Source organism: Pinus tabuliformis, chromosome 5_1, assembly GCF_031772625.1.
Source record: "Pinus tabuliformis cultivar Carrire ecotype Pingquan chromosome 5_1, CPIR1, whole genome shotgun sequence".
Lineage (NCBI taxonomy): Eukaryota > Viridiplantae > Streptophyta > Pinopsida > Pinales > Pinaceae > Pinus > Pinus tabuliformis.
In genome coordinates this window covers 540,161,673-540,233,761 of record NC_142305.1, presented here as the reverse complement: position 1 = coordinate 540,233,761, position 72,089 = coordinate 540,161,673, and the positions used below count along the sequence as shown (strand labels likewise).

The 72,089-nt window shown below is 34.4% G+C and overlaps 1 protein-coding gene across 1 annotated transcript; it reads right to left on the bottom strand.

Moving 5' to 3' along the window:
• Positions 1 to 47,230: 47,230 nt before the first annotated feature.
• LOC149165937 (aquaporin NIP2-1-like) lies at positions 47,231 to 51,499 on the bottom strand. Its single transcript, XM_089431225.1, has 6 exons — positions 51,427 to 51,499; positions 51,093 to 51,258; positions 50,285 to 50,509; positions 50,003 to 50,197; positions 47,718 to 47,779; positions 47,231 to 47,620 (listed from the first exon to the last, which is right to left on the bottom strand). The coding sequence occupies exons 2-6, from the start codon at positions 51,252 to 51,254 to the stop codon at positions 47,392 to 47,394; spliced, it is 873 nt and encodes a 290-aa protein (XP_089287351.1). The 5' UTR covers positions 51,255 to 51,258; positions 51,427 to 51,499; the 3' UTR covers positions 47,231 to 47,391.
• Between the last annotated feature and the right edge of the window lie 20,590 nt (positions 51,500 to 72,089).

Sequence of the window (72,089 nt, the reverse complement as noted above, 5' to 3'; positions counted from 1 at the left end):
AAGGGAGTCCAACAGACATGACCACCTCTTGTATTTCCTGCGTGCATGCCTCCCCAAATCCGCAGGTTTATGTGCTTAACGACAGATCCCGTGGTTTAAAGACACCGGAACACGTCTCTAGCCAAAAAAAAACTTGCTAAAAATTGGAGATCCCACCGAGCCCTGGAAAGTGCTCTGATACCACTTGTTATGCTCTTAACCTGCAAAGTAATACCCAAACACAGAATATGCGAAGAAAAGATACCCAGAACACAGAATAGCAATGATTTTATTATTCAGAGAGAAATGTTCACAGGCCTCTTCGAGGGGGCAACCTCCAATAGAGCAGAGCTCAATTACAAAAACAAGACACGGTACTCCTCGCAGGGAGTCTCTATCCTTTATATATGACTCACATGCAATACCATGGGCCAATACCATGGGTTTTATTAATACCATCTATCTAATACTACTGCCCATTTGCAACTAACTGTGGCCCCGTCATTAATTGTGGGTTAACCACTTACAAATATTAATATGGGCTTTATTGACTCTTGACTATGACGTGATCCCATGACATAAATAAGGGGGTTAGGGTGGGACCCTAACAAAAGCACTCAACAAAGTCCTCTGATATTCAAAGGAGGCTAAATTTTTTGGTATTGCATATACATTAGATAAAAATTGAGATCCAAATTGGGCCTCCTAATGAATATTATAAAATAATAATGGAAATAATAAAATAAGATTAGATTACCTCATCACGTTTTTGAGGGAAAAAGTAAAAAACTACTTTTTCAACTCGTATTTTCAACTTATCTCCTTATGATTTTACTCATATTTTAAGTGGGATAAAGGAGTACCCATGTTGCACACTTTTCATGGACCCTACTACATGAAAAATATGCAATACATAAAAAATGGGATTGCAATCACATTTTTTCATGTATTTCACATTTTTCCTATAGTAGAGACCATCGAAAGTGTGTAGCATGTGTACTCCTTGGATGAAAAATTAAATTTTGCATCCAACAGTGCTCTTTCTCAAAATTTGAGTAAAATCATAGGGAGATAAGGTCAAAATACGAGTTGAAAAGGTAGTTTTGTTTTGTTTTTGTTTTTTTTTTTTTTCACATTTTTACTCCAAAAATGGTGAATCATCACCCATGGTTGACATCATCATATTGAATCATGTTGGTTCTTATAAAGTTGATTTTTGTTGTACATTTTTTTAGGCCCATTTTTTCCCTCAAAATTTCTCTAATGCTAATGATTTGAATGCTGAGTTGATATATTATTCATATTCTAAGTGGGAAGGAGATCCATATGACAGGTACTCCACCTCTGGTTATGCACTTAGTATTGCATCAAACATTGTGTCATGGAGCAACAAGAAACAAGTAATTGTTTTGTTGTCTTCCATTGAATATGAGTACAAGGCCTTACACATTGTAACCCGTGAAACAATTTGGCTAACAAGAATTTTTGAAGAGATGGAATAAAATAGGAAGAACCAACAATAACAAAGTGTGACAACCAAAGCTCTATCAAACTAGAGCGTCTCTCTCTCTCTCTCTCTCTCTCTCTCTCTCTCTCTCTCTCTCTCTATATATATATATATATATATATATATATATATATATATATATATATATAATCAACCTAGTATATCATGCAATGTCAAAACAAATAGACACTCACCATCATTTTGTATGAGAAAAAATGCAGTCAAAGGAAATTACTTTGATCTATTGTAATGCAAATAATATTGTGGTAGATATCTTTACTATGCCTCTAGGAAAAGATAAGTTGATATTATGTAGAGAAAAGTTGTGTGTAGAAAATAATTCATTTCTCCATTAAGGCGGAGACTTGGAAATAATAAAGAAATGAATTTTCTAGATTTGTGTGAGTTCTTAGGTGTTATTCTAAAAATATTATTTTTCTTATGTGTTTGAGTTGTAGTTTTTTTAGATTCCTTGTCATCCACATTGTTATGTTTATCCCATATTATATAATGGGGAACTTTCATGTATTTGGGGTGTGAACATGCGCATGCCTGAATTAATATATGTGTCTTTTAATCAAATTGTTTGTCATCGTTATTTGTTTAAGTGAGTTGAATCTAAAGGAGTTGGATAAGCAATATATGTGTTATGTTGCTATGAGTTGTCCTTCTTTTGACCCAAGTGTTTTTGGGACTTTTGTTCCCTTTGTATGTTTCTAACCATGACTTTTTTTCTTTGAATCCTAGGAGGAAAACGGTCCTTGTGAGAAGGGGAATGCATTTTGAAGATGCCTAGGCTGTTGACAATTCCTGCAGGGGAAAGTAGTATTTTCATAATCAAATGGTTAAGAATAAACCCTGCATCTCCACTTAAGAAGGTTTATTTCAAGATACCCCTAACTAAGCTCCACTTGGAAACATGTGCGAACAAATGTGATAACTCCTTTGCGAGGCCTTTCCATGTCTATTTTGACGAAGCATCCTAGCAAATTTCCCACATCTACTAACATATCAAGTTGTGTTATGAAAATTGAAACTTTAATATATTTTGAAAGATTACATTAAATTACTATCTATCTATATATATATATATATATATATATATAATATATATATATATATATATATATATATATATATATATATATATATATATATATATATATATATATATATATATATATATATATATATATATATATATATATATATATATACATTAAAATATAAAATAGACATTTATCTCATTTCTCATAAACCATAAACAATAACGATAATCTAAATTATTATAATAAAAATTATAAAAGCATTCTATTTCTACCAACATTTACAATGGTAAACTCATCGGGCTTTGAATTGATGGTGAATGACTATATTGCTAATGTCACTCATTCAATCTTCCTTTGAGAAACCCAACAAAAAAGTTCTATTTATTATGGTAATATTTATTATTATGTGTATATTAATAAAACTTGGGTTTACATATATCTACAATGTCAACTTGATATTCAACATGGAAGGAATTACACATATGCTTCATCTCAAGAAACACATTAATAAATTATTTAATTATAGAAAGTTATATAATATTACCAATTCAAATGTGTGTAAACAAAAAAAATATAATTATTATGGTATTTTAATTATTATATATATATCATTGTATAAATAAATAAAAAAACATATATTCTTTGATTTATCATCATTAGCATATACTGATATGAATATGAACATATTATATTACTAATTTTAAAATAATAAATTAAAAAATAAAATAAAAAGCCCCAATGGATATCTCAGTTGCTCGAGTTTCTGTTGCTAAGTACCTTGCTTATCGGGATCTCACGCGGTGAAATATCCTCGACGCCCTTGTGGTTAGGCCTTGCTAGTTTGGCCGACGGGTAGATCCCTCTGGGTTGATCTACCTAGATTTTCCATGGATGTAATGGTCACTGAGTGTCCGTGAACCACCCTTAAAAAAAATATTTTAGAAAATAAAAATAAGCCTCTCAGCTCTTAATAAATCTGGAAATTAACATAGATTTATGGTGTCAATTCCATGTTAATTATGGAAGGAATTACACATTTTTTCATCTCAAGAAACACACTAATAAAATACTTTAACCATGTTTAATTTTCATTTACATTTTATAATTTATACATAGTCTTGCACTCTAGAGAGATATTTAGATTTTTTTGTTTAAAATGTTACATGTGAACTATGCATTAAGCAATATTACAAACATATGTCATACCATAAAAGTTTCTTATAGATATATATATATATATATATATATATATATATATATATATATATATATATATATATATATATGGAGCAATAAATGAATTAAACACCTCCATTAGAAAGTGGTTATCAACAAAGCCTTTTTTTTCACTTCAATTATTTTATTTCTCATTATCAATATGATATCAATGGAATAGGAATTTCAATTAACTTATCTCTCCTCAAAATTATGTTACTTAATATGAACATTAAATATTTTATGTATCTCTAACACACATATTTCTTTGTTATTACATATATATTTTGTAAACATCTCCACTTTGACTAATGAAGAAATCACACATTTCACACATACTAAATATTAGAAAGAAATTAGAGATAAAATTAGAAAGTTTTTACTTCCAATTACTTTATTTCTCAATATCAATCTATTTTTTAGATATCACTTGTAATGAAGAAAGTACACATATCCCTTTTTTTTTTTTTTTTTTTTTTTTTTTTTTTTTTTTTTTTTTTTTTTTTTTTCTAGTTAAGACTAATCTAAGTACCCACGGGGATTTGAACCGGTGACCTATCGCAAGGAGTGCCTTAACAACGCACCCATTCACCGTCAATCCAAAGCCCCGTGGGCAAGCACACATATCCCTTATACCATAAAGTAGAAAGCAATTATAAATGAAATTAGGAAATTTTTACATTCAATCATTTTATCTCTATATATAAATTTGATGTAAATTTAAGGCAAAAATTAAAGTTGATTTACAATTAAGATGAAAATTGAAGTATTTTATTTATGGTTAGTATTTAATTTTTTTTGTTATTATTATTTTTAAATTTGTCTATATAGTTATTATTTTATTAACTTTAATTATAATAGTATGGGACAATATCTCCCATACTAAGATACAAAGTACATATAGACATGTATGGATGGTAGAGATTTAACTTCCACAAAATATTGGTGGAATACTTTTAGTAATAAATTTCATGTCCACTTCAATTTCTATTCTATGTATGGCATTGAACTCTTAATATGGCTTATTATTATTTTACTATGTTTTTCTTATTACATGTTCTTACATGTATATTACTTAACTCATTTAATAATTACTTTTATAATTGATAAGAATGATTTAAAATAAAGTTAAAATATGGATAGTTTTTATAGATTTTTTATTTTATTTATTATTTTTGTATTTTGGCAATATGTGATGTAAAGTGTGGCAAGTATCTTGTTGGTCATCCTCAATTATTTCCTATCAACATTTACTAACTATTTAATTTATATATTATCAACACCTTTTTGATATACATTATTTTCATTATTAATATGTATCATTTTAAATTTGATTAAACATATGATGTGAACTTTTGACATTAAATACAATCAAATATTATTTTAATAAAAAAAATAAAAAATTAATATATACCCTTTTACATATGTATACATACGCACACATTTATTTATTTATAATTAATTTTATAAATTAGTGAAAAATAATTGCAAAGCAAACATATTTGAGCTTTTCAATTCGCTATATAACATCGTATTGTTAGGGTTAATGACTATGGATAATGTGGACCTTTTTCTTCCTTCTCTAGCCACCCATCATCTTGGTACCTACCTCTACTAATTCTCCATGAATGGTCACCCACAATGGAGGGGCTCACCCACTTTGTCATCCTACAACAAGATCTTGCATCAGAACCCGTAAAGTCCAAAATAGGTGATGTCATGGAGTAAAAAATGGTTGAAATCCTTCTCCTAGAGTCGGCCACCAAACAATATTCAAAATTCACCGACACGTACATAACCAAATCTATAGAGATCCCTATATTACACATCTCTGTGGTGAGGCTCAATTCCAAAATCGGGCACATGAGGACATATGCCCTCATCTGTGGCATCTAGCTGACTAAAAAACCCATTATCTATTGGATTGCGATGAGAAGGAAGTCGAAATATCAGTATGAGAATAAAATAGTATCCAAATATTTCTTTGAAGTAATCTTCTCGCCAACAGAATATCTCTATTTAGTAAAGGGGATCCTTACTTCTTTAAATAAACAAGGATTTATATGTTGTAACGGGATGGGTTCTTAAACCCTGATAGAGAGGATTTATCACGGGAACTAATGAAAATATGCATATATTTAATCCCATAAGAGTATTAGGATCCTGAAACCATAATAGAGATTGAAAACAAGAGAGCTAAAATTTTCCATCTCTCGGAGAAAACTAAGCAAGGCAGGCATACCTCCTGCAAAAGGATATGTGTCTATATGAGTATCTGTGGTACCCTCCTGAAACCCATAATATTGGAATCACAGGACATCAATTAGATCTATATGCTTGACAATGACCTTGTCCCTTTCAGATGTAGGAAATGACAGGAGCATGACCACCAATTTTGTGACCATCCTCTCAATGCCCCTAAGAAAGACTCAAGTTAAGTGATAATTACGGATGATAAAGGGTTTACCAAGATCCCTTCAAAGCAACATGAAAATGAGAAAACCAATGCTCCCAGTTCCCCCAAAAGGAAAGAAAACAATAATATATTCAAAGTGCCAGCAAATTTGCAAGAAGGCCAAGTAGCCTAACTCAAGCCCTAATAAAGGAAAACACCACAAAAGGATCAAGGAAGCAACACATGTACATTGGAACAACTCCATCTAATTCCAATGCAGCCCAAGCATATGGAAAAATCATGGAGGGAGATACCCTTAGGAGGATAAAGGATAGGAGTATGTTGGAAGATGAGGATCTCATTAAAATAGAAGGTATAGACCTAATGGGCATGGAGGATGCATGTAGGAGGAATAACTTGGAAGCAATCCCACATAAGCAAATTGGTCTTTTATAAGTTTCACTATAGAAATCCCAAGAGGAACAACATATGGGTGTTCAAATATCCATCTCCAAACAAACAAAAAAAGGAGCTGAAGAATTCAAGAATAGAGGAAGAAAACCAACTCTCCAGTTAATTGAATTTCTATGGAGGAAACTAGTTGATTTCGATCAATACAACTAGATTTCAAAGATCCTTGTCTCTCCCCCATCCCTTTTCTCATCAATGTCATATCATGGAATATAAAAGGTATGAATAGCCCCTCAAAACAACATATTATCTAGTGAAGTATCCAAGAGGACACTCCTTTAGTATTGCCAATCCAAGAAACTAAATGCTTTGGCTTAGTTTTTTATAGCATAAGCTCCTATGTTTGGAGAAATTCCAAGTCTATCATAGTGGATGCTTATGTCACCTTAGGACGTCGTGGTATTTCTTAGAAACCAACTCAAATTAGCCTAGGTGATATAGATCTATACTCATATATGATTTTTATATCTTTTCATTTCCTAGGAACAAACTTGCATGGTTTCCTTTCTAATGTTTACGATCCTCAAATACCAACAATAAAGATTACAATGTTCCAACACTTGAAATCTCTTTAATCGAAGGTATATAGTGAAATAGTGGATAATAGGAGGATATTTCAACATGATCACATAACTAAATGAAAAAAAAAGGGATGGATATGACACATAGAAACAAAGCCAAAATATTTCAAAATATTTATTGAGGAGAATGAACTGGTATATCTGCAAACCACCAATGACCTCTTCAGATTGAATAATAAACTAGTGGAAAGGATCTAAAATCATACCATCTTTACCACTTCTTAGCCTCATAACACCGAATCATAAATGAATAATAAGTTATGACAGAGATCCTACCATCTACACGTTCTGATCACTGGCCCATCTTCCTAGCTTGACGTAATCTAGGAAATCTACTAAAGACTATTTAGGTTTGAAAAAATCTGGCTCGCTTATGTTGCTATTATTAGAAACATACAACCTTAATGGTAAAATGTAAGAACTATAGATGGCTCTAAGATGTATGTATTCCAAAATGAACTAAAATTAATCAAAATCCAACATAAAAAAATGGAACAATTAGGAGTTTGGAAATATCTTTTAAGAGAAGCTTAGGTTAAAAAAATAAATAGAAGTTCCTTCATAGGACATTATCACTAATGGAAAGACTTAAGAATCAAAGGACAAAGAATTCGTCTTGATAAAAAATTTAGAGGAGAGGTACAAGAAAGAAGAAATTTACTGGAGACAAAAGTACAAAATCAATTGGCTCAAAGAGGAAGAATGAAATAGTTCATTTTTTCCAATGATTGACCATCTAATGCAAATCCAAAAACGAAATCACATCTCTCTAATTGGAAAATGGAGACCATATGGCAACACAGGAGGAAGTAGAGGACACTATGGTGAATGTTTACTCATATATGCTCACATATCCTCCACCTTATCAATAAGAAGTTATCAACAAGATCACCACCAACATCCCCAAGCTAGGGACAGAGGCTCACAACACAACTTTATGAAACCAATTAATGAAGAAGAATTCCAAGAATCCCTTTCAAATAGTGGAAGGAAAGGCTCCTAGATCATACGACTTCATTGTTAGCTTCTTCAAACACTATTTTCACTTCCTACATAGCAAGGTTCTTGAGATCATATAGTAATCCTGCTCTAGCAAAAGCATCCTACCTTCCCTCAATGCTACCTTCATAACGTTAATGCCAAAGGAAGAAAATATGGCCTCCCAAGGTGAATTTATCCCCATAGGTCAATGAAATGTTATATATAATCTCATTACAAAGGTCAATTTACAATCATCTCAAGCCTATTCTTCCCATTGCCATCTCTCTTTAACAAACATGATATGTTGAAGGGCATCAAATCCCAGATGACATCATCTTGGCTTATGAAACCGTTCCACTCTCTAAAGACTCTAAAGAAGCCTAATATGCTACTAAAAATTGATTTCTGTAAAGTCTTTGACAAATTAAACTCATCATATATAGACATCCTTCTTCGTTCCTTTGGATTCTGTGAGGAATGGAAAGCCTCAATCACCTCCTTAATCTCCTCAACCTTATTTTTAATACTTTGCAATGGCTCTCCTTCATGCCCATTTATGACCTCTGATGGAATTAGATAAGGAGACCCACTCTATCCATTCATCTTCATCCTAATGATGGAAGTTTTTTGATATAACATTGCACCCGAAATTTCCCTACTTTTACAACCTCACTAGGGTAAACATGAGATGAGAGTTACTATGCATGACCTGAATACCAAGATATAGTTATGGAAGTGGGGTCTACTATCCTAAAACTTACACTAACCTTCCAGGGACACATGATCATCCAAAAATCAAATAATTTTTATTGATGACCATTCCCTAAGCTTGCACACCCTTTTTCACCCACTCTTCCTCCCAGTCTCACTCACATAAGCTAATGGATGCACCCAGAAGACTCCAACCACAATCATACGCTTCCCTCCTTGTGGCTACAGTTGAAATTCTCTAGTTAAGAGGGTGTGTCTAGAAGCCCTATTCTGTATCTTTGGTCTAGTCTTCATGCCAACTACCTAGATCTAACCAGAAATGTCAAAAACTCTATCAAGAATGTTTTTGTGTATGTCTACTTAATTCTAGGCTATACTCCTACTCCAAACTTAGAAAAGACATGATGATCATTTCTACAAACACTTGGTAAACATAACACCTATAGGTCATAAATGCATATTTATTCACTCCATCATTAGTTTCATTAGAGAATCATCAATAAGGCTTACTTCCCTCTCTTCCTAGCTACAATAACAAATATTATCTCATGCATTTAAATGTATAATGAAGAGCCTATCAAACCATGGAAACCATGGAATGAAATGATAACAGGATCACATCATATAATGAGAAATACACCATGCATATAACCAACATTTAACCAAAATGAAGCCACGGAAAACTCATCTAAAATAAACACAATAACCAATGCATGTTCTCATTGATCTCAATAATAAATAACACACAATAATATATGAATAAATCTAACCAAGTTAGGGACTTCCGTGTAACACCCGACCATAGATTAGACTGAACCAAATATTTCATTCAACCAATCAGCCCCATGCCATATTCCAAGCATGAGTGTGGGATCACATGGGATAAACCAAGAAATAACCAACTAGGACTTCAAGAGGTTAATCCACCTCAACCCTAAACCACAGTGATTTCACCTAAACTAGTCCAGAAATTACCAAAATTGAACAAGAATGGATGCCTCAGACTTTATTCACCCTGTCCAAAGGAATTTTCGTGTCTCCACCCACCTATCAAGAGTTACAAAAGAAAACTATCTCTACCCCCAACCCTTGGGAATTTTCTTCAGACCACCTAAACAAAGATCCAAATCTAAAGGAAATCCAAAGCTTAACCAAAATAGAGAACCCACTACATCATGGAAATCTAGGAAATGGTGAAGCTAGTTCTATACACCACCATCAATCAAGGAAAATCCCATGCCAATGAAAACAAACATGAACAATAATCCAATCCATAGACCATGCATCAAATCCCAACATGCTAAATCACACATTCACACTATCATCTACAAATCCACAATTACTTTTTCCCTTACTTGTTGTTTCCCAAACCTTCTCTTATGCTTGCTTTCTTTCCATTTCTTGTCCTTTTCCTGCTTGCTTGCTTGTGTCCAAGTTCTCTCACTCTCTTGGAATTTTATTTCTTCCTTAGCAAGACTAAGCTATGAAAGTTGAAAACTGATCAAAAGTTGTCAATTGTTTCTCAAATACCTTTTTATCATTGATTGATCGCATCTCTGCCTTTCCCTTTCCTCATTTCTTTTATTTTCTTTTATTTTCTCTTTAATTTCGCTTGCATGCATATTTTTGTCTCTTCATATTCTTTTTCTCCTATTTTCCTTTATTTCTTGAATTAATTTTCATTTATTGTCCTTTTCCTTCCCCCAATTCCAATGGAAATTTCCATAGCCATTAATTAGCCATAAGTGACCCCCAATGTGATGTTCCCCCCGATTCAACTTGGAATACGTGTCCCATGACCTTGGTTGATTTTTTACTTTTTACATCGAAATATAACTCGAGGTTTTTATAAACAACCCCCCCCCCCCCCAAGGAACACCATCCTCGGTGTTCTATGACACTTATGACTAGCAAAACATACTGCTTATGGAGCTTTATAAACCTAGCTCGATGCAATATTTACAATGACAAACACATATATACTTATGCACATTTTCTTCAACCGAAAAATAAAAAATTGTTTATGGATCTTTATAAACACAACTTTATATAGTATTTACAATAATATACACATATATACATATGCACATTTGCTTCAAGAAAAAAATAAAAGGATATGATTCCCACGTCAATGACAAGGGGATCCAGATGCTCACACCTCCACCTTCAAAAGTGGTACCAAGTATCACCTCCTTCCTATGAAGTCCAGAGTCCACTGCCAAAATCAGAGTTTGTATCTAATGTCCAATGCTACAATCCTTGCACTACTTGTTCTCTTAGTGAATAGTTACCAACTCATTATTTTACAAGCACACTCCAAATGTGTTTCCGATCCTAATCAAGTAATTTTAATGACTAAAAAATAATTATTCCTTATCCTTCTCTTCTCTTCTTCCCCCTCCCTCAGGAAATCTAGTCATCCCCTTATGTGTAGTCACTCATCTTCCAATTTCTCCACCATCCACTTCTCTGCTTCCCAGTCCCTCGGGTGATCCATCTGTTGGCAAGGTTTCTTTGCATCAAAAAGTCTTAGAATCAAGGCATATCCCTACCTAAAAAACATCATACCAACCATAACATGCTTATGGAAATCAATGGACACTATTGGGTATCGATGTCCCACAATGTCCCTGCTCCTGATGTCCTTTACTAGCATATTGTTACATGTTCCAATTCCTTTTGTTGGTGCTTCTAACTTTCTTGTAGTCAATTCCAGCCATCGAAACCAAGCATTTTCCATGCTTTCATGTATGAAGCATATATTTTCCATTATACTCAAAATGAATTGTAATAAATTCAAATCATACCTCATTAGTAGCTCATCAATGAGGTGACATTTGCAACTTTGTTTAATTCCTGTTAGAACAAGTCAATTTATCTCCTTGATCAAATCATCATGTATAAAAATATCACATCTTCTTAGCTGAAAACTCAAGCATATAAATGAGAATCGTAGATTATGTTCATAATTTTGATATTTAAAGCTGAAATAAAAAACAAATACTTATCTTCAAAATGTTCTTTTATTTTTCCATTATTCTTTGTTCTTTCTGTACACACATTGAATTGGTTTCCAAACTTGGTAGGCACTCCATGCCTTCTCTTCTCTTTGACCACATACACACACTAGATTAGTTTCCAAAACCAGAAAGCACATAGTGCCCTCTCTTCTCTTCTCTTCCAAAGAAATGAGGGAATCCTGAGACTATATTGTTTCCTCCCTCAATACCAACAATAAGGGAATCCAAAGACTATGACACTTCTCCCCTCAATATTAGCAACAAGGAAATCTAGCAAGACCCATACCTGCATGTCCCAACAAATTATACAACACATACACCTACACATGGTGTACCACAACACTTTCACATATACACCTAATACAAAATAACATATACATAATAAAAATGACATAATATGACACGTACAAAAAAACATGTATGACACGTACACAACAAAACATGTAAAACATGTACACAACGAAACATGTACAACATGTACACAACACAACATGTACAACATGTACACAATAATAGTACTCCACATCAAGAGCCCACACCATCTCTATCAAGCAACCTTGCCTCTAGTATCTTTCCCATGCCTTACTACGTGCATCTGCAATCCAAATCCTGGATCTGTGGTGTTTCTAATTATCTATGCTTGTCCTTGCATGTTGCACATCATGCTGCTAAAATCAAAGCATAAATGCATAAATATCAAGAAATGACCTATGCAGGTATTAAATCAAGATTGGCCCTTACCAAGTCCATCTAGGGCTCCAAGGACCACTAACTCATCCCATAGCCTCCAGGGAACCCAAGATGTGACAAGGCTCCAATGCACAACCTCCAGGAAACCTAAGTTGTTACAGGGCTCTAAAGATCCTAACCCAACACACAAACTCTAGGGAACCTGAGACTCAATCCCCTTTTCTTCACTGTTTATAACATAAACATAACCATAGAAATAAAAATATGATATCAAAATCATATCCACATAATACTAAATTCATATATCTTCCACGTCTACGCTTCCCAATTGATTCCTCATAAAACTAGGAACCCTTCTATGCCATTCACCTACATAAAACCATTCTTCCACAAGAATGATCATTGATGACCCTATTAGACAATGGAGTATATATATATATATATATATATATATATATATATATATATATATGCATTAGCATAATCATGGTCACAACAAAATTACCAGTGTTCACAAGGTCAAGGTTAAAATGACTTCCTTTATGTATGCAAAGCATGTATAACATTGAGAACAATAGTTCCCAATTTAGCCAAGGCTTTTTTTACCTCAAGCCCATTTACTTTTCCGTTCATGATTCACTTTCTCATGACTCCCCTGCCACTGTCCATTTAGCCATATGGACCTAACCAACCCAATTAGCAGTCATATTCTGACTTTCAACTTCCCTTTATTCATGAATTGAATTCGTTGAGGTCTTACATTACCGGTTGGGTACCACTCAGCTCTCCCCAAGCTCTACTAGCTATCCCCCATCCCCAAACGATTCCCAAGACCCTCAAAACATAAAATGAGAGATCAAGAAGACAAAATGAAAAACATAGAAATCCAAAAAACAATAAAATGCCACAAACAAAGTGGCATGGTCATGCACCAATCACAAAAAAAAAAAAAAAAACAAAAAAAAAACAAATTTTAAAAGACGAAAATCATAAGATATTCAAAAAACACCATGACTCAACCCCCATGACATCCCATTGCTTCAAAGGGTTCATAAAATCTTAGCCTGAGCCTTCTTCAAGATTTCATGGCAATCTCTTCACCCTGCTATTCCTTGCATCATTCTGTCATAAAAATACAATTGTCAATGCATTAATAAATATAACAATATTCCAGTTGCCTTACCCTCCTATAGCAAGCACACTTCCCTGCAACTAAACACATGCACGTATCATCTCTCAAGGAATGTCAATTCCCTTGACGAATTCAACTATAATTGGAAACCAACTATTATGTCTACATCTAATCAACCATATTCCATGTAGCTTCCTTAACCCCAAAGTGCTTCTATGCACTTTAAATTTCTCTATTACTCTATCCCAGAGCATGAGCTTATTCCATTGCAATATGCATTAAGGCTCTAACTAAAACTCCTCCTCTGGCTACATCTTCCATCTTGATAATGGATGCCTAATGATTTTCCCACCTATTATCCACTACTACATAGATTCGGGGAATGCTCCAACCTACATCCCTAACCATCGATGCCTTCTGATCAATGTATATCTAAGTCCTTCCACCCTAATACGATGGAAAATCCCCCCTGTAATGACCTTCACCACAAGTCCAACACTCCAATCATTCTCTTCCATTTCCTTTATTCCGCTACTCTCCAGGATGAGACCCATTTCCTTTCTCAGTTGCATTGGAATTCTTATAGGGAACCACATTTATCTTGACACCTACATTCTGAGATCTTCCTCACTTCTTAGGCCATTTTTCTTTAGTCCTCTCATGACCCTTCCAGTCACACTTGAACTTAGTCTTAGGCTTTGACTGTTCATAAAAATTCTTCAACTTCCTGATGGCTTCCTCAAAAGACCGATTCTCATCAAACTCAATCTGGTCTTTTAATGGTAATGGTAATCACTGATGAACCTTTGGATCTTCGCTTTCTCATCCCGAGCTCATAGAATTCCTTATTCTTTCTTTCATAATATCTCTTTGATAGGTACTTCTTCTTGAAGAAACTTTCAAACTCATCCCAAGTTCGCTCCTCTTCCCTGATGCCTCTAACATGCTTAACGTCTTCCCACCAGATATCTGATTTTCCCTTGGGACTAAAGGTAGATATGTTGGCTTTCATGTTCACAGAGTAATCATGAATTCTAAAGAATATCCTTATCCCAAGGAACCATGCTTTTTTATCTTTTGACTTAGCCAACTCACCATCAAAAGTAGGAGCCTTGGATTTCTTTAACTATTTTGGCAATTAACCCCTCTGTCCTATAAGGATGCTAGAAGTGATGGTGATGATGTCTCCTAGAGTAGAACTAGAATAAAATCCACAAGTAATCGCCCTCTCACAGGGGTATCAAATAATTTTCAACTCTTCACTATATCATCGCTATCCAACCTATGCCTTTTCTAAGACCTGGTTCAATATCCACCATTAGTCTTTTCTTCCCACCTATATCCATGATTGTTTCCTAGTTCTCCCAGCTTCTCCAAATTTGAAATACTCTAGATGATGACTTCATTAAACTCGACTTTCCTCTATTGATCTTTCAGAAGCCTTTTATGTTCCTTAATCAACCTCTCATTATCTTCCTTGCAAATTATGATCTCTTTCCTCAAGCTTCTCAATGTATCTACTAGATCAGGAGAGTCTCCCTCTCTATTCTATTCAACTGATCTCTCCCATCCCACCAATGTCTCTTCTAGTCTATACGGGGAGGCATATGAACTATCTCAACTCTTTTTGTGTTCTATTTTCCTACAATATGCCATGTTAGATAAAACGAATAGAAGACATAATCAAAATCATATGTCAAAGTATCTCAGGGGAGGCTATCACATTTGCATAAGTCACTCCATATTAGCAGGATCCATAATAATATCAATAGATTAACTATCATGCAAGAAATGATAATGACAATACTCATCATGCATATTACCGCAATGCACATAACAAAAATTAGCTATCATGTGTGAATAAATTATGCACATGCATATGACTACACTAATTAACTAGCATCTATCATGAATGTAACCAAAATAACAATAAAATAAATACCATTCCTGTGACTGTAATGCATATAATAATAATTAACCATCATGCATGCATGCCAAACATATAAAATTGCATGACAAATTTCTTTTACCCAAAGATCGAGTGCCATAACCTCGCTTTGATACCTCTATGTAACACCCCACCCCACATTTACTAGCTTTTAGAAGCTCACCTTAGTAGAAATGAGACAAGAGTTACTATGCATGACCCAAAAACCAAGTTCGAGTGATGGAAATGGGGCCTACTACCCCAAAACTTACTTCATCCTTCCAGGGACACATGATCATCTAGAAGTGAGAAAAAATTATTGGTGACCATTCCCTGAGCTGGAACCACCTTTTTCAGCAACTCTTCCTCTCAGTTGCACTCATGTAAGCTAGTGCATGTGGCCATAAGGCTCTAGACACACTCATAAGCTTCCCTCCACGCGACTACAATTGAAATTCTCTAGTTATGAGTGTGTGACCAGAAGCCCTATTCCATATCTTTGGGCTAGTCTTAAGGACAACTACCGAGATCTACCTAGAATCTTCCAGAATTGTATAAACAAGCTTTTTGTGTCTGTTTACTTAATTATAGAATCTACTCCTGCTCCAAACTTGGAAAATACATGATGATCATTTCTGCAAACACTTGGTAAACATAACACCTATAGGTCATGAATGCATATATGTTCATTGTATCATTAGTTTCATTAGAGAATCATCAAGAAGGCTTACTACCCTCTCTTGCTAGTTGTAACAACAAATATCAGCTCATGCATTTAATTATATAACCAAGAGCCTATCAAACCATGGAATAGAACGATAACAAGAACACATCATATAACAAGAAATGTACCGTGCATGTAACCAAAATTTAACCAAAATGAATCCATGAAAAGCCAGTCATAAAATCAACACAAAAACGAATCCATGTGCTCATGGAACTCAATAGTAAATAACACATAATAATATATGCATAAAGCGAACTAAGTCAGAGACTTCCACATACCACTTGACCATAGATTGGGTTGAACCAAATCTTTCTTTTATCCAATCACCTGTGTGCCATATTTCAAACATGAATGTGGGCTCACATGGGATAAACTAAAATAAAGCCAATTGAGGCTTGTAGAGGTTGAACCACCTCAACCCTCAACCATGGTGGTTTCATCTAAACTAGTCCAAAAATCAACAAAACCGAACAATCTTGGATGCCTTAGTATTTCTTCACCATGCCCAGAGGAATTTTCCTTTCTCCACCCACTTGTCAAGAGTTCTAGGAGAAAACCATCTCCACCCTCAAACCTTAGGAATTTTCCTAAGACCACCATAATTAGGATCCAAAATCTATTGGCAATCCAAAGCTTACCCAAAACAAAAAACCCGCTACATCATGGCTATCTATGAAATGGAAAAGGTGAGGTTGTACACCACTGTCAATCTAGGAAAATCCCATGCCAATGAAAACAAACATAAATAATAAACCAACCCATATACCATGCACTAAATTGTAGCATTCTAAATCACATATGCACATTGTTACCTGAAAATCAACAACTATTTTATGACCTTACTTGCTACTGTCCAAACTTCCTCTTATGCTCCATTTTTTTGTTGTCCCTGTGATAATGACCCTCCATACTTTTTTTCTAACACAATTTCGGAGGCTACAAGAACTGTCATTTTAGGCCATCTTGTATCGCCTTGTTAGTTTCTCATGTTTTGCTAAGTGTCGACTATCATTGTGATGTCCCTAAGTTTGGTCTTTCCTCCTAAGTTAAACTTATCTAAGTGTCACCACCCTATCTTTAGAAACACTTGAGTTACATTTCAAAGATAGAAAAATTTAGATTTCTTTGACTTAATGACTAGCTCTGTTCACTAGACGTGCATGACAAACAATGGAAAGAAAATCATAGTTTTTATCCTAGAGAAAGAACATCTTCCTAACTCGATAGTCACAAAAAGCCACTATTGGTTGGAACCACAACCTCCTTAGGAAAAAGTGCACTCTCAACTCTTAGTGGGCACACTTGCTTCAAACAATTAAGTGCACTCCGAGTCAAGAAGGTGAGCACACTCCTTTTTCTCACTAACTACACTCTCTTTTCTCCAAGTTGGAGTGCACTCCTTAGCAAGAGTGACTGTGCCCTCTTGTGCTTGATGCATGTGCCCTTCCTTATGGCTTGTTTGGTGAAATTCTAGAAAATAGGATCCCACTCCACTTTACGAAACTAAGAAACTCATTAGTTGACAAGTGGCGAACATGCGTGAAATTGCTTTGCATGTAAAATATATTTATAACAATCCCATCAATCATTGATTCTCACAATCATTAATCACGCTAAGCTGAGCACATTTCTTTGCATCAAGGATCTTTCTCTTCAATCGTGATCACAAATAAGTTTTGCATATTTCTTTTCTTGATTTCTTTTGTTATTTTTGTTCTCTTTGTTTCCTTGTTCAATGTTTCAGTTCATTTTCATTTCTCTAGTGGTGTTTTCATCCATTCTTCTTGTTATAAGTGTCATTTTGTGGTCAAAAGTGGTGTTTCTTATGAATCTTCACATTCCATGACCTTCCATCTTTCGGTCATGATTGTGATAGAGATTATAAATACTTGCAAACCATCTCTCTCATTGTTATTATAATCAAAACTTGTTGTTGGTCTTCACTTACACAATTTTGAGCCCATCCCTAGATTGAGCACACTTCTAGAAGTCAAAGCACCACTCTCTTGGAAAACTGCGCCCAAAAGACTAATTCCCCTTGCATAACACACTCTAGAGAAACAAGGATGTCTTCATCTTGAAAAGTATGCCCATCAAGATATTTTTCTCTCTCTTTAGCACACAATGCACAAACAATCATCAAGCCTACTCCCTTGACCACTAATGATGTGCACTGCACCCTCACTAGCCTCCCTTGAGTGCATAATGCACTTACAAGAAATAAGCTTGGCCTCATAACCATTGAGCTTATGTCGTGCACTGGCCTCATTGTCTTTGTAGAGTGCATGACACACTCAGAACCATCATTGAGATTCCTTGTGCCTCGAGACTATGCACCATGCCCTTGTAAGCCTTTCCCTCTCTTCCCTTGAGTGCACGGTTCATCCTTAAGCCTCAACCATCCCTTGTTTACCCATTGTTGTTATGACATGTGCCCTCGTCTTGTCTTGATGTAGTTTTTACTCCTAGTGGTTGATTAAGTCATCTCGTCACATCATTGATAGGCTTATGATCTCAGCTAAATCATATCTCCCTTTTGTCCATATCTATTCAATAATTTTCTCATATTAGATAGAGAATTTATTGAAGCTAACCTTTGTCTCCATGAGTCATGGGGGCTTTACTGGTGGAGAAATATCATACCATGTGGGTTCATATTGGGGGATTTTTTTAGAGGAAAAAATGACATAATATATTGGGGGATATATAGGAGGTAAAGAGTTTTTACATTGGCAAATATAAATACTGGAGCTTAAAGTTAATGAAAAAATATAAAGTGGTATAAAGAATGCTAATGAAAAGATGGATACCTACAATATCTAGTGAAAGTAGGGGTTTTCTGAATTGGGAAGTTGTATTGGGGAAATATTGATAGGGGGTTAAATAATGTTATTTTTAGAGAGATTTTCCAATGTGTAGTCAAATTAAGGGTATTGTTTAATATGCCACAAATGCACGTGATATGTCATAGGTTCACTAAGTGAATCCCCTGTGCCATGAATGCCCTTCCATTTGCAGGTGTCCCAGATAGAAGTCTCACTACACTCTCATCATCTATTGGAACAATATTACCTCCCACTACCGGATGGGTTAACTCAAAAGAATCTCGGAAGAAAGTTCTAAGAAGCTAATAGAAATTACTAAGCCTATAGTTCCCATTATTGCAAGTACACAATGCTTTACAGACAAATCAGTTGAAGTCTCATGGAAAGTCATTAAGTACATGTTCATGGAGAAGGAATTTCCTGAGGAATTTGAGGACAACGAGGTTCATATCAACATTAAGTGGCTAGGATACACATTATTGCATGCAGAGTCCTTGTGATGCCTTGTGACAGGGCCATAGAATGGATTCTGTAACACATGGATGATACAAATTTGATCTTATGTAGTGAAATAGATGCTAATATTACCACCTATAATGGGCATGATATGCACTCCTACTTTAATATGTTAAATCCAAGGGAGTATACAAGCACTCAGTCCTATCCCACATGGGAGAGTCTCAACACGAAGGAGGTCATTACGTCATAGTGCCAATATCCACCTAGATTCCAACATAGACCAAGTGCAATATACATGATAAGAACTCTCAGAAAGCTCTATCAATATCTCATTTTTATGTGTTGTAGCTTGCATGGGCAAAAAAATGCAGAAGTCTTTGAGGAAAATTGGATCTTCTTGCTCAACTTGGTTGTCACAAGAGGCAATATTTTCAATTGGGTAGATATGCTTTCTTATCAACTGTGACGTCATGTATGGAATACCAAAACAAATTTGCAAGCAAAAAAAGCACCAAAATTTTATATGTCAGCTTATCTACTAGATGGGATATGTGCTTGGTATGCATTCTCAGGAGTGAGATGGAACTGGACCCCACAAGATAATATTTTGGTTTATTTCCATTACTAGTTATTATCAGAGATCAGTTTCAGAGGAGTTTATGACTAGCTAGTAGAGCATTTCTTTGTAGTACTTTATAAGATGATCTATGAGGTTGATCCTCCTTGCATGACCAATCAGGTAAAGGAGGCACCATGTGAAATTTCATATTTGTTTTCCACATCAGATGACGTGTACATGAGATTCTATGGATGTTAGAAAACCCCTCAATTTATACCACAATATGTGACCAACAAGGTGGTTTTGCAATAAGTTGCTTACTAGTTGAATTACGGACTATTTGCACTACTTCACGGAAGGAAGAAGGCTCCTTGGCCTAATCTCCCTCTGAGAATTGAACTCAATGAGGTGAACAGCCTGAAGGAAGCATAAGCTAAAATCGAAGAACTTAATTGCCTTCATTTTGGAACTAGGGTCTTTCATAGATATGATCCTAGAAAGGTGTGTCGACAACATTGTGATAGGATATAATACACTTGTGCATACATACCAATAACTATCCTAGAGGATGAAAATGTTAAGAATTGGTACAATGCATTAAGGATGAACTTCCTAGGAGATGAGATAGGTCTCTCCCAAGCTCCATAAGTTCAAGATGTACAAATATAGGAGGTATAATAAGTAGCAACTTCTCAAGCAAGCATGACAACTACTGGGAAGAGAATTAAGAATTATTCAATAACAAAAGATGGCTGAAAGTTTAAAGTTGATCCCTTGAGAAAAGGTTCTATTGAGGCTCAGTAGAAGAATAAAGAGCGAGAAGAATGGGAATAAAAGAGAAATAGGGATGGCCTACCTAAGCAAAAAAAATATGCAGAGGAGTAAATAAGGAAAGAAAAAGAGGAAAGGAGGAGGATACCAAAGAAGAGTAGTTACTTGACAATGAAGCCGCACAAAATTTGGAAGAAGAACATATGACCCAAGAGATAGAAGTAGAATTGGAGGAAGAATATACTATTGAGCCCGTTAAAGATGAAATAGACACTCCATTAGAACTTCCTCTTGCATGTGGGCATCTCCCATTTAGTGAGATGGGAATTACACCTCCCTGAGAAGATAGGGTAATAGATTTATGTAATGTTACCTTCGATCAATTGAAGAAGAGGATCATGCAAGAAAGAAGAAGGTACTTCCCAAATGATATTGAACATCCAATATTTATATCCACTAAGAAGGTAATAGCTGCTAACACCCAAATAAACCTTTGAGAAGTCATGGTAGCTAATGTTTATTTTGCAACAACAACGCAAGAAAAATCAAAATATCTCACGAGTGAGAATGCACAGTTCATAAAAGAATTGGTTATGGCTATCTTCTACAATATCAACACTATAGAATTTTAGTCAGCTATACTTGAATAACTAGGGCCAGTGGGGGACACTATGAAGCAATTATATAATGAAAGGATTATCCTACATGAGATGGTGGCACCCTTTCCTGGAAATCAAAATAAATCTTAAGAAATATTGAAGCTCATAAAGGTTGCAAATAGGGTTGTTGATTTGATACAAGAGTGGGTGTGTCAAGTACCTAGATGTTCCAGAGTGCTTTGTTAAGAAGAATGTAATTGTTGTTGAGATGGAAAAAGTACAGTTGGTGCACCATATTTAGAACTAAACCCATCTTGTTGAAAAAAAGACCAACATTATAGCTTCTTATGGTTGAATGCACAATAGTTTGGAGTCTTTGATACAGAAAACTGGAATGCCTTCTATGGGATCATTAGGGAAAATCAGAGACAAGGATGTCATTATGAACAGGGAAAATTTTAAGAACCCCCCCTAAATTTATAAATATAATAAATGGGCGAATCTCCATGGTATATAGGAAAAATGGAAGGCAATTTTATCAATAATATAATATGTATATATAATTTTTTGGCGAATCTCTCACCAGGCATGGCGAATATTTTACTCAATTATAAAATCTTGTAAGATCTTGGCGAGTCTTTCACTAAATAATAAAACTTTGTAAAGTCCTAGTGAATCTTAGCATAGGCTACATGCTGGTTTAATTCCCCCATTTAAATAGGCTACATTCCAGGTGAATACCATGGGTCAATACCATGTGCCATTTTGGTGAATACCATGGGTCAATACCATGTGCCATTTTTATTTTTATTAATTCTAATATTAGGGTTAAAAATGGTTTTTTGCATGGTATTAATAACAATCTAGTCCATGGTATTTGTCCCATAGTATTTTGGCCATAGGTTTCACCTAAATATAACAAAGTCCTAGTGAATCTTAGCATAGGCTACATGCTGGTTTAATTCCCCCATTTAAATAGGCTACATTCCAGGTGAATACCATGGGTCAATACCATGTGCCATTTTTATTTTTATTAATTTTAATATTAGGGTTAATAATGGCTTTTTGCATGCCCATGGGGCTTTGGATTGATGGTGAATGGGTGCACTGTTAAGGCACTCTTTGCGATAGGTCACCGGTTCAAATCCCCGTGGGTACGTAGGTTAGTCTTAACTAGAAAAAAAAAATAAAATGGCTTTTTGCATGGTATTAATAACAATCTAGTCCATGGTATTTGTCCCATAGTATTTTGGCCATAGGTTTCACCTAAATATAACCCATTTTTTGAGTGTTCGTAAATGTAAGGTGACTTATGGAGTAAATATAAAAAAATGTTTTATTTGTTTACCATACCTCTCGTTTATTTATATTTTTATTAATTTACCATACCTCTTTTACAAATATGGTATTTGGCCCATAGGATTTACTTAAATAAAACCTCTTTCTTGAGCCTTCTAAATAGAACGAGGTTTATGGACTAAATATAAAAAGAGGTTTTATTTATTTTTATTAATTTACCATACCTCTTTTACAAATATGGTATTTGGCCCATAGGATTTACTTAAATAAAACCTCTTTCTTGAGCCTTCTAAATAGAATGAGGTTTATGGACTAAATATAAAAAGAGGTTTTATTTATTTACGATACGTCTAGTTTATTTATATTTTTATTTATTTACCATACCTTTTGAGTAAGTATAAAAAGACATTTTATTTATTTACCATACCTCCACTTTACTTATATTTTTATTTGTTTACACCCTTACATGTATATAAGGTGACTTATGGAGTAAATATAAAAAATGTTCTATTTATTTACCATACCTCTCATTTATTTATATTTTTATTAATTTACCATACTTCTTTTATAAATATGGTATTTGGCCCATAGGATTCACTTAAATAAAACCTATTCTTGAAAATGGGCGAATTGATTCACGTAAATAAAACATATTCTTGAAAATGGGCGAATGGAAGGTTGTAAGTCCTAATTTCAAGGGCTAAATTTACCTTTTTTACCCTCTCCCTTAAAATAAGGTGGGCTATTTGAGGTGATTTGTAAAAATGTACTATGATACAAAATATTCGCCCACTAAAAATTTAAAACCCCTTAATTTCGCCAAAGGGCGAACATTCGCCCCTAAAATTATCCTTGATTATGAAGGAGATAAAGTAGTACATTAAGAAAATTGGGAAAGAAACATGGTAGGAAGACTTGGACATCACCAAAGAAATTATCCTATAGCATGAAATTGCACCAGATAAAGTTCATATGAAGTTATCTTGGTTGTGGAATAGTGTACAATCCGGCTCCAAATCCATACTAATAGAAGCATTGGAGGTTAAGATGTGATACATTGTAGAGTTGCCCATCCAAGTCAAATTTTCGTGGCATAGTTTAGAGCTTGGCACTTATATACAACTAATGAACTCGATATTGAAGTTACTGTTTGTCTCTTTCTCCTATGCGAAGATATTTTGTCTTATTAGAGTTTTTTCTTATGTGGCCACCATCTTATATGTAATTTTTCTTTTGTGAAAAAAAAAGTCCAATGTAATGAAGTCCAAGAGACATATGTGGAATATGAAGAGATGCATGTGGAATGTAAAGAGTCATGAGTAGAATATGAAGAGTCATATGGAAGCCCATAGGTCATAGAAGTTGAAGAGTCACGAGGAAACTCAAGAGTCATTGTTATTTGTTATAAATAGGTCCTCATAACTCATGGAAAGGGCTTGGACCTTTAGAGACTTGGCCTTGGCTTCTCTTGTTGTGCATAAGGGAGAAGATCATTCTTTGGAGAAGAAAGTTGTAGCTTCATGTTCCACTGTTGGAGCTAGTGTTTCACCTATGTAACAGTGTACTTGGAATCTTTCATTAATTATCAGAATCTCCTTGAGCCATCACTCTTTCATGCATGTATCATGGATGTAGTAAGACTATTATTTATATGTTTGTGGTATATGTTGATGTAATACATATTAAAGATAATGAATTATTTCATTGCTTTGGATATGGATCTTGTTGAATGAGTGTTGTTATGCTTTCATGATTGTTGTTCATCTTGTGAACTAATTTTCAGGTTGATCAACAAGTTATTCTTCTTCGCTCTCATGTCTCTCTTAGGATAGCACTATTATTTCCCTATTAGAGTCTCATATCTCCCGTGTTTTTGGAAGCTCATTTTACACTCTACATATAGTGTCACACAAAGCTTACATACTTGCTACCCCAAAGTGGTGTTTACGATCTCTTGTGTATGTGTTGTGGAAAAGGAACGCATCTAAATCACTTGAAACGGTGGTCGAACCATATAACTAGATGGGGATCCTATTCCAAAATGTGTGAGTTCTAATTGGGACTTGACATCGAGGAGACCCCCTATATGTTGGAAATATCTATCACCGTCAACACTTTCCTTTGCTTGTCATTTTCTTGATGTCTTTCTTGTGTCCAAGTTTTCTCCCTCTCCTCTTGGAGTTTGATTTCTTCTTTAGCAAAACTAAGCTGTCAAAGTTGAAAAATGATCAAAAGCTATCATTTTTTTCTCAAATACCTTTTATCATTGAAATTTTTGTTTCTTCCTTTCCCTTTCCTCTTTTATTTTATTTTCGTTTGTTTTCTCTTTAATTTCCCTTGCATGCATATTCTTGTCTCTTCATCTTTATTTTATCCTATTTTCTTTTATTTCTTGAATTAATTTCATTTATTTCCCTTTCACATTTGACGATGCCAATAGAAATTTACATGGCCATTAATAAACCACAAGTGACCCCTAATGTGATGTCCTCCCCCCATTCATCCTAGAATACATGTCCCATGACCTTTGTTTATTTTTTCCTTTTTACATGGAAATATAACCGAGGGTTGTTACATAGGATGATGTATGAAAGTTTCCTATTAAAAAGGCTTTCTAAAATGGCTAACTCTACATGATTGAATCCCCCCTAACACACTAACAATTTGTAGATGACACTCTTCTTATGAATCACCTTCAGCTAAATAAGCCAAAACCATCAAGGATTTCCTTGACCTTTGCTTAGATGTTTCAAGCATGAACATAAAAAAGGAAAATTCCTTGATCTTCTTCTTCAACACTCCTCTAATAACCTGATGGAACATCTCCATAATCATGGGCTTTTCATTTTCCAATATCCCGTAAAAATAACTGGGTGCTTCTCTTACTGATTTCCATAAAACAATCTTCATGGAACAACCTCCTTGGAAAACTAAACCATCTCCTGGATAGATGAACCTTTTTTCCATAAACATAGCTCACAAATTGATCCTCCTAAAATATGTGCTACCATACTTGCCATTATACCTATTCTATGTGATAGTAGCTCAAAAATGGGTTCTGGAAACATCAAAGCTCTCCAAAGAACCTTTCTATTAGGAAGTAATATCCTCAAGAAAAAATGGCCCCTAGTCAAATGGGACACTTTATGCCTCACAAAGGTATAAGGAGGTCTAGGCTTGTGTGACCTTGAACTTGTCAACAATGTCTCGGGAGCTAAAATATGGTGGAGATGGGTCAATTAATCTGTGTAGCCATGGGATCACCTATGGAACATGAAATATGTTAGTAAAAAATAAAAAAAATCTAATGTGCATGGCATGCACCCTGCAAGGCTCACTAATATGGAGCATGGCCACCTCTAACAAAGAATTCATATAGTCTCATTGCTAATGGGAAGTAAGAAATGATCAATATACAAGGTTCTGGGAGGACTCCTCACAAAATATCCCAAAAATTGTATCTATATTTCAGCTCCTCACAATTAAAGGCAATGTTAAACTCAAAGGAAAAACCCAAGTTATACATTTTCGGAAGTAAGAAGAAATCAACTCTATCAGGTAGTGGATTCACCCAGATAGGTGGAAAGAAGAAAATTGACAAGAATACTCCCTCTCCCTCTGGATGGAGCTTAGTAGATGGAAAATAAAAAGAACAAAGGGATCAAACACTCTCATATGGGAATATAGACTAATAGGATGCTTCACTATCAAGGAAGCTTACTATCTTACCAAACCAACCCCCCCAATTGATCTTGATCCTATTGGGATGCAGTTGTGGACTTCTAGTTTATGCCCCAAGATTACCACTTTCTTATGGTTGCTAGCTAGTTGAAGAATCCTCACCTAGGAGAATCTCATCAAAAGTGGATTTATACGACCATCATAGTGTTTCCTTTGCAAATAACATTAATAAATCATTGATCACCTATTGGGCACCTGTGAGTTAGCCAGTAGTCTTTGGACCAAAATATCATTTGGACTCAATGAACCTATTACAGATCATGGAGATGCCATTGTTACCTTCAAAACCTAGCGTAAATACCCTTTTCAAAGTCCTCTCTTCAACAAATTATGGAAATAGACCCCTCATCCTCTAGTCTGGGATGTTTTGAAGGAGCATAATCAATGCATATTCAATGAGTGAAACAAAGTTCTTCATAGAATTTGGACCTTGCTTCACAAGAAACTAGAAGAAACAATATTCCTATCCAATTGGGATGAAAAATGAAGGCTCCCCTCCCTCCCTTAAGAAAAGTGAATATTTAATTGGTGGCATTTCTCCTTCCCTTCCACAACTCTATCTCCCCCTCATCCACTTAGCTTTTTATCTATCCCTGATTCGTGGACTCCTCCTTTAGACTGGTAATTTAAAGTAAATTTCAATGTTTCCTCAAAAGGAAACACAAGGGACGCAGGTATTGAGGGTGCATTTTAAAACCAAAAGGGGGAAATCATAAGTATATATAGTGGAGACAGAGTATGTGAAAGCAATAATGTTGTTGAATTGGAAGCTTTAACACAAGGGATCCTCATGAATTGAAATAACAATCTATACCCACTCATTACTAAAGGGGATTCGCAGTTGAGTATGTAGATGGCCAAGAAGCTTTAGTCAGGTTGCTCCCCTTCCAAATTCTCTATTGGTTGGAGACTGAAACTCCACTCTCAACACCTTGCTCAAATCCTAGCTTAATAGGAAGCTATCATCATCTCCCACGTTATGTGAAAGATCGATGCCCTTGCTAACTTTCTAGCCAACAAAGGGATGGAGGGATGTTTTCCAATTGGAGAAGTGTTTTACCACCCCACCCACTCTCCAAATTAGGTTTCCCAATGTCATGAATTGGCTCAATAAGATCTAAACCCTCGAATCCTAGTTTTGGATGACATTTCCAAGGAATTAATTACCTTCATGAATGGAACCCAATGATCATCCATTGCGGGAATTTGATGACGCCATGTGTTGGGTGTGGAGCCTGATCATCTTCTGTATTCAAAGGTATCATCGCATTGGACCCCAGTTCATAATGGGGTGACAACGCTGCCCGTAGAATATACGTTGTAAGTGGGGGTGGCTGCAACCTTTGGGAGCCCCCCCTCTGGCGGGCGAATCGGGGGCAACACCCTTGAAGCTAAAAATAGATGTAAAATTTCCTTGTAAAATGTTGTAATTTCGTAGTCAATCTGGGTCATTCATTAGGCGGAGATCTGACAGTAGAAGTTATTTTTAATTTGGGGTTTTTTGCCTTAGAAGGTAACCCCTCGTTATATATGATGGAATTGTATTGCATCTATGTAGATCTATATTTTGAATGAGAAAGAGAGAGGAGATTGTGTGAGAGCGAAGAGGGAATTACAATGGATCTGTTGTAGGTTGTATCTCTTCAATTTGTTGGATAACATAAAAGGAAGGACTGGATATTTCCTGTGGATGTAGCCCAAATTGGGTGAACCACGTATATCTGTGTCTCTCTTGTTTGATGTGTTTGTTGTATTTATATTTTTGAAATATATTTTATGTGTTCCATTTATCTGTAATATATAATTTTCTAACAACTAGTATCGGAGCCGAAGGTCTATTTCGTTGATAAACCCGCAGGAGAGAAGGGTTCCTAGTTCGAGTGGGAGAAATGGCAGAAGATGGTAGGTTTAGGGTCGCAAAATTTAATGGCCAAAACCACCAGCTATGGAAGATGCAGATGGAAGATTATCTGTATCAAAGAGATCTATACCAACAATTGAGCGGAAAGCCAAAGAATCCGATGAGTATGATAGACATAGAACGGGATATTCTCGACAGAAAGGCACTTGGAACAATACGGTCGTGCCTAGCAATGTCGGTAGCATTTAATATATCAAAGTAGATGACAATAGATGGTTTATTGTCGATATTGGCAAACTATATGAAAAGACCTCGGCCTCAAATAAGGTATTTCTTGTGAAGCGTTTATTTAATATGAAAATGTTAGAAGGTGGATCTGTTGCTGATCATTTAAATGAATTTAATACAGTTACCAATCAATTAATTTCTGCAAGGGGTAGCTTTTGATGATGAAGTTAGGGCTCTGTTATTTATGTGCTCATTTCTAGAAATATGGAATGGTTTAGTTATGGCCATTAGTAACTCTGTCTCTAGATCTAGTACTTTAAAGTTTGATGATGTTGCCGGTGAAATCCTTAGTAAGGAAATGTGACAGAAAAGCTCCAGGGAGACATCAGGTAATTCCTTAACTACAAAGACTAGGGGAAGAAAAATGGAAAGAGGAAAGAGCCGAGGATATCACAGTAAGTCAAGGAAAGGAAAATCCAAGTCCATATTTGGCATAGTGTATGTTGGCTGCTCGAATTGTTTATTAATTAAACAGTCGAGTACCACATTAAATTGTCAACCTGGGAAAGTCCTTTTGTTTCAAAGGTGACCTCGTACTATATGAACTTAATTCTAAAAGCATTAAAGGTTGTAGCATAAAAAATTCTACTTTCTATCAAACCCTTACTCTGTGTTACAACAGTTATGATCTATTGCAAAAATGATATGAAAACAGTTAACTAAAGGTAACAAATCTGCAAAAAGAAATGATGGCTGTCTTGTAACAGAGGATCAGGACCCTATCCTCAGGGTAAGGATGTTCAGCACCTGCCCCTGTGACCAAATTGCCAATGCACACTGCAAATCCTAATCACCGGTGACACACTCTTTTACAACGCCAATTGATTAAGAAAACAAAGTATCAGCAAAGGAAAAATATCAGAAGCAATGCTACACAGAAATCACACACACACTCAACAGAAAAGAAATGGGTGAATCTTGTGAAGAAGGTGGGCCCTGTCCCTCTCACAAGATTCCCCAGGACACAGATGCTAAGTTAAAATGCTCAGGACAATGCTTTATTCATCTGCCAAAATGTCAAATTACAATAAGGATTCAGACTTGCTCTGCACTACAATACTCCTGTTACAACTTGTTCTCCCCCGCCCCCCTTTCTAATGTAGATGTCTCCTCTTTATAGAGGAGACATCTATTACAATAGATTGTCATTACTCATTTAGTTGACCCTTTTGTACAAAAATAGGAAATTAATTCCTGTTTATAGCATGCTGTCACAACAGTGTGTAACTTTGTCATCCTTCGTTAATCGGATCCTTTTGCTGTTGCAAAGTTGGTAAACCTCAACCGTCTCTTTGAGATCCTCGTACTGTCCTTGGCTGTTTCACCATTGTTGACGATTTGGTAAATCTCAACTGTTCCCTTGAAGTTCTCGTGATGCTCCTGGTGTTCCAACATTTGCGACTGTGTTTTGCCAATTTTGGACAGTGGCTGATCATGTTATGTCAGCATATACGACATATAGTTCTGGCAACTTCAGACGGTTACTCTCCTGCTAGGCAATTGTTGTTTTAGATGTTTCAGCCATTCCAAAATGAGGTTTTACCTGCTTTAGTCAGCTGCTATTTCTGGTATTGCAACAACTGCACAGTTGTTGTTTCTAGTGTTCCAGCAACTGTGAATTATAATTCTGCAGACTTTGAACAGTTTCAACAATTGTCAGCGACTTAGTCAACTTCCAAAGATTAATTATAAAGATAACATGAATATGTGTTGAATAATTAAACATATAGCAATGAGGAGAGTTACTTCATACCTTTGGAATAATTAGGTCAAAATGTTATCAAGGCTTTCAACTTATGGGCTAAAGAGGGTAACATAATGACAAAATACAAGGTCAAAAGTAGACAATATGGAGTCCTAACATCCCCCCCAACTGAAAGGGTTGCATGTCCCCATGCAACGTTTACTCTGAATCGGAGTCGGAATACTGGGATGAAGAGTGTAAGTTGCTGATACAGTAGCTAAAGAAGGTGTTGTCCAACCTATTTCTGAACCCATAGACACTCTGTAGTTGCTGCCATACTGCCACCTCCTCCTTTTTGGTCAGTTTATAATGAGCCTTATATTGCTGACCAGGTAACCACAAGAGCGGGAAATGAAAACAGTACCCAATCCACTTTTCAGCACACTGTTCCATACATCTGACATAATAAGGTATGCGTGAAATTGCTACTGGAAGATTGAGGGGATTGTAAGGATGATATTCCTGTCTCTCTTTCGGACAATGTTCCCAAAATAAATTGTTTGCTTTGATGGCCAGAGCTCCCTTTGTTTTCACATAATGTTGGCAGTCCTGCAAGACTGCTGCTTGTAGTTGCCTCATATGATCAACCATCCCTGGTTTACTCAGATTTTGTTGATGTTGTGCAATGAAGATGGCTGCATTCTGTGGTTCACTTCGAATCCAGAGGAGGCAGTTCTGCTCATTATGTGTTGCTGACATAAAAGCATTTTTCCAAGTAAGTTGGTTGGCTAGGAAAGAGATGAAAGCTCTTATTTGGATATCACCAACGATAGGGAGTATATTCATCACTCTATCTTCAGGCATGGCCTCATTGTGAAGATAGAGTTCACAGAGCAAGTTTTGATCATTATTTGGTGCTTCTGTGAATGTTTCAATAAATTGATCAGGTCTCGCAACTTGGTAAGGTCTTCCATCTTTGATTGCCTTTATTTGTAAGAATGCTAAGCGTTCTCTCAAAAATACTGCATAGTTAAAAGAGGGTTTTCTTGTAGCCAGTACCCTCTGAACCAAATCAAAGATATTGGACAGCCTAGCTTTTAATTTCCTATTTTCTTTGCGTTGAGCTCGAAACTGTTCAAGTGCATCCCAATTTTTGTATGCATAGCTGAACCAGATTGACTTTTGCTGTTGGAATGCCTTCCCCTGTGAAAGCTCATATTATGTTCTCCATGTGTCCTTTAGTTCTTGAAAACTAGAGGTCTCAGTGTGAGCATTGCTGACACAGGGAGGTTCAGTCTGTGTAAAGGCATCAGTAAAGGATTTATGTTCTGTAATAGTTTGGGTAGGTCGGGGTGGTTTTATGTCCTCCTCTACAATTCTTGAAGAACCTGCTGGTTCTTGTGTAATAGCAGGTTGTTCTGTTTCTTCTTTTGCCATTCTTAGAGAGCCTGCTGGTTCTTGTGTAACAACAGGTTGTTCTGTTTTAATTACAACAGGGGAGGTCTGTGAGCTGGCTCCAGTCATTGGAACTTCGACTATCTTGTATCCCGCTTGAGTGTAAAGCTCACCACACTCACTACACATATATTCATTGTATTTAATCTTTTTGGTTGCAGATGCTACCTGTGCTAAAGTGTGTAGATTGAATTCGTTTTGATAGGATTCCTTAACCATTATTATCTCCTGCTGATAATCCTTAATTTGAGACTTTAAAAACTCAATTTCTTCCTGCAGGGAGGCTAAGGTGGCCGGGGCTTGTGTAGCTGCAGATTCCAGTGGAGGAAGGGGTCGTTGTTCATCATCAATTTGATCATTGGCATCCCCAACAGGTGGTTCTTGTGTATCACCTATTGGGTCAGTGGCTGGTTCTTGTGTATCAGCCACATGTAGGTCATTATCTTCTTGTTTCCCAACAGGTGGTTCTTGTGTAACACCTGTTGGGTCAGTGGCTGGTTCTTGTGTAACAGCCACTTGCCCAATATCATCTTGGGTGTCTATTTTAGATTTTTCGGCAGCTGGTTCTTGTGTAGCAGCTGCCTCCTTTAAAGAAAATAATGTCACAAAATTGTCAATGCTCTGCATTTCAGCACCAGAGGGTGAGGAAGGTGAATGCTCAGGGCTAGTTAGAATGCGGGATTTTAGGATGATGGGTGGGGAACTAGGGATAATGGGTTCAGTTGCTACAGACGACCCTGTTCGTCGCCTTGGTAAGAAAACAGGAAAATCAGTGATTTTTCTCTTACCGCCACTTTCCTTTAAAATGGGAGAACTATCAGCAATAACAACTTCTTTAACTAAAGCCTTGGTGCTTCTTCTTTTTGGTGGGGTTACAATTTTCTACTGCTTTTTCCTTTTGCGAAAGATGATGGGGGTATTATCATCAGAGTCATTGGTGGAAATATGAAGTACAAGGGTGGATGGTTGAGCTTCATTGGGGGATGGGGTCCTCTGCAGGGGTGTTTCTGCTGCTGATTGTTGATTTTCAGCCGCTTGTTGGGAAATTTCTTGGGATACTTGCTCTGATTGTTGGGGAATTTCCTGGGATACTTGCTCTGATTGTTGGGGAATTTCCTCTGCTTGCTGAGGAATTTCCTCTATTTGCTGAAGAGGATTAATGAGGGGGGGTGGGTGGTTTAGAGCAAAGCCTCTATTTATCAGAAGTTGGGCTAAGCGATGGTGTTTCAGGGAAAGGAGCTGATGCTTTGCATTTACAGTATAACGTGACATATTTTTTAGACAACCCAATAGATAATAAGGCATGTTTATTAACTGACCATGCCTCAAATGATTTAACAAAATGAAGTCGTGTTGGTAAATTACCTGATAACGACCTTCGCATGTCAAATATTGCTTAACGAACTCCGGAACCTTTGGCCATGGTGGGGGCAGTGACCGAAGTGCGACCCCTCTGCCTTTGGCTTCGACATGTTTGCCTAGTAGGAGAAAGTCTTGATGCGCATTCAGAATAAGATGTTTTCTATTAAACCAGCGCGTACCATTGGTTGGTAACCTGGAAACTTGGGCTATGGCTTCTTTTGTCACTGGAATTTGTACTCCCTGGACAATGGAAAATCCTTCTCTTAAGTTGCATGCGAACTCCAGAACTTGCTGTGAGTTAAAATCTGGCAGTCTTCTGAAATACTCTAAACATCCTACTTGAAGAAACATTTGGTAGGCCTCTGGGTAGAGTTCCAGCAATGTTGTTGAGCCAGGTTCATGTGTAATCAGATTTCCCCCCATAGTTGCTGGTTCAGACAAAATACACAGTGCAGAGCCGAGTAGCCGAGGTCGAGACAGAGTAAACCATTACAAATGAGGTTATGACATGGTAAGGTACAGTCGAGGTGACTTAGATACTACCGCGAGAACTAGGGACGACGATGATTGACGTGTTAAGTCATAATTAGGATGTTTTGGTAATCCCCCCAAAGCTACGGCTGAATGATCTGATTGGTAGTACAATGATTTCGGTAGTCGTATCAACGTCTCCACATTAACTATAATTTAATATCCACACTTAAACATGCATACCTTTATATTTACCTTTAGTTGTTGCACCATAAAGTCTTATCTTGTCTTTTGCTGGATCAATAATGATTAAAAAGGGTCTAAAAATATGAAAATACGGGCGGTCTTTATTATTGGCAGGAAGTAGTAGTGGAGAAATGTAATTATCGGGGTGCATGGCTGGTTCCTTTAATGAAGAATGATATGTTCCATCAGAATAATGGTTCATTTTTCGGGAACACAAATGAGGAAATTGGTACTCTTTAGTAAAAGAATGAAAAAGATTGGTGTTAAGCGCTGGAATGTGGTGTTTCAGCAACGGGAAATGGTGTTGCAGCAACGGGAAATGGTGTTGCAGCAACAGGAAATGGTGTTGCAGCAATGGGGAAATGGTGTTGCAGCAACAGGAAATGGTGTTGCAGCAACGGGAAATGGTGTTGCAGCAATAGGAAATGGTGTTGCAGCAATGGGGAAATGGTGTTGCGGCAACGGGAAATGGTGTAAGGAACGATTTATGGTCTGAAAGATGTTCCCAAGCTGCAAAGTGATTCTTTTGGAATTTTTGTTCTCAGCCATCCTCCGAAACTAAGATCTGCAAAATAATTAATTGTAACATGGCAACCCTTGATAGGGATTATTAGTTAAGAAATCTTACTCTAGAAATAAATAAACAAACAGAAATTTAAGTGCATTGAGGGACAGCAGATTCCCCCAAAAAGGTATAGTGTATGTCTGTCATGCAAGTAGCTTTGAAATCCTCTTTAGAAATAGGTTTTTGATACAAACGGAGTCGATACCCATTCACTAATAATGGTGTCATGCTATCATCAATCGTTAGGAGTCTGACTATTCCATTAGGAAAAACAACATCTACTTCATAAGGTCCTAGCCACCTTGTTCTTAATTTCCTTTGAAAATTTTCAAAACGGGAGTCATATAGTAAAGCCCAATTACCTTTTTGAAACTGCTTGTGCTTAATATTTTTGTCATGCCACCTAGTTCTTTGTTGTTGTATCATGGTTGTTTGATGGATGGCATTCAACCTTTTTTCATCCAATTCCTGAAGTTGCTGCAACCTGGTTGTCTGTGCATCAGTCAAATCAAGGTTAACAGCTAAAGCAATCCTTAAGGTTTTGATCTCAAATTCCATAGGAAAAACAACATTTTTACCATAGACTAATTCATAAGGTGAAAAATCCGTAGTGTTCCTCCAAGTAGTTCTGTAAGCCCATAATGCTTCAGGCAACTTTTGAAACTAGTCCCTTCTATTCTCCTTGACTGTCTTTGTTAAAATGGCTTCTATGACTTTATTTGTACTTTCCACTTGCCCATTTGCTTGGGGGTGATAAGGTGTAGTCATCTTATGCTTAATGTGATATTTCTGGAGCATATCTTTGAAGCCATGAGAATTAAAAGGAGGTCCTCCATCTGTGACTAGTTCTCTAGGCAAACCAAACCTAACAAATATTTCTTCAAATAGAAAAGTTAACACAGATTCTTCATTAGCTTTGATAAGTGCCTTAGCTTCTACCCACTTAGTCATATAATCTGTGCAAACCAGTATATAAACTCTTTGATTGGATGGAGGATTGATGGGACCTATAAAATCTAGCGCCCATCTTTCAAAAGATTCAAGTATTACCTGGGGATTAAGTGGCATTTCATCCCTGTGATTAGGCTGGCCCATTCTTTGACAGCTATCGCAGGCTCTAACCTATTTCTTTGCATCCTTAAGAAGTGAGGGCCAATAGTAACCCATTCTAAGAACTTTGAGTGCTGTTCTTTTATCTGCAAAATGCCCTCCACAAGGCCCATCGCGGCAAGCCTTCAATACATCATAAGCTTCATCTTCTCTGATGCATCTTCGAATTTCCTGATCGATTCCTGTGTGAAAGAGACACCCACTTATCCAACTGTACCTAGCACTCTGCTGAACGATCTTTCTTTTCTCTATGTGTGATAGGTGTGATGGTAGTTTTCCTGCAACTAAGTAATTGGCAATGTCTGCATACCAAGGTGAGTGAGTAGATACTACAAATAAATATTCATCAGGAAAAGAATCATCCACTAGAGTATTTTCATCAGTCTTTAACCAAGAAAGAAAATCAGCAACTACATTTTCTTTACCTGGCCGATCTACAATTGTGATATCAAATTCTTGTAATAATAATAACCATCTAGTAACTCGAGCATTTGTAACTGATTTGTTCATTAAATATTTAATGGCCAAGTGATCAGTATGCACAAAAGTAGTGTAACCAGTAATATAATGCCGAAACTTGTTAATAGCATAAATAACTGCTAAGAATTCTTTTTCGGTGACTGTATAATTAAGTTCAGCAGGGGTCATTTTTTTACTAATAAAATAGATAGCATAGGTAAGATTGTTTTCTTCTTGACCCAAGACAGCTCCTATTGTAGTGTCTGAAGCATCAAAGGATATATGAAAGGGGAGTGCCCAATCAGGTCCTCTTAAAATAGGAGTTGTAGACAATTGATGTTTAATTTCATTAAATGCTTTTTGACAACCATCAGTCCACTTAAATTCAGCATTTTCCATAAGTAACATAAACAAAGGAGAAGCTATTTTAGAAAAATCCTTGATAAATCTTCTATAATTTCCAGCATGTCCTAAAAAACTTCTTACATCAGTTTGTGTCTTTGGGATAGGCAGAGTGTGAATTACTTGTACCTTAGCTGGATCAACTTGAATTCCTAGGAATGAAATGAAGTGTCCCAAAACAATACCTTGATTCATCATCATATGACATTTTTCAATACTTAAGGCAAGATGTGATTCTATACATCGTTTAAGTACCTTTTCAAGATTTTGTAAGGCATCTTCAAAAGTCACACCATAAGGAGTAAAGTCATCCATAAATATTTCTAAGGAATCATTAAGCATATCAGAAAAAATTCCTATCACTGCCCTTTGAAATGTTGCTGGGGCATTACATAGTCCAAATGGAAGAACTTTATAGGCAAAAGTTCCCCATGGACTAGTAAAAGTGGTCTTGTCTTGATCTTGGGGTGCAATCTTGATCTGATTATAACCACTAAACCCGTCCAAAAAAGAAAAGAATCTCTTACCTGCCAAATTATCTAGCACCTGATCAATAATTGGCAAGGGAAAATGATCTTTCTGAGTGGCCTTATTCAGAGCTCTATAGTCCACACACACTCTCCATTTTCCATTTTTCTTAGGTACTATCACTAATGGTGAAACCCATTCACTATCAGATATATGATATATGAATCCTGCATTCAACAGTTTTTGAAGTTCTTCTTTCACAATTTCCCTTAAATTGGGATTCATTCGTCATTGGGGTTGGCAGACTGGGCGGGATCCTTCTTTAATATAAATTCAGTGAGTACATAATTCAGAAGAAATTCCCTTCATATCTGTGTAATCCCATGCAAATGCTTGTTTATTTTCGTGGAGTAACTTCATTAACTGTTGTGTTCCAGCATCTGTTAAGTTAGGGTTTATATTTAATGTTTTTCCAGGCTCGATTTTGACTACTATACTTTTGGAGGGGGTGTCAGCTGATGTCTGAGATAAGTCTTCAATTTTAAGATTCTGCTGTGATTCAGATTCCAAGATTGAAGTCAAGTGCTCATGTATTTCAGAGTTAACCTAAGAAGGTTCAGAAATAAAACTACTAATTAATTCATCTTCGGTTGAATCTTTAAAAGTTAGGGCTTGTCCGACAGTCAAAATGGGTTGAGTCTCATTATCCTCATAATCTAACCATATTGAATTATCATTGTTAATCATAGGTGTGGCATGAGGGTACAGAGTAAGTTGCTTGGTTTCAGATCCATTAGAAATTGTCATTGAACCTGACCTACAGCTAATGAAGGCATCTATTGTAGCCAGCCAAGGCCTTCCTAAAATCAATGGATGACCCCCCAACTTATTTTTGGTCTGTAACACCACAAAATCAGCTGGGTAGTTCCAAGATTCGACTGAAATTATCAGGTCTTCAATGACTCCTTCAGGTTTGATTGTGGAGCGGTCAGCCAGCTCTAGAATGGTTGGGGTTTCCCTAATAAAATTTTTTAACTGCAATAACTGTGTTGTTTCAAGTGTCATGATGTTTATTGCAGCACCGAGATCTACCAGAACTCTAGAAACAAAGGTTTTACCAACCTGAACTGTAACTGTAGGGTGACCAGGGTCACCATATTTTACAGGGGGGTTTTTTTCTGACATTAGAGCAGCTAGATCACCCATCACATGAACTGTGAGGGGGTCCTTAGCTTTTCTTCCAGGTTTCTTAATACAAATATCTCTAACAGTTCTAGCATAAATCGGTACATCTCTTAGTGCTTGTAAAAGTGGAATTTTAACATATAAATTCTGCAGTTCTCCTAAAAAATTAAATGCAGGTGGCTCAAGTGTTTTGGTAAGAGCCAAACGTTTAGGGAATGGTGGCTCTGCTGTTTCAGAAGTCTTTTTAGAGGATGTTTCAATTGTTTTAGCATTATTATTAGAGGATGATCCAACTGTTTCAGCATTAGATGACTTTTCTTTTCCAATTTCTTCTTTATCAGAATCAGAAGTGATGTCATCAATAATGGGTTCAAGTATTCTTCCTGAGCATAAATGAATGTCATTGCATTGCAGAGGGGAAACTAGCTGGTTTTGAACATGAATTAATTGCAGAGCTTTATTATTATTTGGTTTGGGGTTAGGTTGTACAGGCAGCTGAGGTCTTATTGTCTGATTATTAGGTGGGGCATTTGATGGTAAGGAGAGAGATTGCTGATACTGATGTAATTGGTTTGGAAATGGGATCTGTGGAGCTGTCCAATTCAGGTTCCATTGATAGGGTTGCTGTAAAGCCCAGAGATTCCACATTGTAGGGTCAACAAAAGGAGGATTCGGTTGCTACATGGGTGGGAAATTCATTTGATTAAAGGGTGGGTACTGCATTTGATTGAAGGTTGGGTAATTTTCTTGAAAAGGAGGATGATTATTCCAACGATTAAATGGCATGTTAGAATTCATACCTTGTCCTCGTGGTTGCCATTGCCTTCTCTGTGTGAGGAGGTACACTGCTTCAGCTTCTTCTTCAGTTGGCTGCAGTGCTGCTTTTATTCCTGGCAGAGAAGGGCATTGTTGGGTCTCATGGTCCTTTTCACAGATAGTGCAAATTGGTACCTTGTCCAGGGGACATTCCCTTAGTGGGTGTTTCTCCCTGCATCTAGAGCAAAAAATAGCCAAGGAAGCTTCTGCTTTTGTCTACTTCTTTTTAACCTGCAAGGTATCAATTTGTGAAGCAAAAGAGCTTAACATTTCAGTTTTAAATTCTTCAAGTAAGTTACCTATTTCGGCCCGTGTTGCTCCTCCACTTGCTGATTTCTAGACTCTTGAGTATGTATTGTCTTTGCTCTTTGGTCTACTTGCTGCTCCTCTTGAACATCTTTTACAGAGATTGATAATCTCATCATAGGATTCCTTAGATATGTCTCCTTTTCCAAGCATGTTTAACATATCTAAACAATCATCTCGTACCCCTCTTAGCAGTATTGACTTGAGAATATCCTTACTCATATCAGGATGATCAGATCGCTGTAAGTTATATTGTAGCCTTTCCACGAAGTCTTCTAGACTTTCGTCCTCTTTCTGAGTCATCTTGAATAATTCCTCCTTTCTTTCTCTTGCTCGACAATAATCTTGGTATTTAGCCAAAAATTTCTCCTTCATTTGGTCCCATGTTGTAATCACATGAGCTCCCAGGCTCATGAACCATCTTAATGCATTCCCTTTTAATGTAGCTGGAAACAACTTTAATTTCTAAGAAGAATTGACAGAGTCATAGCTTCTACATAGTATATCAAATTCAAAAAGAAATTCATCAGGATCTTCTGTGGATAACCCATGGAAATTGGGTAATGCCGAAAGTGGGATATTCTTCATGGGAGTTGCTCCTCTGGGGAGATCTCCAATGGGGAATTCCAGGGTGGAGAGAGAATTTTCTCCCCTTCCCTCTATTCTGCGTCCTCCACCAAAAAGTCCTTCATTGTTATCCTCCATTGGTTGTTTTCCTGATGCGCTTGCCCGGTCTTCGGAATTTTCTGTTGGGATTTCGATGTCCTGCACTGGTTCCTCCACCTTAACTTCTTCTACTGGTCGTTCGTCTTCTTCCACCAGTTCCTCAGTATATTCTGATGGTTCTATAACCCTCTCTAGCCCCACTACTTCCTCTGTCTGAAAATCTGTCTGGGAAGAGTGTTGGGTCTGTGGCCTCCGAGAGCTTAACCTCTGGGATGTCTCAGCTTTTGAAATAATATTGTCAATAAAAGTTTTTCTTCCTCCTCCTTTGGCTTTGTCGCCTGAATGGTTAACCTTCTTGCGTCCTCTCATGCATCCTGCCTAAAGAAAAAAAAAATAAAAAAAAATGTTAATACCTTTAAAATCTTCAGTCGCCTTCCCCAGCAACGGCGCCAAAATGTTGGCTGCTCGAATTGTTTATTAATTAAACAGTCGAGTACCACATTAAATTGTCAACCCGGGAAAGTCCTTTTGTTTCAAAGGTGACCTCGTACTATATGCACTTAATTCTAAAAGCATTAAAGGCTGTAGTATAAACAAATCTACTTTCTATCAAACCCTTACTCTGTGTTACAGCAGTTATGATCTATTGCAGAAATGAAATGAAAACAGTTAACTAAAGGTAACAAATCTGCAAAAAGAAATGATGGTTGTCTTGTAACAGAGGATCAGGACCCTATCCTCAGGGTAAGGATGTTCAGCACCTGCCCCTGTGACCAAATTGCCAATGCACACTGCAAATCCTAATCACCGGTGACACACTCTTTTACAACGCCAATTGATTAAGAAAATAGAGTATCAGCAAAGGAAAAATATCAGAAGCAATGCTACACAGAAATCACACACACACTCAACAGAAAAGAAATGGGTGAATCTTGTGAAGAAGGTGGGCCCTGTCCCTCTCACAAGATTCCCCAGGACACAGATGCTAAGTTAAAATGCTCAGAACAATGCTTTATTCATCTGCCAAAATGTCAAATTACAATAAGGATTCAGACTTGCTCTGCACTACAATACTCCTGTTACAACTTGTTCCCCCCCCCCCCTTTCTAATGTAGATGTCTCCTCTTTATAGAGGAGACATCTATTACAATAGATTGTCATTACTCATTTAGTTGACCCTTTTGTACAAAAATAGGAAATCAATTCCTGTTTACAGCATGCTGTTACAACAGTGTGTAACTTTGTCATCCTTCGTTAATCGGATCCTTTTGCTGTTGCAAAGCTGGTAAACCTCAACCGTCTCTTTGAGATCCTCGTACTGTCCTTGGCTGTTTCACCATTGTTGCCGATTTGGTAAATCTCAACTGTTCCCTTGAAGTTCTCGTGCTGCTCCTGGTGTTCCAACATCTGTGACTGTGTTTTTCCAATTTTGGACAGTGGTTGATCATGCTATGTCAGCATCTACAACGTATAGTTCTGACAACTTCAGACGGTTATTGTTCCTGCTAGGCAATTGTTGTTTCGTATGTTTCAGCCATTGCAAAATGAGGTTTTACCCGCTTTAGTCAGTTGCTATTTCTGGTATTGCAGCAACTGCATAGTTGCTATTTCTAGTGTTCCAGCAACTGTGAATTATAATTCTGCAGACTTTGAACAGTTTCAACAATTGTCAGCGACTTAGTCAACTTCCAAAGATTAATTATAAAGATAACATGAATATGTGTTGAATAATTAAACATATAGCAATGAGGAGAGTTACTTCATGCCTTTGGAATAATTAGGTCTAAATGTTATCAAAGCTTTCAACTTATGGGATAAAGAGGGTAACATAATGAAAAAATACAAGGTCAAAAGTAGACAATATGGAGTCCTAACAGTGTACTGGAAATGCAGGAAGAAAGGACACCTGAAGAAAGATTGCAAGTCTCAGAAGGGAAAAGAAGGAGACACACAGTAAGAAAACAATCATGAAGCGAATGTGACAGGTGATGTGTTGGAATATGCTTTGATTATTTCTTTAGAAAATATTATTGATGCCTGGGTGGTAGATTTAGGAGCCTCATTCCATGCCACACCTGATAGGAAACATTTTCATGCTTATGTTCAAGGAGATTTTGGACAGGTTCGATTGGGTGGAGATAAACCGTGTAAAATCATTGGAATGGGTACAATTTTCGTAAAACAATAGAATGGAAATCAATGGCTATTGAAGAAGGTAAGGCATGTTCCAGATCTATTGAAAAATCGTATTTCATCAGGGTAGTTGGGAAGTGAAGGCCGTGTGACTACTTTTACAGATAAAACCTGGAAGGTCACTAAAGGATCCCTCGTAATAGCAAAATGAGAAAAGGTTGGTACATTGTATTTATGCAATGGTATTTCTAATTTTGTTAATGCTTTAACCTCTACAAGAGAAGACACAACATTATGGCATCATAAGCTTGGGCACATAAGTGAGAAGGGGATGCAGATTATTCACTCAAGAAATTTGTTGCCAGGTTTGAAGCATGTTGATTTAAAATTCGATGAGAATTGTGTTTATGGAAAATAGAAGAGAGTCAGATTCCTTAGAGTTGGGAAAGAAAAGAAGAGCGGAAAATTAGAGCTTGTGCATACAGATGTATGGGGACCTTCTCAGGTATCATCTCTTGGTGGATCTCATTATTATGTTACTTTTATTGATGATGCAACTAGAAAAACCTAGATTTATTGTATTCAAAATAAATATGATGTATTTGATACTTTCACGAAATGGAAATCTTTGGTTGAAAATGAGATAGGAAAAAGGTTGAAGTGTCTCAAATCAGGCAATGGAGGTTAATATTGTAGCAAAGAGTTTGATAGGTATTGTTCAGAAAATGGAATTTGCAGAGAGAATACAGTTCCAGGAACACCACAAGAAAATGGTGTGTCAAAAAGGATGAACATGACAATCATGGAGCGTGCAAGGTGTATGAGATTGCATGGAGGATTGTCTTTACAATTTTTGGAAAATGCTATAGATACTACTTTTTATCTAATAAAAAAAGGGCCTTCAAGTTTCTTGGATGGTGGTATTCCAGAGGGGGCATGGACAGGTAAACAGGTAAATTACTCATTTTTAAAAACTTTTGGTTATGAAGCCTCTGTCCACATTAATAAAGAAAGTAGAACAGAGCTTGAGGAAAAATCAAAGAAATGTACTTTTATTGGATATGGTGTTAATGATTTTGGTTATTGATTTTATGATTATGAAAAACACAAAATCATTAGGAGCAGAGATGTCATATTCAATGAAAATATTTCGTATAAGGATCAACTGAAGGAAAAGAAACAAGAAAAAGAAAACATAGAATACACAGTGTTTGATGAGATCATAGAAAAGGTGATGGTGCCTGAAAATCATAATGATCAACGACCAGAACAACAACCACAACAGAAACAAGCACCTCAAACACCTAAAGTGGTGTTAGAAAATCTACCCAGATAAGTAAACCCCTTGAACGATACTCTCCTTCATCATATTATGTTCTATTGACTGATTCTGGTGAACGAGAATGTTATGAAGAAGTAGTGCAGGTAGAAACTAGGAAAAAGTGGGAGAAAGCCATGAAAGAAGAGATGGACTCCTTAGCAGATAACCAGACTTGGGACTTAGTCAGTTTGCCCATAGGTAAAACAATATTGCAGAATAAATGGGTTTACAAGTTGAAGGAAGAAGTTGGAGGTAGGAAAAGTTATAAAGCTAGACTTATGGTGAAAGGGTTTGCATAGAAAAAGGGTATAGACTTTGATGAGATATTTTCTCATGTTGTTAAAATGACTTCAACCAAAACTATTTTAAGTCTAGTAGCAGTTGAATATTTTCATCTTGAGCAGTTAGATGTAAAGAAAACCTTTCTCCATGGGAATTTGGAGGAAGAGATATATATGCAACAGCCACAAGGATATGAGGTAAAGGGGAAGGAGAAACTAATGTGCAGGTTGAAGAAGAGCTTGTATGGCTTCAAACAGGCTCCAAGACAGTGGTATCTAAAATTTGATAGGTTTATGTCTAAACAAGCTTATACTAGATGTCAATCTGGTCATTATGTTTATCTGAAAAGGAAAAATGATGGCAACTATATTATATTGTTATTGTATGTAGATGCCATGCTTGTTGTAGGTTCTAACATGCAGGAAATAAATGTGCTCAAAAGAAAATTGGCGAACTCATTTGCAACGAAGGATTTGGGTGCTGAAAAATAAATACTTGGTATGAGAATAACTAGAGACAAGAAGAATCACAAATTAACATTATCTCAAAGTGAGTACATAGAAAAGGTGTTGAAAAGGTTTAATACGCAGAATGCAAAACCAGTTAGTATACCTTTGGCTAGCCATTTCAAATTAAGTAAGGAGGAGTGTCCCAAGACTCAGGAAGAAATGGTTCATATGTCTAAAGTTCCATATGCATTAGTAGTTGGAAGCTTAATGTATGCAATGGTCTGCACAAGGCCTGATTTACACATGCAGTGGGAGTTGTAAACAGGTACATGAACAATCCAGGAAAAGAACATTGGATGGCTGTAAAGTGGATTCTCAGGTATTTGAGAGGTACCACAAATAAAGCATTATGCTTTGGTGGTTCAAACATTTCTCTACATGGATATGTTGATGCAGATATGGCGGGTGATGGAGATAACAAGAGGAGAACAACAGGGTATGTGTTTACTGTAGGTGGAACAACTATTAGTTGGGTCTCACAACTACAAAGTGTTGTTGCACGTTGAACAACGGAAGCAGAGTATGCTACTTCTATAGAGGCTAGTAAATAAATGATTTGGTTACAAAGATTTCTGGATGAATTAGGTAAGAAGTAGGAGTTGGGTAGGTTATATAATGACAACGAGAGTGCCATACATCTTGCAAAGAACTCTGCATTTTATTCCAAGACTAAACATATACAGCTCAAGTACCATTTCATATGGTCAACATTGGAAGATGGCCAGTTGAAGATGGAAAAGATACACACTAGCCAGAATCCTGCAGATATGTTAATAAAAGTTGTAACCAGGGAGAAACTGAGAGTCTGCTTAGTTTCAATTGGTCTTCAGGTATGATGAAGAATATGAGAAACATACAGGTCCAAAGTGGAGTCATTGTCGAGCAAATGAAGCAGCGGTGGAGTTTCTATAATCAGTCTTCAAGTGGAAGATTGTTGGGTGTGGAGTCTGATTATCTTCTGTATTCAAAGGTATCGTCGCATTAGACCCCAGTTCGTAATGGGGTGGTAACGCCACCCGTAAAATATTGGTTGCAAGCGGGGGGGGACAGCTGCAACCTTTGGGAGTACCCCCTTGGCAGGGGGATCGAGGGCGGCACCCCCAAAGCTAAAAATAGATGTAAAATTTCCTTGTAAAATGTTGTAATTTCATACTCAATTTGGGTCGTTCATTAGGTGGAGATCTGATGGTAGAAGTTATGTTTAATTTAGGGTTTTTTTACCTAGAAGACAACCCCTTGCTATATATGAGGGAATTGTATGTGTCTATGTAGATTTGTATTCTGAATGAGAAAGAGAGAGGAGATTGTGTGAGAGTGAAGAGGGAATTACAATGATCTGCTATAGGTTGTATCTCTTCAGTTTGCTGGATAATATAAAAGGAAGGACTGGATGTTTCCGTGGAAGTAGCCCAAATTGGGTGAACCACGTATATCTGTGTCTCTCTTGTTTGATGTGTTTTTTGTGTTTATATTTCTACAATATATTTTATGTGTTCCATTCCTCTGTAATATATAATTTTCTAACACCATGGTCATGGCTTCCATAACATGTTGGGTTTCAAACAAGAGTTCATTGGAAAGCCCACCCTCCCTCAAAATTTATGGTGCATGACAAAATGGTGCACTCACCCTACTATCTAGTGAAAGGAACACCACAATGTAAGGCTTGACTCTAGGTTCAATAGAAGTCCATCAACACAATAGCTCACAAATAAAAAAGGAATTCAAGTGCAGTTATAATGGGGGAATGAGGTTCCCTCTGCATAGGAGGCCAAGGAAGTGGATAACCTTCCCTCTCACTCTCGCATGGATAAGGTGATGATTACTTTCACTGGAGCATCCCTTATCGCTATCACATAATGGCAGCTGAAGCAGAATCTTAGGAGCTTAGGGTCATGGGAAAACACCTCGGGATTACATAATCTCCCCTACTGCTACATCAAGGACTTAAAGAACGTCAACATGCTAATGGAGACAACATGCTCGACACAGAGTTTCACTTGCACCATGCTAAAGCCACCTATCACCAAATTGCTAACCTCCTAGGCAAGCATCTCCAGGGATTTGTGTCTCCTTCAACTCATATGGCGGATGACTCCCCTTCACTCTCTCTAGCTCTGACCGGTGTCCAACATGATAGGCTTCGTAGCGTTTTGGTAAGGAATAGATAGTCTCATGACCACTGAAAGACCACTCTAGATAGCGTGGGCCCCTCTAGCAGCAAGAGTGTCCAAGTCAACCACCACTGTGTCTTGCCTTGCCTGCAGCATTTAGAACAACCAACTTCATCGAGTCAGTGTACTTCCAGAGGGCCACTCCTTCCTCATGACACAAATTATTACAAGCCCTACTGAATGGTCTAGGAACACCCTCCAAAGAACTAGTTGGGTGTTTCTTGACTCTCAAGAAAGCTCCTTCTACAACCACAATGTCATTTTTGCTCTCATACCACATAATGTTTTTGTCTGTTTTGTTGTTAAGTACATACCAAGAGAACTTCTAATTTCTCCCTTATAAAGAGAAGATTCTTCCTATTTTTTAAAACTATTATGACTCTTAATCTCATGCCTATGAACATGGCTTATTTTAGTTGAGCCTCATTCCTCTGCAATAAATATAATTTTTTTCGCACAAATGTAATACAAAAGTATTTTACTAAAAAAATTAAAATATATATAAATTAAAATATTTTATAAGGAATAAATCTAAGCAATGGTTTAATACACAATCTCACTGATTGTGCTTGCAATGAGCCCAACAAAGTACACAGCCTCATTGATTATGTTTGAACTGAAACGATGATGATGTAGTCACCAAAATATTTAAATATAACTATTTTTAAATAAATTTTATTACTATTCTCAATGCTAAATGCATTAAAAACACCTAATTGAAAATATGATTTTTAAAATGGCATCCATACAGAAATAAACTCAAGATATTTAAAATGACACAAATACAGAAATAAAATGCTGATAATGCTTACATGTATGATTCACAATATATCAAACATCTTAGATATATATTTTATCGCATGACTTGAAGTTTTAACTAATTACAGTATCATATAGAACGACAGATTTTTTGTCCCGATTTTTAAATTCCAATCCGAGCCCCAAACTGAAGATGCGTGTCTGAAACAAATGGCATGCAATGGCAGATTTTCAGTCCCCAATTTTCAGGCTCCGACCCGAGCTGGAAAACGAAGGTGCTCCTCTCGAAGCAATAGCGTGGAAAGGCATGTCTGTTAGGCGTATGATACTATATGAACATGCACCCATAAGTGTCCCAGCGATGGGACCGACGAGGTATACCCATATAGCTTTATAGTTATTGCTAACTATGGCTGGACCAAGAGACCTCGCTGGATTCATCGATCCTCCAGATATTGGCCTGCCAACAATAGTAATAAGTACTCAATTTCTTCCGTTCCAAGAAAAATAGATTATAATAATACCGAAACAAAGGTGTCAAAGATCCAGCAGCTCACCCTGCAAAGATAGAGCTTATCATCACCATCGAGCCAACTGCCATTCCCGCAAGCTCTCCTTTCTGCATGGTTTGCAACCAAAACAGTGGCTGTGTAACAATACGTCGTTTAATTGTGCAGTTCAGAAGAGAAATGCAAGGGCAGTAGATTGGGTAATCTGTTATAAACTTATCCAAAAATCTTAAAATGTAATTAAGGTCAAAATATGAAGTTATGATGTTAAAATGAAGTTGTTATTATTGTTGTTAAAAATAATTTAAGAAATTATAATGAATTTGAATTTAAAAATTACAATAGAATTATTAAAATGTAAAAAATTCAAAAAATTAAAAATATGTTTTATAGTTTTATGTAGAATTAATTAAAAATAATTTTACTATAATTTTAATTATTTTAAAAAATAACTTTAATTTATAAATATTGAAAAAGCTATAAAATAGTTAAAAATTTTCAGTCCTATGATGTATGGTTTCTGTCCATTTGTTTTCACAATAGTTCATGGTTTCTGTCAATTTGTTTTCCCAAAATTATTATGTATCAAAGTGGTTTCTAGTGGTTTCTAGAAAATTAATTGATAAAATATGATTTTCCATCCTTAAAATTTGCAGACTTAATTGTAAATTTTTTTATAGTAATTATTACTTAAATTTAAAATTTTGTTATCAAAAAATTATTTAATTTATATTTATATTTTATTATTATTATTTATCATTTTTCATAGTAGATCTCAAATGGGAGTGTTAATAAACACTTTTATGGGGGCAATGTAGTTGGTGTGAGAGACACTTTAAGGCACCTCACACTTGTAGATCGAGATGCCTAAGGTACATGTTGGTGGTTTAATTATGTTTTCATGTTGATTTTTTTTAGTTTGGGTATTGTGTTTTTTGTTTTGTTTTAAATAATCGTAAAGCTATCTTAGGTAGGTAGTGGTGGTTAGTATTCATTTCATAGATGTTAAGCAATAAAGGAAGTTGGTAGAAAGTTAACCTAAATTGGAATTATTTATTTTTTATTTTTTATTTTTTAATTTCTTTCATATTTGATTATTGGTTATTAATCTATTTAGAAGAAAAAGAAGAGATTATTTTCTTAAATTGTTATAATATTAAACTCAAAAAAATTGTGATTTTATGCCTTTGATTATTAAAAAACTATTTCTCTCAATACTATCTAGAATCTCTTTGTTCCTAGATTAATTTTGTTCCCTATTTAGTTTCCTATTTAGTTTCCTTAGAGTTAGTGATTACAACCTTCTCCACCTGGGGAAAGGGCCAGCAAGGCTCGCAACCTCCTCCTTTGAGACTCCAGTTAATAGTGGAGCTTTTAGTTACCACACATGTTGCTAATACCCTTTGAGATTTGTAGAGAAATGAATAGGTTAAGGAAAAAGCAAGGGTAGAATGTAGATTTAAGCAAGGGTAGAGTTTAGATTTACATCCGAAGTTAAATGTTTAAGAAAAGATTGGCAGAAAAGATTGGCAGCTAGTTACAAGAAACTAAAAACACAAAACACATATACTAAACATAATAGATGCATATAGAGTATAGACCTTTAATGGCAACTCAAAACCGTAATAGCTAGGGTGCTTGTAGAACAGTGGGACACGCAATAGGAGCTCGTTCAGAGTATAGATGATGTGCCACGGCTATTGAGGAAACTCAATGTTCTCCCAGTCACGGAAAGACAATAAAACGCCTAATAATATACACTTGAAGCTAAATGTTTATTGTGTTTGTTTTGTATTTAATATTAAGAGCAATAAAGCAAATCAATAAAACTAATCATAAATTATATAAAAAAATATTTAGATTCAATCTGACGGTATAACATTTTTGAAAACAATATATGATATGTTGCATTAGTATTAGTATGATCATGTTATGTTACTGTTTAATTTCCCTTGACAAAACTCTGTTTTTATTTTAATGTCTATCAATATAAGCCTCTTATTATTATTTATTATCGTTATACTCATCTCAACTGCCAACAAATTATATGAACGGTCTAGGAGGATTTTGTACCAAAGTTTCCTGTAACTCCAGCCTTAGAGCCTAAGGGTTTTTCACTATTCAATTCTATGAAAAGCGCAGTGGAATGGGCTAGGATTCTATACATGGGGCTAGATGGATTGAAAAAACCTGGAGGTGTGAAGTTTTCGAATAGATCAAAGGTTATAAAGAGAGCGAATGAAAGTTAGACACTCCTTCATGGTAGCTGTAAAGCACCTCGCATCTCAGGAACTCATTAGCACTTCTATGTATATTTTATACAGAGAAATTACCGCACTGCTATCGGTTGCAACTGCCGAGGTGACGAGCATAAGCACGAAGGAAACCACGACTTCCATTGCCAAGGCCTGCAGAACTGTTCCGGACGGAGTAGTTATACCCGTGTTTGATACAGGCTTAAACATAACACGAAGTGCAAAAGAAGCTGTTATTGACCCGCCCAATTGAGCTATAATGTAAGCCGGTACCTGCACATCAATAACCTACTGAGATATGTGTATTGAAATTCTTGACCCAGACCAAAGGATTTACTAAGATTGTGAGAAAATAGTCACCTGCTTCCATGGAAAATGCCCTACTGTTGCAAATGAAATGGTAACTGCAGGATTCATATGAGCTCCAGAAATGTGTCCAACTGAATATATCATGACCGTTACTATCAAACCAGAAGCCATAGAACCCCCAAGCTCTGACACTAATGGTCGACGCCCATGACTCAATATTGAGGAACCGCATGTTACAAAAACAAGAATGAAGGTCGAAATAGTTTCTGCTGTAATCTGCAAATGCATTCCATAGTTAACAAATAATCAGATGAAGTGTTTTATTAAGGCCCAGTTAAATTAAATTGCTTTGCATAAGCAGTTCAGAGTGAATAGTTAAGCAGATGAAGTGTCCATGGTGATCAGATAACCAGAAGAAGCCTCTTATTAGGTGTTTTGTTCACATGTTGATGAGGGAGGAAAAATAGTTTTCAAATATTTAAAGTCCTTCCTCACGCATATAAGAACTCTGCAGAGTATGGGATTTGAACTGAACTGTTTGTATAACAGTCCTTAATCCCCACCACTAATGTACAGCTTAAACGAATAATTTTTTTGTAAGAGCATTGGACAATATGGAACATCCCGGGTTTTTCCTCAATGTATCAAAAAAGTACCAGAGGAAAATACGAACTATTGAAAATTGATCAATGGGAGATTAAAGAAAAATAATCTCATCCATGGAGTGATGAAAGAATTATGGAATAATTCACCAATGGACGAAATTTATTCCGGATCCAAAGCTTAATAATTTCATAGTTAAATTAATACATGATAGGGTGAAATGAGATGGAGTAGCATATGGAACCGTAAGGCATACCTTTCGAAGGAGAGTAGCTGGAACAAAATCCATGCAGCCGTTGGGGCAGTGTTTAACTTTTCTATAAAACAGGGAGCCTTCTTTTACGTTTGCAGCTTCCTGATCTTCCATTTCATGGCCAGAAATGTTCATCAGCTGACTTGAGTCGTTCTCGGCATCCATTTTTCTGAGATTATGAATGAATGTAGAAATAAGCAAAATAAGTATATCATATTAGGTCAATCTCTTCATGAAACAGTAGCAGGAAATGATGTAAAACGACTATGAACAACATATGAAACACAAACTTAAAAATCCCTGAACATAAAAATCAGAAATCATGGAGATAACTTACGATCAGGGAAGCTATGAGATCAACGCCGGAAATGTTTTATTGAAAAAGTAATGTGCAGTTGCACGATGGAGTGCGAAGCGACGAAGAGGCCTCTACTAATTGCAGCGATATAACACGAGGAGATGCATTCGTGGGATCAGAACCTGGCGACCGGTATGTCTATTTCAGGGTATCTGAGAATCTGGCAGTGAACACGCCTCTGCCACATACAAGTATTCACTGATAAAGCTGATTACCCAACAAAGACGCGAAACAGGCCCGGGATAAAGTATCCTCCCGTGTCAATTATTATACAGTATATATGATGCATGTCGTGCATCATACATTCTCTGTTGCATCCACGTAGAATGATACAGACAGGTTCTGCAATTGCAATTTGCGCCCACAGTGGGAAGAGTTCCATATATCTACAAATGATCAGACTGTAACAATGAAGTCAAGGAAAATGACACGGCTTTGGAGAAATAAACTCTATACTTCTAAAGAAATCATATCGAGAAGATTGTGGGACACTATATAGTTTTAATGAAGATAGTCGTGGAAATGATATGGGTTTTAGTTGAGATTGTGTCTCAGTTGTTTGAAGTGGTCTGATGAACAATTATGATAGGTTGGATATACCATTATATATCTATATTAAAGATATATCGCGTATATTAATTTATATTAAAGATATATCGCGTATATTAATTTATTTTAAGTATGGATTTAATATAAGTTCAATTTATTTTAAGTATGGATTTAATATAAGTTCAAAGGGATTTAATTTATTTGGGTGTAAATTTTTTTTATGAACTTATATTATTTAAATGTTATGTATGGTTATTTATTTATTTTTATATATTTTTTTTTTAATTTTTATTTTAGCTCACATCATTAAAAATTCAACTTTGATGACACTGACAGTGTTACACATAATAATGGGTTGTAGAATGAGTTTCTAGACTAAAAAATATAAGCTATGAAATTTTTGATATAAAATATCATATGGGAGATAGTTTTCCTCATCAATTTATTCCCTAATCTGACGTGAAAGTTATGGATTTTAAGAACCTACATGATATTTAAAAAAATGGAAGAAATCCTAAGTCAATGTGCATAAAATTATATTATTAGGCAGTCCTCATTATTGGAATTGACAATTTTAATTTTTTTATTAATTGAATTTTTTGATAGGATAGTATAAATTGAAAAATGTCATCATCTTCATTCATTCTATAGATGAATAAAATTGAAAATAATAACTTCTTTGCATATCTAAATCATATGTTTAAACCATACTTAAATTAATTTTCTATAAAACATAATTAAAAATTTAAAAAAAATTATAATTTTTTTTTAAAACCATACCTTGCAACGTAGATGATTGTTGATTGATTCAAATGATAACTGTTTCATATTTTAAAAAGTATAAGTGGCAAGTAGGCATACCAATTGAAAAACATTTATGAAGCCACCTCATAGTGAACCTTATTAATAAAAACCACTCCATCACCACTTCTTCATCCTCATTGTTGGTTTTTATTTCGCGCGTTTTCAGGTTCTCTCTCATAACGTTTTGTTTAGCATATAATTAATTTAAAGATTTTTTAATAGCCTGAATTTAACATTTTTTTCCAGGTAAATACCGTTTATAAAAATATTAGATTTAAAGTTTTAATCTTCCAACATGAAGCCATTACGAGAGGCAAATACTTAGAACTTGCAGTCTCCATTTCAATTCAATGCTACATCAATCCATTTTAAGCCATTGTTATGAATATTTTCTCAAACTGCACTTTCATTGAGTTGACTAAGTAATTTGTATTGTTTTAATTATCTTTCAATTTTTGTTAAGCTTAATTAAGTTTATAAAAATATTAGGTTTTAAAATTTAATCTTTTAACTTTATTTAAGTCTTAAGTCATTCATGGAAGCAAATATTTAGGTAATAATTATTATTAAATTTGACTTAAAGTTTTAAGTTTTTACATTTTAATTAGTTTTTATGTTCTAAATTTTACTATGATGTTTAACAAAAATATTAGGTTTTCTAACAAGTTTTAATAATAAAAACCAAGAAGAAGAAAAGAAAGATAGAATAAATTAATAAATATGTGGTCATAATAATAAGGGAGAAAAGAAAGATTAGATTACCTAATCCATAAAAAAAAAAATATAGCAAAAAAATTAAATAAATAAAGAAATAAAATAATGTATAATAAATTATATGATAATGTGAAATAACAATAATATTAAACAATAATGATGTGATTTTTTTTTAGAAAATAAGATAAATTTTTAAAACAATCAAAATTAGAAATTTCAGAATAACCATAAGAAAAACAATAGTCATTAATGAATAATTATTAAATTCAAAGAACTAACTTTATTAACATTTATTAAATTAACTTATGAATAATTATTAAATTCAGACACCTAATTTTATTAACATTTATTAAATTTGAAACTAAAATAAAGATAGTATCTTAAAAAAAAAATAGAATAAATTAATAAATATAAGGTCACACTGATAAGGAAAAAGAAAAAAATTAGATTACCCAATAAAAGAACCATAGAAAAAAATTAAATAAATAAAGAAAGAAAATAATTTATAATAAATTATATGATAATGTGAAATAACACAATTGTTAAAACAATCAAAATTAGAAATTTCAGAATAAGCATAAAAAACAATAGTCATTAATAGATAATTATTAAATTTAAACACGTAACTTTATTAACATTTATTAAATTTGAAATTAAAATACAGATATTTAAGAATAAGCATAAAAAACAATAGTCATTAATCAATAATTATTAAATTTAAACACCTAACTTTATTAACATTTATTAAATTTGAAATTAAAATATAGATAGCATCTTAAAAGAATCTCTCTATTATATTCTCCTCACATTTATTTGATGACAAATAATTTATATGAAAAAGAAAGATAAAATAAAGTAAAATAAAATAAAATAGAATATCTCGGATGTACCTAATTTTTTGGACTCTTATATTTCTCATATAATATATTGAAGCTTTTTTGTTCTGATGAAAAAAAAAAAAAATATTTTTTGAATTTTAACTTAAATAATAATTATTAAATTTTAATCTAAAATATATGAAATATCTTAAAAGAAATGTGTCTATTCTATTTCTAGAACATTGTTTACATGACAATTTAATTGACATAAATATGACAAATTATTTTTTCTTCCCGAATTCAAATTTAAGTAAATTATATATATATATATATATCTTAAGTTTTTAAATACAAATTAAAAAATGTATTATCTTATTTTACATAATCATTTTCATCTAAGTTTTTCATTTAAGAAAATGAAGATAGAATATATTCAATCTTTTCATCTAAGAGAAAGAAAATAGTATAATTATTTAATATACATGCTTATTTAATAAAGAAGCATGAATGATAATAAATTTATTTAATATAAATTTATTGCATAGTAATATATTTATGCATAGTAAAATCAATGTAATAGATTTATTCAATCTAAAATCAATATTATAGATTTATTCAATATTCAACAGAAAATAATAGATCAAGTTAATAATAATAAATATAATAATTTATTTAGTAAAGTACATCAAATAAATCCATTTGTTTATGAAATAAAATACCCCACTTTTATAACGATTTCACTATTTAATACATAGAAGTGTGGAAATCGTAATCCATTTCCATTTAAACTTATAATTTTCGTTAAAAAAAATGTTCTTCTACATTTGATATGTAATACATTTATATAATACATTTGGTTTATGTTGATTTAATATAAAATATTTTTATACTCATTCATTTAGATTTATTTGGTATGGTTTGGCTTTGATTCAAGGTTTATTAAATTCAATGTCCTCAATGTATTTAGGTTTTTTATTTAATAAATTTTATTTTATTTAATTGATTTGTTTGTTTTTTAGTTTATATATATATATGTTAATTGATTAGTTCAGTAGATAGATTATGTAAATTATATATTTAGTCAAGTTGTTATAGAAGCAGGTATTTCCTCTATTGAGAGCCTAGCTATGATTAGGTTTCTGTTGTACAAGCACAAACTCAATAACATAGACGATCATAGATTTCCTAAGTTAGCTTTAAATTCCAGTCAAAACCACCTAAGGCTCAATCAGGGGTGGTATAAAGACACAAGGGCCTGGTTAAACTATTGGGAGATCAACGAGAATGATGTATTGAAAAACATAAATAACATTAAAGATATTGTTACTTATAAGTTCAAAGAAAAAATGTGGTGTGAGAAAGATTTAGCGACTAAAAGAAAATTAAGTTATTATAAGAAGGTCATCAACCCCACCCTAGAAGATCAAAAGTATCTCTCTATTTTAACTAGCTCAAAGAAGAAAATTAATATAGCAAAGATTAGAACGAATTCTCATGAGCTCCATAGTGAAATAGGTCGTTGGGCAGTTCCTAAAACGCCATGGATGGAAATAATCTACCATATATGTGAGAATAGGAACATCGAGGATGAAGACCACTTCCTCTTAGAGTGTCACGCGTACAACCACATTAGATCTCAGTTTCACAATCTTTGTTACAATACTGACCTTCCTAGCCTTTTAAAATGTCAAAATTATAGTGAAATCGGGAGGCTTCTCTCTAAGCTTTTTGAGCATAGGAATAAAATCTTAAATCAAAATAGATAATTTGTTTCATTAGGTCTGATAGACCAATGTTTGGTCTCAGTGGATGTTAACCATCATCACCATCATCATCATCATCATCATCATAAATTGTATGATTTAAATTATATGTAGATTCAATTTAGTGTTTTTAATCTATTGGTGTCAATTCTATAGAAAATTCAACATTTATATGTGTTGTTATTAATATTAATAGACATTAATAAACATAAATATTTAAAATTGACATAGAAATTATTAATATTAATATTTGGTTAATATTAAGTTCCAAGGGTTAGCTCAACTGGTCGAGTCCTCAATTCTCTTGGACACCTTTGGGGTTAGGCCATGCTAGTCGATTCCCAAGATTCCCTTCAGGGTTGATCTCCCCAGATTTTCTGTGGTTGTCTAAAAAATATATTTGGTTAATATTAATGTTATTTGATATTAATATTATTATTTGCATGCCCATGGGGCTTTGGATTGATGGTGAATGGGTGTATTGTTAAGGCACTCTTTGCAATAGGTCATTGGTTCAAATCCCCTATGGGTGGTTAGGTAGTATTATATAGAAAAAAAATTATTATTATTTGCACATTAATAATATTATTATTGTTATTAATATTAACAATATTAATAGATATTAATATTAATAATAAATATAGATATTAATGTTAAAGATATAAATTTATAGAGAAATATATTCCATATTGCCGTAGTCTAACAATTATGCTTTTTTGCCCTGAAAGTTATGCTTTTTTGCCCTGAAAGTTATGGAAATATTACAGCTATATTTTGAAAAAATCCAGTAGGGATTTTTGTAAATCCAAGTAAAAGTTGTCATACTTTATATTTTTAGGTATCCTAGAAGTAAAAGTTGTCATACTTTATATTTTTAGGTATCTTAGAAGTTTTTGATGGTGCTTAATCTATTTTCACCATGAAAAACATGATTCAAACATGGTATCTATAATATTTTTTGAATTTTTTTTCATGGATTCGGCTATTTTTGGCCATCCGCGCAATTCCTCCATCTTAGTAGAACTCCTTTTGTATTTATACATTAATGTGAATATTTTTGCATGTAAATATTTTTATTAAACATTAAGCTTGATAACTTTAGGTTTATTTAGGATTAAAATATTTGGTATTTTTATATCATTTGGTTCATGTAGTATTAGGTTATTCTATATTAAGAGGGTTTTAAGATTAAGTTTTTTAACATTAAAAGAAATGGTTTAGTGTTGCTTAAAACATTAACAATGAAATGGTTTAATGCTAATATTTTTATTGAAAATAAAAATTGATATTAATATTAAAAAAATATTAATACAAACATTAACATTAATATTAAACATAGATATTAATATAAACAGAAATATAAGTTTATTAACATTGATGATGATGATGATGATTAACGTCCACTAGGACCAATGCAGTGTATCGGACATCAAGAAAAGTAAAAGAATCTAATTTTGATTCTTCAAAATCTTGTTTTTGTGATCAAAGAGAAGGGAAACAAGTGCTCCGATATCGCTATAGTTGGGCTGGCTTAATAAGTCAAGAAGATTGGAAGTGTGGCAGATGTTATGGAATTGAAAGCGGATGTGAGTAATAGTCAGGTAATCTAAAAGGAAGTTCTTTTCATCTTCCACCTTCCTAATATAGTAAATTTGTCTGACTCTATCATTCTAGAGAGTCTTGGGACTAGACCACCACCTGGTTTCACTTCGAAGCTCATGAGAATTAGTTATTATCCAAGCAAGGTTCAGTTTTTTCTTAGTGATGGTCAACACAAAGAGACAATTCTGGTTATCAAGGGTGGCGTTGATCACCTCCTTATAGTATCTTAGCTTCCTTTTACACTCCAGCTCCTTATCCTCCCACAACTTGTCCTTAAAATTGGAGGCAATAGTATCTTTGACACAATATTTCCTTCCCATAATCATCTCCTCCTTGATTTCCCAATGGTTGAGCCAAGACTAGGCATCCTTATAACACCCGTGCTTGAGGCGAAGGTCGGGATTTTGACTAAAGTTAGAAGCAATTTTTGGGAGCCTCTTGGATTCCATGTTGTAAAGCTTCTTCTTATACCTCAGATATCTAAACATAGTTGTACTTCCAATGGGAGACAAACCAACTTCGATCAAGAGGATAGGATAGGGAGTATTTCCCTTGATCTTTAGGTTGTATTTTATGAATCATCTCAATCTGTCTCCATGTCTCTCTGAATATACTGCAACCCCAAACTGCACATCCGTATAAGACAACAGGGGTGACAAGAGTCTCAAAGAGGAACCTCTTTTTACTCCAAATGCAAAGATAATCTAACTTACAATTGTTTTCAAGCTCATAATAAGCTTTTTAGCCTCAAATAATCCTTTTCTCGATGTTATAATTCCAGTTGAGTTAATGAGGAAAGTCAATACCCAAATATTTATAAGAAGAAACCTACTCTAAGAAATGGTTATTATAAACAAAACTACCATGGGTGATGTTTTTGGATTTAATGATCATGACTTTAGTCTTGTCGGTATCAATTGTCATACCCATCTTGGAGCAGTATAAATGAAGAGTCTTAAGCAGCTTGTGTAGGTCATCATGGACTTTTTCAAGAAGAATGATATCATCAACATAAAGGAGAAGATAATGATTATACTAGCAATCTCGGTGCCCTTTCATCCAGCATTTCCCAAACACTCCTCTATCTGATCGATGTATATGCCAAAAAGGGTAGGGGATAGGAGAAACCCTTGCTTAACTCCAATATTGCAACTAATGTCTTTAGAAGACCCTTTGTTGGTCTTAAACTTGGCAATGATAGTCTCATAGAGGCGGCTCACAACAATCCCTAGTTCAGGAGGAACCACGATCTCTTCAAGTCTCTCCCAAAGATTATCTCAAGAAACAGTGTCAAAATATTTTCTAAATTTCATAGAACAACAGAAGAGATCATCTTTACTATTGTGGCATTCCTCTGCAATGGTCCTCATAATGACAATATGGTCAATATTCAAGTGATATCTCCTAAAACCATCTTTCCCTTTAGCTCTTTTACCCTGGCTTTCAAGCCAAATGCTAAGCTTCTTTTCCAAAATGAGCCCATATAGCTTGGCCGTAGGATGTGGCTAATCATAATGCTCTTTTAGTTAGAGGGAACACTTTTGTCCCCATTTTTAATGATAGGCACAATAAGGCTTTGCATCCAAAGGTGAGGGAAGAAATGCTTTAAAACCAAATTGAGAAGCTTGTGGAGATGAGGAATGATGATAGATCTTCCCATTTTAAAGATCTAATCTTGGTATTCTTCAATATCCTTAGCTCTCCCATTAGCCAACTTATTAATCCCAGACTCAATGTCTTCTAGAGAAGTTCCATTCTCCTTAATAGGAGTGTTTAAGGTGGTTCCCATAGTGTCTGGAGAGTCATACAACGTCTTAAGATAGTTGTCCCAATTTTCTAATGGGATAGCATGATATCTTTAGTTCTATGAACAAGCACATTTAGCCAAATATTTCTAGGCACAACTTTAGAAAGGTGGAGAAGATGTTCTTGTCTTTTATTAATATATGACCTATTATTTCTCTTGATGAAATATATATATATATCTATATATATCTATATCTATATATATATATATATATATTCTAAAGCTTAACGGTTTCATTAGGAGTGTCTCTGATCGCTTTCCTAGCAATTTTACAATCTTTGTCATACCAAGGATTGGAAGTTATATTATTATGCTTATACAAAGTCTCATTAGAGAACTTTCTAATGGTATTGGAAAGGGTAGTAGTAAAATGGTAATAAATTTGATCAATGTTGCTATTATAAGTCAGGGAGCCTAAATCCCTTTCTAAATCCCTTAAGAAAAGGTCGACCTTACTTCTATTGAAGTGAATGTGTCTTTTTCTTTCACTGGTCTCCTGCATGTGGGTGGTATGCATAACAAGATTGAGGGATAAAGATAGAGGTATGTGGTCAGAGTCAGGTTTGAATTTGTTAAGTAGCTCAAAGTTTGTAATATGGTTGAGGACAAGGGTGTTAAAAATCGCATAATCCATGACACTACTACCCAACCCATGGAAACAGGTCATCTGACTAAAGAGGGGCCACTTTTTAATACCATTATAGATGATTAGGTCTTGGGAACTATAAAGTTTGACGAGATTAGTGACGAATAAGTTCTCGATTATTTATTCACAATTTCTCTTGAAACTATTAGCTAAGTTACTATCTTCATCAAGTGACAAGGGGTCAAGGTTAGAGTTGTTACTTAACATAATAGCTTGGTTAGTAGAAGTTCTAGCATTAAAGTCCCGAAGAAAAATGATATTACCTTCATTCCTTAGGTTGAATATATCTTTTCCTAAAGTATTGAAAAGCCAATTCTTATCGAAGTTGTTTTTATTATAGGATGTAGAGTTGATAGGATAAAAATGGCAGATTGCAAGAAAGATCCTATTGGTGTGAGAATCAGAGATATCGATCCAAATGTATTGATTGAAGGGGTCAATTTTATCAATTTGGATGTGAGAGGAAACAATGTTCCTTATATAGCAGGCTATACCACCAAAACCCCTTCGAGAGGATTTCTTATTCCAAGTTGACCAAAGAGTGAAACCGTCATGGTGAGGGATCCTAGATTCTTCATGCTCCCCATTTTCAACTAAAAGAATGATATCAATATCACTCGAGATCCAACTTAACATAGGACCTTTACAACATGGAAAACCATAGAAATTCTAAAAGAGGATCCAGAGTGATGCAAGTCCATATTTATCACTCGTGCTTGAGATTTTATCTCTAATAATAGATTTCCTATTCCTAATGATTGCTCATTTCCTTATCTTTCTTTGTTCCTTCACCTTTATGACTTCTTTCCTAAGTTCAACTTAGTCTTCTAGAATGAGATCTTAATTTATAAATATTCCTATTCTTTTTAGGCTTGGGGATTTCCTGAATATATCCAATTTATGTTCATTACAACTGACCTTGACACAGATTAGTCTGTGTTTATGCTCAAGTATCTTTCCTACCCTTATTGCTTCCGTGAGATAAGTTGTTTGAATTTGAGATTTTGTTTTTAATTGTTATTTAACTATTTCTAATGTGTCTTCATTGTTTTGTTCTTCTATACCAACAATTATAAGGTTTAAGGCTCTTTTGTGGCGCTCATGGTCAAGTACAATTAGTTTATTAATTTCCTCTTTTATGGGTTTAATATCTAATTTATTCTGTGTTATTTAGGGATGAGTTATTATGTAGTTTTTCTTTTATATTTTTAATCTCGCTTTTCAAGGTGTCATTTTCTTTAACCATTGCTTGTTTACTATGTTCTATTTCTTGAATTTTACCTTTCATTCCTTAGAGTTCAGTTTTGAGTGTGATTATTTTAGTTTCTAATGATTTGTGGTTGTTTTCAAGAATTATAGTTATTCTAATTTAAAATAGTTTTCTCTTTCTTCTCTTTGTCTTTCTAAAGATTCAACATACTCATAAAGACTCTCTAGGTTAATTTTTCTTGGTCTGCCTTTGCTAGAGAGGGGCATAGAAATATGAGGGGAAGTACTCATAGTGTAACAAAACAAAACTTAACAAGAGGAGGGTAAGTGGGAACGTGTGCACATGAAAGAGTTGTATTGAGTATCCCAAAACCAATGCGAGGGTGCACTTACTGCACCTCAGAAGTTGTATCCTTGGAAAATAGATATTTTTTGGAGTTTTCGGAGTTAGGGGTTGCTTCTCTGAGCCTATGCTAGAGAAGAAATTCCACCAACTGCTATATTCCTATGCTGCCTTAACCTGGGACTCCAGAATTCAAGTAGGAGTAGGATGCCCTAACTAGAGAATTCACAATCTAATGAGGCACAATAACACCCTTTTCTACTTCACTGAGCCCCTCACTTCTGCACCTGAACTCTTCACTGGCCCTTTAAAAATGAATTGAGTGATAGAAAAACCATAGAAGCACCATCGAGTGAATACCGAAACTAGGAAGCCCTACGAATTTCTTCGATCCTTGTGTTTTGTTCATGGTTTACTTGCAGAAGTAGCTTCGATGGAGCTAAAAAAATTAGACACATGCTCCTGCTCTTCCTCAAAGCCTCTATGGTGATCTGTTGCCACTAAAAGGGTTAATTCTGGTGAACCAAACAAGTGTTCTATTGTAGGAAAGAAGAGGAAAGTGTCGGTTACGCAACCTCTTCCAGCTACTCCACCACCTGCACCAACCACCATGTATGTGTTGATGAAGAGTGAAGCCTATTCCCCCGATTAATTGATAGTAATGAGCCACCCCTCTCAAAAAATTTTTGAATCAAGCGATATTAAAACCATATAAGCACCCTCAGTGTGTCAGACTGATGTAAATTAACAACGAAGATAGAAGCACCATCGAGAAAATAGAAAAACTAGGAAGCCCTGCGAATTTCTTCGATCCTTGCGTTTTGTTTAGGGTTTACTTGCATACTATTGTAATAATGTTATCATCACTCATTTGGTCTTATACAATGTGTATATATGACATTTCTTGTATGTGTAGATGGAAAATTATGTATGTATGTTACTTTTAATTTCATTCAACATTAAATTGTTTTGTTGATATAAAATGTTTTTTTTTTTTTTATGTTAGATGATTTCATTGTTTGATTATGGATCCAACTATTCAGAGTTGTCTTCCATTTGAAATTCTTGAAATTATCTTCCTTTGGCTCCCTTTATTAATTGTGATAAAGTCTAGCATTGTTTGTAAGCAATGGAAGAATGTTTTGCAAAAACCTTCTTTCTTATTCCATTACAAGCATGTATCTATGAACGAATTTAGATTTATGGTTCCTTTCCTCAATAATGAAGACAATTATTTTGATGTTGAATACCTTAATCAGAATGGGCACATATCTCATTTTCATTTGTGATTCATAGATTTGAGATACAAAGTAGAGTTTACTATTCGACCAATGGTAATTTTATCCTTACTAATAGAATGCCCCCATTCACACAACCATTTTGTAATTAACACATTTAAAAAGGAATCTAAAAACATAGGTCCAATACAAATTGGAGACTAGGGATTGTTTTCATTGTTAGAAAATGTAAGCAGCATAAAATATGACTGGGTTGTTCAAAAACATATGTATGATAGAATACAGTCTAAATTTTATGTTTTCAGTAGTCTTGATAGGGTTTGGCGAAGGGATTATCTTATATTTGGTGGAACTTCACCCCATATGTATGGAGTGTTTAATAAAAGTAAATTGTTTTGGCTCTATCTGGATAAGGAGTATGAAGATTATCCTCGATATGGGTATACAATATACTGGTTTGATGTAATAGAAAATGAATGGGTTTTTTCATTTTTTCCAATCATTGACATACAGTGTATGCCATTAGCGATATACATGAATAATTTGATATGAATTCTCAATGATGGCTCCACTTGTGTATGGTAAATTGAAGAATTAAATAATTTCCAATTTTTTCAACTGTGTGTTGAACAAAGAGTTGACTATTTTGAGGATGACTGGGGCTTTAGATTGAAGTTGTTGGAAGAAATTTCTACAAATGTAAATAGAAAATGTCCTAGTTATCTTCCATTTTGAATAGTCCATGGTGTGGTTCTTATGTGCAACTTCAGTGAAGTTTCTTTCCTATTATATGACATGATGATTGACCTATGTTTTCGAAGAGATATTGATAAGTCAACTAATCAACAGATGTCTGAGTTTCGGTATCCAATGTTGCAGGATTGCAATGATTTGATTGATTATGAAAATGTTTTTGCAATTTCTCCCCATATGGATTATGTTGATGAGATTCTACTATTAGATATGGATATGGATTCTTAGGCTATTAGTCATGTTAGGAGTTCTTATAAATATTTTCATTTTATATACTCTCTATGGTTGTGGAAAATATTTCCATTTTTTTTTTACTTTACATACTTTGGGTCTATATGCTAATACTTTAAAATTACGATTTTATGGATATTTATATGTCTCGCACTAAAATTTTATGAATAAGTGTATGTATCAAATTTTGGATATTTAATCCCATTGCAATTTGCTGGAAAATGTTTCATATTGCGTCTCCTTAAGTTTTCTTAATTACATGTAAATGTGTTAGGATGCTATACACTTTTCCTTGTTAGTATAATTATAATTACTATGAGTTATGTTATACATGTTATTTGTATTAGTTTTTTCTCATTGATTCTCAAACAATGTTATATATTTATGTACATTTTCATATTTACATTTATATTTTGATAGTATATAGTTCCAAATATTTAGATATACTCCCATTCATATAATTCTTATATTATTGTGTTCCAATTATATGGGTTTCCCATTATTATTCTAATATGAAACATGAAGATTTAGCGTTTTTTGTTTTAGCCATTTGGAAAACGCCTTATACATTTTGAAAAATTTATATGGTTGGCAAAAGACCATATATGATTTTCATGTTTTTATATGGTTGCCAAAAAAGAAACTTGTGCCTTTTGCATTCTTCCGTGTTTGTTTATATTAGATATATTCTAAACCATTAAACTATTAACAATGAAATGGTCTAATGTTAATATTCATATTGAAAATAAAAATTGATATTAATATTAAACAAATATTAATATAAACATTAACATTAATATTAAACATAGACATTAATATAAACATAAATATAGGTTTATTAACATTAATAATATTGGATTGTAAACATTAGGTTTATAAAATTGTGAATTTTTGTTGACTATTGTAATAATGTTCTTATCGCTCATTTGATTTTATACAATATGTATATGTGAAGTTTCCTCTATGTGTAGATGGAAAATTATGTATGTATGTTACTTTTAATTTTATTCAACATTAAATTGTTTTGTTGATATCAAATGTGTTTATTTTTTATGTTAGGTGATTTCATTGTTTGATCATGGATCCAACTATTTGGAGTTGTCTTCCATTTGAAATTCTTGAAATTGTCTTCATCTCACTCCCTTTATCTGTTGTAATAAATTTTAACACTATTTGTAAGCAATTGAATAATTTTTTGGAAAACCCTTCTTTCTTATTCCGTTGCAAGCATGTCTCTATGAACTAATTTGGATTTATGGATCCTTTCCTCAATAATGAAGACAATTTTTTTTTTGTTGAATGCCTTAATCAGAATGGGAACATATCTCATTTTCATTTGTGATTCATAGATTCAAGATACAGAGTTGAGTCTATTGTTCGATCAATGGTATTTTTATCCTTACCGAAAAAATTTCCCCATTCACACAACTATTTTGTAATGAATCCATTTACAAAGGACTTTAAAAACATAGGACCAATAGGAATTGGAGACTGGGGGTTGTTTTCAATGTTGGAAAATGTAAGCAGCAAAAAATATGACTGGGTTGTTTGAAAACGTATGTATGGTAGAATTCATTATGAATTTTATGTTTGCAATAGTCTTGATTGGATTTGGCGAAGGGTTGATCTTCCATTTGGTGGAACTTCACCCCCTAATAATGGAGTGTTTTATAAAAGTAAATGGTTTTGTCTCTATGTCCATAAGGAGTATGAATATTATCCTCAATATGGGTATACAATCTACTGCTTTGATGTAATTAAAAATGAATGGAATTTCACATTGGTTCCAATCACTAACAGATGGTGTATGTCATTAGAAATATACAAGAATGAGTTGATATGCCTTCTCAATGATGACCCTACTTTTGTATGGTCAAATTTAAAGAATAAGATAATTTCCAATTTGGCCAATCATGCATTGAACAAAGAATTTACTACTTTGAGGATGATTAGGGCTTCATGTGGAAGTTGTTGGAAGAATTTTCTACCTATATAAATAGAAAATGTCTTGGTTATCTTCCATTTCCAATAGTCCATGGTATGGTTCTTATGTGCAACTGCAGTGAAGTTCCTTTCCTATTATATGACATGATGACTATCCTTTGTTTTCCAAAAAATATTGATAATTCAACTAATCAACAGATTTCTAGGTTCTGGTATCCAACGCTGCAAGATTGTAATGATTTGATTGTGTATGGAAATGATTTTTCAATTTCTCCCCATATGGACTCTGTTGACGAGATTCCACCATTAGATATGGATATGGATTCTTAGGTTGTTAGTCCTGTTAGGAGTTCTTATAAATATGTTCATTTTATATACTCTCTATGGTTGTGAAAAATGTTTCCATATTTTTTATTTTACATACTTTGGTCCTATATGCTAATACTTTAAAATTACAATTATATGGATATTTATATCTCTCCTGCTAAAATTTCAGGAATATGTGTATGTATTAGATGTTGGATATTTAATCCCATTGTAATTTGTTGGAAAATATTTCATATTGTATCCCCTTAAGTTCTCGTAATTACATGTAAATGTGTTTGGATTCTATGCATTTTTCTTTGTTTCTATAACTATAATTACTATGAGTTATGTTATACATGTTATTTATATTAGATTTTTCCCATTGATTTTGAAACAATGTTATATCTTTATGTAAATTTTAATATTTACATTTATATTTTGATAGTATATAGTTCCAAATATTTAGATATACTTCGATGTCATATAATTATTATAGTATTTTGTTCCAATTGTATGGGTTTCCCATTATGATTCTAATATGAAACATGAAAATTTAGCCTTTTTTGTTTTAGCCATTTGGAAAAAATCCTTATACATTTTGATAATTTTATATGGTTGGCAAAAAGCCATATACACTTTTCATGTTTTTATATGGTTGTCAAAAAAAAACTTGTGCCTTTTTCATTCTTATGCGTTTGTTTGTATTAGATATATGCTATGTTCCATGTTTATGGTTCCATAATATATATATTATTATTCATTGTAGACATGTCATATGAAGGCACAAGAAAGCGTACAAGAAAACAAAATTTGTCACCAGGATCATGTGACAGGTCTAATGAAAGTCATCATTTATGGTATCAAAAAAATAAGGACGCAATAAATCAACATAGTAGAGCTACATATCATAGAAGAAAAAGTGAGACCACTCTTAAAAATGTTTTTATAATTCCTAGTAAGTATCGTACTATCGATGATATCATGGAAATAGCAATTCCCATTTACAATTCATTGTCAGAATATGCTCCTTGTCAGCATAATTTTGTTGTTTAATGCTCTCCTAAAAATGTTCACAATATTGTAGAAACATCTTGCAATCAGGAAGAATACCATATTGATAACGTGGATTGAAATGTCCACCCTAACCCTTTCGTGTCCGCAATTGTATGCTTCGAGCAAGACTAGAGGTTGCAAAACATCCATGGTGGAGGTAATGATGACATTGTATGTGATGATTTGGATGATAGTTTAATTGGCCATTTTTTTGATAATTTGGAGCCATTTGCTCAAAACATTGGATCTTCCAGTCTCCTTTATCAAAGTGATGTTGTCCCACTTAGAGAATTAGTCATCCTTGATAGCATTTCGCGTGGAACAATGGAGGTATGATATTTTGATTTTTGTTGCAATAGTGGTTATTTTATTACATTCCTCTATTAACAAACATTTTTTTAACTAAACTTATAAGGTATTTTCTTTTCTTGGAATAGGATACAACCCATTTTAATAGAGGTCTAGAAATTAACTCCCCAAGTGTTCCATCTACTAATCTTAGAAGTGAAGATGAAGCATGTCACAACCTTTCTTTGTATTCCCCTCGAAGATTAAATTGATAAACTAATGTAAATGTTAAATGTATTTGATTTTTTTTTCATTTTTTAGTTGGTTGAACATTAAATTTTATTGTATATTTTATTTTCATCACACATGACACGACTCATTTCAATAGTGACATATAAATTAACTTCGTAGATGTTCCATCTGCTGATGTTATAAGTAAAGAGGAACCATCTCATAGTGTTCATCAATGTCGCCAAAAAAATGTACATGTTGAATGCATTTGATATTTTTCTCATTTTTTCATTTATAGTTAGTTGGAAATTGTATTTTATAACCTTTTATGGAAAAAATGCAATTTCATTTGATCAAGTTGGAGAAATGGAATCCAAAACATCAAATTATCAAACTAATGTAAAAGTTCCATGTATTTGATTTGTTTTCGATTTTTGAATCTTTATTGGTTGGACATTTAGTTTTATAATGTATTTTATTTTGTTGAAACAAGAAACAACTTATTTTAATAGAGGCATAAAAACTAACTCCCCAAATGTTCCATCCACTTATGTTAGAAGTGAAGACAAATCGTCTCATAAACTTCATCCACATCACTAAACAAATATAATTTTTGAATGAATTTGATTTTTTTTCATTTTTTCATTTATAATTAGTTTGGAATTAAATTTAGAAGCTTTTATGAAAAAATAGGCCCTTTCATCCTCTCAGGTTCGAGAAATGCAGACCACAAATTTGGAAATGCCTTGTCATAGATCCATTCCAAATGTTTCAAATTTGGGAAGGGAATCTCATGTTGCTGAAGATGAAGTACATTTTAGAGTAAATTTTACTCTTCCAAATGGTTCTCAACATGGTTCGACTGATATATCATATTAATTTTGATGAAAACATGATTGCAGCACATAAAATATTTCGAGCAAAGATAGATAGCTTTTCAGTTGTCCAAATGTGTTACACTTGCCAAGAATCATATCTAGAAATACAGGTTTTGAGAGATTCTGAAGGACCTTTTTGCAATTGATGTAAGATATTGAATTTCTAATTGTGAGGATAAATGTTTCTCAGTCTAAATATTATGAATGTTATGTCAAAAGATCTCAAGTGATGGCTACATTGATTTTCAAAATCCAACATAATCAATATTATCGAGATGTTGTAATTGACTATGATTCAGTGAATGCTCTTCCCGAAATATCAACATATGTCTTCTCAAGGCTTAAATTTGTTGATTATGATATTAAAGAATCTAAGACCAATGCAACTAATAATGAAGGGTTTCCTGCTGAGTGTTTTCGCTCTCATCCTTCTTCTTTTATTTCTTGCCTACCAAATAAACGAGGAGAAGTGGAAGAAATTAGAGCATTTCTTAATAATGCTGATTCTTCACATGTTCAAGATATGGATTGGCCCAATATTGGAACCTCTCCAGTGAATGAATATAATACATAGGGGTTATTAGATATGGAATTCCCAACATTGTTCCCAATGTGGGGTTACAGAGGGGTTGTAACCACGTATTTGTAGTGTTGAACTTCATGAGTATGCATTACATCTTCTTAGATACTATGATAAGATATTTGGAATCCATCCTCACTTCCGATATTACCTATTGAAGATGATAATGAGACATCAGAGTTAAGCAACTGCAGCAGTTGTTGTAAAGAAACATTTACATGATAACTCACCTACAAAAATTGAAGAGTGGCATCACTAACTTTATGATTTAACAAATAATAAGTTGGATAAGCATCTTATACGGTTTGGTTCTTCTCTAAGAGAAACAAGAACCTACCGGATTAAGTGTCAAGCTAAATTGATTGACATGATTACTATGTTGGGATTTCCATCTTTATTTTTTACTTTTAGTGCAACAACACAAAGTGGCCAGAGTTGCATAACCTCATGCTCATACATTCATATTCTCATTATTTAAATGAGCATCATGTGAAAATTGAGAATGTTACCCAATACCCTCATATTATTTCCAAATTTATGCACCATAGACTCAATATATTTCGAGGGGAGGTTATCCAAAAATAACTTAAATCTAAAGACTTCTCGTAAAAAAATTTGTTCTTTAATTTGTTTTCTATAATTTGTCAATTGTTTATTATGATTCTATTTATATTGTTTGTAGTAACTATATCTTCATTTTCTTTAGATATGAGTGGAAACATAGAGGTTCAACACATATCCATGGTTTCGTATGGTTGCAAGGTGCTCCACAAATGGAAAGAATTGATTGGTCAAATTCTCCTGATGTACACCATACAAAGAGATTCTTTGACAAGTATGTAATTGCATCGAATCCGCGTGACATACATCATCACAACATAATGGTTCCACAAAACCTCAATGTTGACCATTTCCTATTTAATATTGTTCAAATTTTCTCTTGCAATCCTCATAATGATTATGAATAATTGTTAAACAATGTCCAAATGCACACAAAGTGTAGTGTAAATTCTTGTTTGTGGAAAAATGGCATTGTTCTCACATGTCGGTACAATGCTCCACGGGATCTTTGTGATGAATCAATATTGTTCATATATGATCAAGGAAGAAAAAAATATGAGCCAACAAGAAATTATGATAGGCTTAATGTACATATCATTTACCTTCTAACAATGTGGCGTGAAAATGTTGATTGCCAACCAATTCCTTCTCTGTATGTTGTCTTGAAATATATTGCTAAGTATGCATAAAAAAGGTCTAAAAGTTATCATCATATGTTAACTAGAATTTTAAATTTTATTGGTTCTAGGGATCATGATTTATGTGCATACAAAAGGTTTCTTACAAAAAAAATTGTTGATTGTGACATTGGAGCACAAGAAATGTGCCATATGTTTCTTAAGTTACCTCTTATTGTTTGTAGTCAATTTTGTTTTCCTTAAATGTTGGAAGAAAGGTTTCTAGGAAAATATGAAAGGATGGCCTGCAATGTTCATCTGAGAACATTTTTGTTCAACATTATCAAAATATACCTTTCTTCCTTGAACATCTATCTTTGATAGAAACAACAAGATCTTTGACATTTGATAGTAAGCGTAAATAAGATCCATGGAATCCTCAAGATGCTCATGCTATTGTTTGAGTTTGTCCATGGTTTTATTATATTTGTAGTGAGGCTTCAAACAAATTTGAAACCTTTTTCTAAACATAATTGTTCTTGTACAAGCCATTTCGTGCCATTCTTGCAGAAATTGGACTTTCAGATGAAATTATTATTAAGAATTGGAAGAATTTATGATATTGAGCATGTCATGTTGATTGAAATCCATCAATTGTCGAAAATATTGAAGATGGAGAAGATGGTGATTTTTCTAACCAGGAAATGAGTCTTGAAGATTATTTTCAAGAATGGCAGATTTTCTCTCACTTTGTTCCACCAAACGATGTGAATGTTTCTAATCTTCATAGCCTTGGTTGAAGGGACTTTGATATATTCTTTGACTAGAAATGTATAATTACTTATGATGATGTTTCTGAAGAATCTATTAATTTTATAAGGAATGGACAATCAAGGGGTGATATTTTTTACCTTTCAAATAGAAAATTTTCATCTCCAGATTCATTGGCAAAAAAAAAACGACTTGCGTTTGAAATCATTTTAAGGGACTTTTCTAAATATGAGAGTCATGAAGCTCTTCTCATAATTGTTCAAGGCATTTCAGGAACTGGTAAGTCTTTCCTTATCCATTGTATTTTTGAAGCTCTTTCTATGTTTTCAAGTAATGGAAGAAATCCTTTACTTCTTCTTGCCCCAATAAGGATACCTACTTTTAATATACATGCAAAAACAATACAATCAACTCTAAAAATTCTAATTAAAGATATGCAACCACTACAGGGGCAATCAGTAGCAGTATTCAAAGAAGAAATTAGGTATATTCAATATATATTGATTGATGAAATGAGATTTCTAGGATCAAGGTTATTAATCCAAATATATGCTCAATTATGAGAACCATTTCCAGAGAAAAAACATTGTCTTTTTGGTGGTAGATCCATCATCCTTTTGGGTGACCTTGGCTAGCTACCTCCTATGAGGGATAAGCCTTTGTATGTAAGTAATACAACAGGGAAATCCTTGTTGAAAAAATTCAAAATTGTTGTCACTCTTGACATAATCCTTCACTAATAAGGGAATAATGAGAAACAATATTATTTTGATAGTGTCTTAAATAACATAAGAAATGTGGAACCTATTATTGAAGATTTGGATTTCTTATGTCATGAGCTAATATGAGGTTGCATCCTAGCGAAAGGGATTTATTTAATGTAGTAGTTCTGATGCAGGAGCATCCAGCTAAGGGCACCATGACCAAGTGTTGGTC

What these genes read in the sequence shown, in the direction of transcription:
- LOC149165937 (XM_089431225.1), bottom strand. Translation starts at nt 51,254, where the DNA reads ATGGATGCCGAGAACGACTCAAGTCAGCTGATGAACATTTCTGGCCAT. An exon ending in TTGCAACCGATAGCAGTGCG is followed by an intron (nt 47,780 to 50,002) that starts GTAATTTCTCTG and finishes CAAACCATGCAG; the next exon opens with AAAGGAGAGCTTGCGGGAAT. An exon ending in ATAAGCTCTATCTTTGCAGG is followed by an intron (nt 47,621 to 47,717) that starts GTGAGCTGCTGG and finishes TATTGTTGGCAG; the next exon opens with GCCAATATCTGGAGGATCGA.